Source organism: Olea europaea, chromosome 11 (genome assembly GCF_002742605.1).
Source record: "Olea europaea var. sylvestris chromosome 11, O_europaea_v1, whole genome shotgun sequence".
Lineage (NCBI taxonomy): Eukaryota > Viridiplantae > Streptophyta > Magnoliopsida > Lamiales > Oleaceae > Olea > Olea europaea.
The window spans coordinates 28,544,220-28,595,888 of NC_036247.1; the positions used below are offsets into that span (position 1 = coordinate 28,544,220).

A 51,669-nucleotide genomic window follows, 5' to 3' on the forward strand; every position below is an offset into this window, starting at 1 on the left:
AGAGGTAGCAAAACATGTGCAATGTCTAAAAATTTGTGTTCGTATGTAATTAATACAGACCCCACAATAAAAATGGTGAAAACAGTATGACATTAAATGTTAAATTAACGTAATGCAATGTCACACGATTCATCTATGTGAACCTATCAAATTTAATCACCTAATGGCACGAGATAGTATTATTCGTTAATTAATGGGTTAGAAAAATAAATTAAGGTTTCTCATGAATAAAGGGCATGTTTGGGTTGGGCTTTTAAAAAAAAAAGAAAAAATCAAAGTTTGAGATTAAGAAATTATTTTTGAATATGTTTGAATAATTTTTTAAAAATGTTGAATAAAAGAACTTTTAGAGAAAGTTGATACAAAGTAACTTCTTCAAAAAGTATTTTTATAAGAAGTAAAAACATAAATCCTGCCATATGGATCCAAATATTTTTTTATTTTTCTAAATAAGAAAGTTGAATGGAGGAGAATTGGTCTTATGTTACACGCCTTCTATGCTGATACATTTCGTTTTGTGCATGTTCTTAGATGTCAATAAAAATAGCGTCCTCTCATATTGATCGTGAACATAAATCATGATATTGTTTTCGCATTCTTATTTGCACTAGAAAACCGATCCACAAGAATTCAGGTACCAAATATATATATACACTATGAAAAATCGTAAGTAATTGCATTGAAGGGAAGGTGGAGTTTGCTAAGTACCACAATACCTCTAGCCAAGTAACATTTTTTTCTCCCTATCAACACTTTTTCGTTAGTTGGTAAATTAGGTGAGCGCGGAGCCCTTTGGTATCAAGTTCGATTCCTTCTATCAACATTTTCTCAATGGAGCCTGTCGCACCAAGTTTGCCTAGTGCGGTTTACTTGACTGACGTGATTTACAGGCTATTGCGTCAGTCCGAGAGTTTACTCAGTGCACATCCGAAGGTTAGCGGTTGCTGGTTCTTCTGTCAAAAAAAAAAAAGGTTCCATTTTTTCCCCTTACATGCCATTGCAATTTATATAATTTAGTGTTATAAGAATGAACAATCATGCTACATATTATATAATTTAGCGTTATAAGAATGAACAATCATGCTACATATCTAGGTTCAAATTTCAATGGGATATGTGTCGACGCATAATTGGATAGTTTGAAAAAATAAAACAAAAATACCCAATCATCTTCTAACATATCAATCTGTCCTGTCATTCCTTGTTTTAATGCTTGATTAAGTAGTTTTATTCAAAAATGAAGCCAAAAAGTCATGACGCAGATCTCTACAGTAACAAGTGGTTTTGGGAACGTGTTTGTACAATGTTCATATTCTTCCCTGTAGGGACCTGATCGTGTCAGCTTCATATACTGTGAGACCCATTGCCAAAAGACTCTTTCAAGTTTCATCTTCATTTCTACCCCCCTGGACCAGGTACAGAAGAAAAAATCCCCACATTTTTTGGTGAGAGAAAGTGGCTGAACAGGTCAAATTTTGCCGTAGTGTCACATCCACGTGTCTTATCCTCATTACTAGTGAAATCGAAATCCTGTTGCGGCCATACAATATAATTAGGTGGTGTACACAGACCATCCCTAGTGGACCATATTTGTTTAATTGATGATGTAGATGGCTCAGTTGAATCTTGATTGGCATGTAGTTTGGTTCAAAAACAGTTCGACTACTGGGCAAGTTGCAACATCTTGCAAGACTGGCACTTTTGAGCCCATATAATACCTAATGGTTCCTACGAGACTTTGGAACCACAAACCCCAAAGTGCTGATTGATGTGATAATACAGACAAACTTTAAACCATACCTCGATTGGTAATCTCATATAAATGCATCCCCACATAATTTTTTTCGAGTTTTTCCACGTATCACATAATTAATTTAATTAAACATATCAGGTATGACCATTGAGACCGATGTTCTAACAACAATGATACTAAAAGAACCTGTTTAAGAATGATTTTAAGAATTGATTTTTTGACCGTTAGGAGAAAAGTAAGGTCCACCTGTGAGAAAAGAAGTCAAATATGACGGCTGAAATAGTGAAATAACGGTCAAAAAATCAATTTTTTTGGTGAAAAAATCGCTTCCAAACAGACCCTAAAATAAAATCATTCAATTTTTAAAATATCAAAAGTTAATTAAAATGTTACTTTTTAATTTGTTTGAATAATATTCCACGAGCATTTTGTCTGGCCATAAGCGTGTTTAAAGAAATTTGATTTGACGTGATTTTATTAAGAAGCTCTTTTATAAAATAAAAACATGCCCTAAACTTTATGATATTTACGTTCCAAACAAGTTTAAAATATATGTAGTGGGTGTACACAGAGTAAGACCTGAACGCAAAATCCTATTAAAACTTTGTACCTGAATACCAAAAAAGGAACATTGCTTGTTTAACTTGACTACTTAGAAAAACTACTAGCAAATGTTAGGCAGATGGCTTTTAGTCTTATCTGAAAGAGACTATTAATATAATTAAATTAACAATAAGAAGACTTAATTAGTGTAACTTTTTGTATCTGTTTCAGTAGAGGAAACATGAAAATCAAACTAGGAAATTGGACCGGTCACATCTTTGTCCGCTTTCTTAGTCCAAATCCGAAACTAATGAAATATTTGATTTACCATGTAACTGTAGTTACGAGGTTGAGGGTAGTGGACTTGACCCATGTCGAGAGATTTACCATGTATCTGTAGTTACGAGTTTTACCATGTAACTATAGTTACGAGGTTAAGGGTAGTGGACTTGAGCCTGGCTCGACATGGGTCAAGTGGTCAAGCATCAGGTGTCAACAAACTCAGGCTCAGGCTCGGGTTCGAGTTCTTCTTCTTTGCATTCCATGTTCACCCCAAATAACCTCAGTTTCTTGGAGTTCCCACTGCTTGTTGTATGATTCTGCATTGCTGATCCTGTAATAACCACACGTGCGGCATGTTTCTCATCAAAAAATGATCAAGCATTTTTCTATCTGTCAACACACACACGTGGCAGTGCAGCTACATAAGAATTGTACTATTGTCTATAGCAAAATGTAACAAATTGGGTACAACCATCTGCAGTGCACTAAAGTTCGATAATACTAAGAATTTCCTATTTTCCCTAATCATTTGATCTCGAGGTAATTAAATTAAAACCCTTAAAAGATGTAAAATAAAATCATTGTTCTAAAAATGTTCGCCTTGATGCAAGGCTTGATAGTTAGCCACACTTTCAATTTTGATCGTGTAGCTTAGTATCAAGAATTAAAAAGCAACAGTTCTGGTGATAAAAACTTTCAATGCTAATTCGACAAAATAACCTAAATTATGCGAAAAGACAGTCCAAGGGGAAAGCAATACTGGGCTTCAATGGAGAACAAGGAAGTGTTCATCCCGCACATCTACTGCATGTAATATGTATAAATTAGGAAAAAAAAACAAAAATACAAAAAAACAAAAAGATGAAGTTTTTAATGTAATGCACAGAAAATGATACCTGCATGAAGACAGTCAGGTTGGTACGGGAGAGTAATCCCTTGCTGCTGGGTCAGATAAGGATGGCCAGAATAGAAATGGGTCCACCCACCACCACCACCTCCTCCACCGACACCACCATGGGCAACCGTAGCCGGTAGTGGAGAAACGTTTTTCCGCCTCCAACCTATGAAAAGCCGGGTACAATCCAAACGGTGGCGCTGGAAAAGAATAACATCGCCAGCATCAAGCTTTTTTTCCTTAACAAAACGGCTCCAGCCTTTTGTTAATACATAGCTTTGACTGCTGTTCCAGTAAGAGTAGCGGAACCTCCATGATTTTCCAAGTTCATCCTCAAATCCCAATAGGAAACCCTTATCTCCCGAGTCACCGCCGTTGAGCGGAAAGTATTTTTCAGCGTGTTGTTTTGGTATAACAAGACGGTTTAGCTTGCCCACATCACTAGGAGTCAATGGCTTCTCAAATAATGTTTCTTTGGGAATTTCTTCTTCTTTTGAATAGTTCTCTCTCTCACCTTCAAATTCTTCTTCATCCTTGTTTAATTTGAACCCGAAAGCTGTGTTCTGGCTGATAAACATGTCGGTGGAGGCAGTGGTAGTGGTGGTTGGTTGTGTCCACCAGTATCCTTCTGAAGAGTATTGGTTTATTGACATTTTAGAGAGAGAAGAGAGAGTGTCTTAGAGAGAGGAACACTGTGTGTTTGTGGGTGTGGTGATGAATCTGAAATTTCTGAATGAAGTTGGAGAATGGGCAGGGATTTGTGATTATTGTTGGCGTGGAAATGTACTGGCAGCAGGTGGAAATATGGACATATAGAAACAGTTAAGTGTATGTATACGCAGAGATAGAGGAGGGTGGCATAGGTGGGGTGCAAGTACGAGGGGGTACTTCAAGGTTTTGCGTGAGAGGAAAAATCAATCATTATATTGAATGCAATCCACTGTACAACTTTCTATGGCTACACGGAAATTAGGTTCATGAAAACTAGTGAATTTGACGCACCCCATACAAGTCTTGGAAAATTACAAATGAGATCCCTAACCTATTGAAAATGTAGTAAGTTGATCCCCACTTTTCTTTTCAATCTTTCATTTCGGAAATAGTTAGTCCCTGTTTAACAATTTCACTTACGTTAACGAATAATGCTGTGTGTACAAGTTGAGGATAATTTTTATGTGAAGTGATACTAAATGAAAAAAATTTATTAACTTTATGTTTAACGAACCTTATCATTTCACCAAGCATATATGAGATGATCCTCACTTTGTTTATATAAAGCCTTATTTCATGTCAAATTCAAACATAATTTTCATTTTTCGTAAATATTCAACTTTAAACTTGTTTTTAAATGAACAAAAGTAAATGAATGAATAACAAAGATAAAAGTAAGGGTTGTTGGAATTTATATTTTCTTTAATTGTAAATAATGATAAATCGTTTTACTTATAAAAATTAAGATTTTAACCTATAACAATGATAAAATTGTCCATTTCAATAAAAAGATGATCAATCCTCTTTTGATTACCTATAATACGGGCCCAATTGCCAAAAGGACAACTAATGCGGGTCTAAACATCAAAATATATGACTAATGCAAGTTTAGGCTTGAGAAGGTGAGCACCTTTTATTATTTTTATGTTAAATAAACTAATTTAATAAACCGTATTATTATTAATAACCTTAAAATAATTGAAATATGGAAACACCCTATTACGCTTGGACACATTTAGCAGAGTAAGGCTTGAGAGTTGATCTTGTTGTATTGTCACATCTAACACGTTTTAGAAACTGAAACTAAATAGGCGGGGTTTAAAAGGAAGCTACAAGAATAGAGGCTCATCTAGCACAATAAAGTACAACCTCGTAGAAAGCACAAAGAATCTAAAATTGAATGAGGTAGAAGTAAAAACCAAAAAAGCTCGGTTGTAGACCTTGACAAACCTTGTTTTTTTTTTTTTTTTTTTTTTGAATCTTAGGTTGAATATTCGAGTGCTACAAAATAAAACGTTGAAGACTGTAACTGCAAGAATAATAAATTGATGATCTACTTGTTATATTTTCAGTAGATTGGAAACCCAAACTACAATTTCTCTAATTGTATCATGAATCTTGTGAAAGAGAGAGATTCTAATTTCCATCTTAGAAACCCTACCCATGTTACTACGTTTGCTATCAGATCAAGTGGCGGGGTTTATTGTTATTTTGAAGGAAGAGCTTGCACATTTGATTATGTGTGCGTATATATTTCTTTGTTTTTGCTTTGCATTAGATTATATTCGTCTAGTAATCATTGTGCACAAGGGTAGACACATGTATGCAATAACGAGAACCATATTTATTAGGAAAATGTTGGGGGCAATTATTTCATGCGTTTAAGTGTTAGGTAATCGAGTATTTTTAGTAATAATTTAACCATAAACAATAAGGATGACGATTTGAATATAAATGTCTAGTCGACTAAGTCTATAAAAAGTCGTACCTCATAGTAAATGATCAGGAGTTTATAGAGGAAAGAGGGTTTGCATTGATATGAATCAAGAGTCTAGCCGGTTACTATAAATACCAAGAGTTTATAAAATTGTTTGGAAAGTGTTTATAAACAATTTGAAAAGTATAATTAGAAAGAAATTGAGTATTGAATAAATGGATAATACCTATAATTCTTACAAAATTGATGAATAAAAAGTGATTTGACCATTTATAAGCACATTTCAAGTACGTGTGAGTAGGTGAAAGAGGTCATAATATTTTTTGAATATCCAGATAGAACATAACTTATCTTACGGGTTCTGGCATGTTTCATTTGCATACCTAAAATTATAGAACTTCAATCCTTTAATGGAGCGTGGAACACATTGATCTCGAGTTTTGTGCTGACTTTTGAATATAACAAATTTTAACTCTCTTCTTCTTAGCTAGAGTGCCTCAGTTTCATCAAATGTAGGGTCTAATGGTAATATTTATCACGTGCATGGCATCAATCGAATTAGAAGTTGTTTGACAAAGTTTTTGATGAAAGTATTGATAAATTTTGTTAAAAGCTAATGAAATATGTGATTTTATAGTTAATAAAACTTTGAAATCTTATAAAATATGTGATTAAAATTGAAATATGATCAATTAAAAATTCGATAAAATTTTGTTGGAACAAGCCCTTAATGTGAGGCCATTCCTATTGTAACTATGGGCTAGCTAGGGATAAATCCAAAGATCCAATCAGTGATGGATCCAAGTGGTGGCGAGCTAGGGTGGATGCCCTAGCTGGATCCTTTGAGAACTTTTTTTTTTGTTGACAGTAGTTGATAAACATTCTATATATATATATATATATATCTGATAATTCACATTTGTTTTAAAGATCTCTAGCAGCTCATTTAGTTGGAGCCTTTACTTACAAAATTGAGGTGCAGGGTTTGAAATTTTTACTAACCAAATTTATTGCACAAATTTTATAGTTCTTCAATTTTTACTAAAATTAATGCAATAGAGGTGGGATTCGAACTTGTGACATATCATTAAGGTTATTAAAAGTTTAACCACCCCATACTCAATAAATTTTAATACTAGATGTAACAGAATAATATATATTTTTTATTTTAGTTGTTTTAATGCAATTACGCGAATTTGAACTTATGTTCTCTCCTTTGAATTACAGAAACCTGCCAGTATATTATTTGGTGAAATCCATAATTTTATGTAACAAAAACATATATGTTCAATTTTTTTCAAAATAATTATTATATTTATTTTTTAATATTTTATTACGGTCAACGGTTGATTTCCGTCCGTGCTCACTCAAAATTCTAGATTCGCAACTGGATCCAATCCATTGGCTAATTTCAAACAATCAGAAAAGAGATAAGATTTGTCCAATCCATTGGCTCACTCATTGCATTTGTGTCCCAATTCTCTCCTCATCTATCGCTTTGGCATATCTCTTCCTATAACAGAGAATGCATGTGCAATAAAATTCTTACAAAATTGCATTTTTAAGATGAGAAAAATTATTATTTTATAGGTCATGTCACAAATTTATTAACTTCAAGGAGTGTTAAATTGGACTTGGATCTCCAAAAAAAATGATCTAGATGACAAATTTTGTTTTACTAACTATAGTTTAGCATATTCATATTCAATTTATACAACTCACTTTATGTTGTCGCGATGTTTCGATTGGATTTGATCATTTTTTGCTCTAAAAAAAATCATTTTACTGTAGTATTATGCATATCAAAAAAATTTCAAAATTTTTTAATAAATTTTAAAAATGTTATTGGAGCGATCCCTTGGATTGGGGACAAGGATGAGATTTTTGAGGACAAGGATGACTCTTCAAATGATGATATTTTAGGAAAATACATATTAAATATTAAATGAAACCCGCAGGTTCATGAAGCCAACCTGTGAGCCTTATTTACTCATGTCTATATCTATATTTATTTATTTTGTACCTACATGTTACTGAAAAAAATTAAATAATCGACATCGGTACATGTGAAATTGGGGACCAATTTTTAGTATCAAGTAGTCTTGATTGTTGTCAAAATTATTGCTATAAAATATGGATTAGTTTATCATTTCAGACAGTATCAATGCCATGCAACAACATTAATTAATGACTATAAAAGAGCCAAGAACAATGAACTACAATCAAATTATTGATATAAATTTCCATTTTATTTTATTTTTTAATACATCGGAGTAGTTAGATTAAGAGTACATTATAAATTTATCAGAGCTATAGAATCTGGATTTATTCTTTAATACGATTTGATTACACGTAAAATCGTTAGTTTCATTGAACACAACTAAGGTGTATTTAGATGTAGTTATCATAGTTAAGATTTTTGGATTTGTAATTAAGCAATGTATAATGCTACATTTAATGTTGTAAGCATATTTGATTTTAACACTTGATATTGAGCGTCAACACTTTGAGAAGTCAACTTCAATTCATTATTTTAATGTAAAAGAAAATTTCGAAATAAAGTTTACTCAATTTGATTTTCTACCACTTTCCTCTTAAGTTTTTCTAAAGTGTTATCGTGTTTATTCCCTATTTGGTGCAGTTTTAAAATTAATAAAAACTTGAGTTAAAAAATCAACAATTAATTTTAACGATATTTTATTTTATGGAACCCATAATCAATTTTTACAAATCTATTAACAATCTGATTTTTACTCAAACATGGATTTAAATTTTTTCTACTTGTGCAAGAAAGAATATCACAAAAAAGTCTTTTTTTTTCTTTTTTTTTTTTTTGTAATGAGACATATCTGACATTAAGAACAAAATAAAATATTTTTAATATAATAACATGTCAAATACATCACTCCATTAATAGCATATATAATTGAAAATTACATGGCGGTGTAGATCGTTCTTCGTTGATGTAGTATAAGTTTGTGATAGTAAATCGACAAAAATATAAATTGAAGAAAGCTAAGCCAAGCTTGAATATGCCAACTCTAAAAGAAATTGATAGATACACACCTAGCATCGAATTTAGTCATAAAATCCAACTTGAACCACGGTGGAGACCAACTCATCACCAAGCCACAAAAGCTGGCATAACTTGTGCCATTACCATCATGTATATTACCTTAAATCTCGACAACGCATCAATTTAAATAGAACTTGGTGACAACATATGACAAAAATAGTAAAGCTTGATTAATCGAAAGAACAAAGGATATGACATTGTGTCTCAATCACATGAACAACTATTTTCCGTCGTTGCAACATCTTTCAACATTCGCCGACTAAATAGTTGGTGTGACATGTCTGTTCACCTACCAAACAATTGATATGAGAAAACTTTTACTATTCTTTTACCCGATAGCTGTAATTCTTATCTTTTAAGGACTATTCTTGCTAAAAAATTTAAAAAATATATAGAAATAAAAAAAATCAGATCTTGAGCTAAAATAGATTTACATGATCAACAAGAATATATCGATGGTCTACAGATTTCTCAAGTCAAGGGTACATTGCCAAATATTTCTCCAATGAAAGTATAGGATTGGTCTGACCATCCACCAACAAGTTGTCGCCATCGTGACTCTTACGTTAATCAAATCTAAATATTTTCGTCTATTTGTTTAAATAAAGAAAGATTCACATGTCACACTCTATATGCAAATTGGAGTAGCTGTCTAACTGCAAATCAAATAATATTCATATGGCCAAAACTTCAATTTCCCAAGTCTATCAAATCACAATATAATTAATTATTCAAATTCAATTAAAATATTATAGTTTCTATTACCATATGTAGAAGAAGCCACGTCTCCTCCTTTTCTGCTTGTGGCCCACTCCCCATATTTGATTTAATTGCCATGCCCTCTATTTTATTATTTTTAATTTTGCAAACGAGACAAATAATTATCTAATTTAGACTATAAAAAATTCATTTTTTTGTGAACAGAGAGAGCTGTTAACTTTCTAATTTTCCACTTAGCTGGCCCCAGATTTTTATTTTTTGACCAAGAAAGTTCGCCCTTTTTTCTACAATTAATGCCAGCTTACTTTTTAACTTCTATCAATGTAGATAATATTGTATTTTTATGATTGTTTAGTGAGGTTTACGATAATTAACAATCAGTGTTATAAATAGCGCGTCAATAGGAGGCGAGGCTAAGGCACCGCACCTTATTTGGCGGTCAACGGACGTGGTCAACAAACGCGAGGCGAGACTAAGGTGGCAATGTGCACCTGATTAGGTTTTTTTTCTTTTTTCTTTTTTTTTTACAATTCTTTTAAGTTAAAACTTATAATTATTAAATAATTTTTTTATTGATTAAAAATTTACTATAATATTAGAATAAGAAAACCTTTTTTTACGCATTTGACTCATCTAATCTCGCATTACCCTTAACTTGGCATCAACGCATCGCCACGCATAACACCTTTTAGAACACTGTTAACAATTAAACAAGAAAAAAAAATATTTGTTCTTCAAATGTAATATCAAATTTTAATAATGCTTTTGTTTATATGAAATGTTTGGTACACTGTATTGAATACGAGATAAAATTAGAGATGGTAATAGTATGAGCAGAGCCAGCTTGACTCTGAGACACACAATCTAAGTTGTGCCCACTAATCAAGCTCGATTTTAACCCTTTATCATCATGGTTCGAGCCGAGTTTTTATGTAGGGCATTCGAACTTCTAAGCATCAATTCTCTTGGCACAATTTAGCTCATAAAAGTCCCAAGAAACTTGCAAATTTAGTTCAGTTCTTGCAATTTGGTCTTCATGCTTCCATCTTTCTCTAACTTTTGCACTTATATACATTCTTAAGCAGAAAAATTTCACATATATTTTGAATCAATTTCGTGCACATTTCATTAAGCATTATGTTGCATCAAACCAGTGGTTAGAACAAATCCGTGATGGCTTCCACTATAGCATGAAGTCCACAAACTTTGGCCCCTTTACCTATTTTTTTTCCTATGTTGGGTATTTTGAATATATGGACCGACCTGTCCTATTCTTGGCCTAACTTTCAGAGAAAAAGTGAACTGAAAATTATTTCAATTTTCGTTATATTCTGATATTCATATGACATTAAACATATTGGACAAAAGACTAGCACATCTCCAAATTGTTAATTGCATGGTTCATCATTAATTGTAATTGTGTGGTTCCTAGGACTTCTTCTTCATTGTTCTTGATTTTGTGGATTATTTCAAATAAAGTTTGCATGAATAGATCAGATAATAAAATGTTTACGAACCTCTCTTCCCTGCTAACATTCTGATAGAAATATTGATGTCATCCCTTAAAAATGTAAAATCAATTAATTGTGGCCACGTAATATTATTAGAGAATTAATTAAAATGGTTTATATTTCTAAAATCCAATTGACACATTGAAAAGTGGCAATTTTAAAACTGTCTATTTTGATGGAAAGTGGGTAGCTTTTATGGCCTATGAGAAACTGCATTTTTCTATCTATAAACTTGAATGAAACCTATCAAATTGACTAAGATTGACATGGAAAATATAATTTAGAAAAGAAAATATTTTTCTTGTTTTGAGGAAAACAAAAACCTACTCTCCCAAGGAAAATATTTTCTTTAAAAATAAGGAAAATTAAGCATATTTTTAAAAGTTGAAAAATGTTTTCAATGGAAAAAATAGCAAATCAAACATTCTAAAGTAGGAATTTGCGTGAAAATTTGATATTTTTCATAGAAAATAAATGCAATCAAACCTACATAAGTTCAATTACAGAGAGGAAAAGAGAGAGAAAAGTTTCTTATTTTTGTTTCTCTTATTTTGCAGGTCTAAATCTTCAATTAATTGTCATGGATCAAGGTATGTTTTTTGATCAATTAAATTTAATTTTGAAAATTATGGAATTCTAAGATCTCGATATTAGGATTTAATTGCTTACATGTGGTATCATAGCCATAAAGAATTCTTGATTTTCCTCTAATGATTATTGTTTTTCACTAATTGATCCTTAATTATTTCTTATAATTTTATGGATTAAGGTATATAACCATGCTGTTGGCCAGAGTTAAATCCAGGCCAAACAACTAGGGCCTAGATTTAACCTTTGTCAAACACGTTTTTCTTAAGGTTTAAAATTAGAATACAATTAATGTTAGGATGTGTTGCTTGTACAGAACAAAAATTCATAGAAAAGCCACATATCACTCACACTGGTGGGGTCTGGGTGATTTTCTGCCAATTTTTCAAAAACAGTTGGTTCCACGCTTGTGGCTGTTTGGCAAACTTCCGTGAGATGAATTGTTTTGTACAAATGATTTTTTCCATTGTGTTTTGTGTATTTATAGGGATCCTAATCTGCTTTTGCTGTATAAATGAATCATGGTCACTAATTGAGTTAATTTATTTTTGGGGTTCTTAATTTTTCATCTTAATTGCTGTCAATGGATCAAGAAAAATTAGATTTTAATATGTGTTAGAAATGAATAATGATTGGCAATTTGGTCAAATCCACTAACGCATTAATAACCTGGCCTCAGCTTTCCTTTTCCTCTGTTTTCATTAAACAAAGTTATTTTAATAAGAAATCTAGGGATTATATACTGCTAAAATAATTACAGTGATTTATGAATAATTAATTGTGATTATCAATGTCCGTTTTTGGAATTTAAATTGCGAATTAAGTTAGATTATGTCTAATTTAATAACACTTTTTTTCATGCCTTGTTTATTTATTATCGATAGTTGATAAATATTATGTGGTAATTAATTTATACTTAGTAATTCGGTTCGTAAGAATTTCATCCAAATGTTTTGATGAATGATATAAATAAATATTTTGTTAATGTAATTCATGTTCGGTTAATAATGTTTGTTAGTCACCAAAGTGGCCAAAAATTATGGTATTTCGAACATTAAGCCCCCATTTGACCCCCATTAAATTCAATTACATTACATTTCATTTTTTTATCTCCTATTTTTAACCACACAATATTTCATAAAATAATATTACACGTAAATCGAAAACTTTTCCTTCTTTTTCAACCACTCATTTTTCAAAAAAACACTATTCCACCCATTTTCATTTTCAAAAAATGGGGGCTAAATTCCGTAATTTATTTGTCAATTACTCTTGATAGTTTGATGCTTATAAACGAAAATGACATTATTATTATTGTTGTCAAGAGTATCTAGATGTTTATAAATTATAAAATTGTCGTGGATTGTCCAAAGGTTGATCAATTAATTTTATTAATCTTAAACATGATCGTGGTTAATTAATATACTTATTCGGATGTGTTTTGCATATCCAAAGATATCATACATGTTTGATTTGAGTATATCTAATTATCAATTAAGTGAAATTAAATTAGCATCACCATGTTTATTATGATAGTATATCGTAGTATCACCAAAAAGAGAACTAAGGTATACATTTATTTTTATTTCAATCTAACCTTAAGTGTTTAAATCTAAACTCAAAACATTAATGTTAGAGCATTTTACATTTTGCAGTATCTATTCCCGTTCTCTGCATTCGTATGTTTTATTTAAACCTATATTCAATGGTCTTAATTTCTCTGACTGGTGTGAACAAGTTCAATTCAGCTCAAGTGTTTTGGACTTAAATTTGGCACTTCAAGTTGAGAAACCTGCTGACCTCACTGATAAGAGTAGTGTTGATGAAAAATCTTTCCATAAGGCTTGGGAAAGATGAAACAAATAAGCTTAATATTTATGCGAATGATTTTAGCGAAGAATATCAAGTCCACTGTCCCTAAAACTAAGATTGCTAAGGAAAATATGAAGTTTGTGGAAGAATGTTCCCTAACAGCTAACAAATCACTTGCTGGTACACTAATGGGTACCTTAACCACCATGAAATTTGATGATTATCAAACTGTGCATAAGCATGTTATTGAAATAATTAACGTTGCAACAAGACTTGAGACTTTTGGAATGACTGTGGATGAGAATTTTATGGTACAATTTATCATCAACTCTTTATCTCCCGAGTATGGTCTATTCCATATGAACTATAATACCTTAAAGAATAAATGGAAAGTAAATGAATTGCATAGTATGCTCACGAAAGAAAAGATAAGGCTTAAGAATCAAGAAACTTATTCTGTTCATCTCTTAAGGCATCAAGGAGATAGAAAGATATGTAAGAAAAGGTCTGAAATGGGCATTAAGCAAAGGCTACTAAAGATAAATGAGTTTTCCGTCCAAATCCACAATAAGAAACACAAGAAAGATATGTGTCATTTCTGTTGCAAACCTAAGCACCATAAAAGGGATTGCCTGAAAGGTAGGACATGGTTCAAAAGTAAAGGTAAGATTATTTCTTATGTATGTTTTGAATCTAATTTGGCAGAAATTTCTTATAATACTTGGTAGATTGATTCCGGATGTACCACTTATGTTACCAATACGATGCAGAGATTCCTTTCAATCCATACCATAAATCCAAAAGAAACATTTGTCAAAGCTTTAGTTGAAGCCATTGGAACCTATTGTTTGATTTTAAATACAGAACATCATTTAAATTTATTTCAAACTCTTTATGTATCTTTTATTTCTTGTAATTTAGTTTCCTTATTGAAACTTGATTTTGCTCAATATTTTTGTAATGGCGGAAAGGGGTGTTTAAGTTTGTTTAAACAAAAGCACCTTATTAGTTCCGCTATTCTTTGTGACGACTTATATAAATTGAAGCTCGATAACCTTTTTGTCGAGACTCTTTTACCCTTGCATCATAATGTTGGTACTAAACATAGTTTGTTGAATGAATGATCTGCCAACTTGTGGCATAAACATTTGGGTCACATACCCAAGGAAATGATAGAAAGACTAGTCAAGAAAGAAATCCTTCCCGACTTGGATTTTAGTAGTCTTGGAACTTGTATGGATTGTATTAAGGGTAAAAAAAAAAAAGAGCTACAAGAAACATACAGCTTCTTGAGATGATACACACCGATATATGCGGGCCTTCTAATGTTCCTCCTTTCGATGGAGAAAAGTATTTGATTACTACTATTGACAACTTTTTACATTATGATTATGTCTATTTGCTGCATAAAAAGTTTCAAGTTGTAAATGCTTTAGAGATCTTTGTTAATGAAATTGAATAACTATTAGATAAAAAGATGAAAATTATTAGATCTGATAGAGGTGGTGGATATTATGGAATGTATGATGAAATTGGACAACACTCTGGTTCATTCACTAAATTTCTTGAAATTTATGACAAATATTCTCAATACACTATGCCAGGCACACCACGACAAAGTTGTGTGATTGAAAGGCATAATTTTACTCTAATAGAAATGGTTAGGTGTATATTAAGCAATTCATCTTTACCCATTTCTTTGTGGATGTTTGTCTTAAAGACTCCTATATATTTGCAAAATAGGGTCCTAGTAAGACAATTTCAAAGACTCCTTTTGAACTGTGGACTGGAAAGAAGTCTAGTTTAAGGTACTTCCATGTTTGGGTTACTCGACAAAAGAATTTATAATTCACATGAAAAGAAACTGAACTCAAGAACAATCAATGGATTTTTCATTGATTATCTAAAAAAATCAAAGAGGTATATATTTTATTGTCCTAATCATAATACTAGAATTGTTGAAACAAAAAATACTAAATTCATTAAGAATGGTGAAGTTAGTGGGAGTATGGAACTACGAAATGTGGAAATACAAGAAGTTAGAGTTCATGTTTCTCTACCCTCAACTTCTTCTAATATTGTTGTTCCTCGACTTGTTAAACAGTATGACAATTTGTTAGAGCAACAAATAAATGATCAAATATCTTACAATGAAGTTATTACTAATGAAGCTGCAATAAGTGAATCACAAGAAATAGTATTAAGAAGGTGACAAAGACAACGTAGACCTGCTGTTTCTGATGATTATGTGGTTTACCTGCAATAGTCTGAATTTGACTTGGGAATTGTTGACGATAATCTAGTTTCATTTTCATAGGACATTAGAGTGTTAATTCTGACAAGTGGTTAAATGCTATGAAAGATGAGTTGCAATCTATGAAGCATAATAAAGTCTGGAATCTTCTCGATTACCTGAATCATGTCAAAGAGTTGAATGTAAATGGGTCTTTAAGACCAAAAGCGACTCTAATGGTAATATTGAACAATATAATGCTAAACTTATTACCAAATGTTTTACTCAGAAAGGTGGCATTAATTATAAGGACATATTTTCGCCAATTTCTAAGAAAAACTCACTCAAAATTATAATGACTTTAGTAGCTCATTATGACTTAGAGCTACATCAAATGAATGTAAAAATTGCATTTCTAAATGGAAATTTAAATGAAGAAGTTTATATGAATCAGTCTGAAGATTTTTTAGTTGAAGGAAATGAACATATAACATACGGTGTGTAAGTTAAAGAAATCAATATACGGACTTAAACAGACTTCTCATCACTGGTGTCTTAAGTTTAACGATACCATTACTTCCTTTGAATTTAAGGAAGATGACGTTGATTGATGTATATATCTAAAGGTCAATGGGAGCAAGTTTATATTTTTGATTCTGGATGTTGATGATATATTGCTACCTACTGATGATCTTAGTCTATAACATGAGACCAAGATATTTTGCTCTAAAAATTTTGAACTGAAAGATATGTGAGGCAACGTATATCATTGGAATTGAAATATTTCGAGATACGTCACAATGATTGTTAGGGTTGTCTCAAAAAGCACATATCAATAATTTTTTAGAGAGATTTAAGATAGAAAACTATTCAGCGAGGGTCGTTCTAATTTAGAAAGGAGACAAATTTAATTTTATGCAATGTCCTAAGAGCGAGTTGGAATGCAAACAAATGACAACTGTTCCTCGTAGATCTCTTGTTGGGAGCTTAATGTATACTTAAGCTTGCACCAGTCTATACATTAGTTTTGTCATCGAAATGCTAGGCAGGTATCAAAGTAACTCGGGACTTGATCATTGGAAAGCTGCAAAGAAAGAATTGAGATACTTGCAAGGAACGAAAGAGCATATACTCACTTATGGGAGATCTGATAGCTTGGAAGTTATTGGGTATTCGAATTCGTGCTTTACTGGATGTGTGGATACTAGAAAGTTCACATGGAAAATTGCGAAGCAATGTATCCACTTGGAAGTTGAGTTTAGGGAATGCTTTGAGGCTACAGTTCAAGGAAATTGGCTGCAGAACTTTATTTTGGGGTTTGGAATTGTCGATAGTATTGCCAAGCTATTGAAACTTTACTGTGATAATTCTGCAATAGTCTTCTTTTCAAAGAACGACAAGTACTCCAAAAGTACTAAATATATGGAATTGAAGTACTTTGTCATTAAAGAAGAAGTTCAAAAACAAAATGTGCCAATCAAGCATATTAACACCAATCTTATGATTGCAGATCCTCTAACAAAAGGATTGTCACCAAAGATATTTAATAAACATGTCGAAAGAATGGGCATTATTGGAAATGATCATTGAAATTATGGAATTTATGTATTGTTTTTGATAAAATATTGCTCTTGTCATAATTGTTGGCACATATACACGAATGGATTATGTGAATGTTGATAGGGACAGACGTTTTAAAGATATTATTGAAATGTAATTATTGAACTTCTCATTACGTATCATGTTAAGCAAGGATTAGTATTGTAATACATGGAAATGATTAAGCTGAAATGATGGTATAAAACTGACATGACTCTTATTAGTTTTTACTTAAAGATGATATATTAAGTGATCAACGTACTATAGATTTTAGCTTATGATATGCACATTATATTATAGACCATATAATGAAACAATATTACACGGGCCAAGTGGGAGAATGTGAAACCAATTAATTGTGGACCATGTAATATTATTAGAGAATTAACTAAAGTGGTTTATAATTCTAAAATCCAATTGGATCATTGAGAAGTGACAATTTTATAACTCTCTACTTCGATGGAAAGTGAGTAGTTTATATGACCCGTGGGAAACCGTCTCTCTCTGGCTATAAACATGAATGGAACTCATCAAATTAACTACTTTCAATTACAAAGAGAAAAAGAGAGAGTGAACAATTTCTTGCTTTTCTTGTTTATCTTATTTTGCAAGTCTATATCTTTAATTAATTGCCATGGATCAAGGTACATTTCTTGATCAATTAAATTTACTTGTGAAACTCATGGAATTCTAAGATCTTGGTATTAGAATTTAATTGCTCAAAAACCATTAACACTCTGATAAAGCCACAGTCCCCAATGATGTTCTTGAAGTCTATTGTTACATTGTTTCTGATTACTTTCTTTGGAAGTAATAGTATTCATATTTTTATTTAATGGACAATATATCAAAAATTAATGTCACATGGAATGGTGATCATTAACCACTATAATGAAAAAAATTATTCATTGTCGGCTATGGCCATGAATGGGTTGTTGATTTAGTACAAAGTGTCAAATAAGTTCGAAACCAAAGCTGGTGCAATTACATTCTTAAAATCCATTTCTTTTTGAAGACAAGATAGGTACTTTTAAAACGTTGCAAATATTGTTTGTGTAATCATAAAACTCTACTCATTAGAAGAATCAGCTAAACTATGATAATATTGAGAGAGCCACTTTGATATGATATGCACTTCTCTTCTTCTAACTTCTCGAAGCCACTTTGGATCTTCATCTGTTGAGAATCTAAGGTCTACGTGATGTGCACCTGTCAAATATCACCATTATTGTGCACTTTAGCCCATGAGAGAGATAGGGATAAATTTCAATTTATCATCCATATACTATATTGCCAATTGAATATCTATAGGAAACTCACATGCTACTTCTAACATGTAAGTTGAACTCGTTTGACATGATTTTTGCTTTTATTTTTAGTTTTGCTTTCTTTAGAAGAGTTTTGGGAAAAGTTACCTTAATTTTTATTTAAAAACTAATGGTTAAAAGAATGGATTATTCTCTTTGTACCGAGGGGGGTTTACAGAAGCGTTTACCCCCCTCTCACAAACACGCGGGCCCCGCGTATATTTAATAATGTCGAGCCGTAGTCCTTGCTTTGATGATGTGAGTAGAGTGTAAACGGTTAGGTAAATCATTATGCACGTGTAGCACGGTCCTAAAAGAATTTTATATTCAAAGTACTTTAAAAGAAATTACATTAGATCAATTTTTTTTTAGACTCTTCTAATTAAAAGAAACACTAACATAAAATTCATCAAACAGTTCCAAAAGCAGCTTTTAAATCTCAAAAATTCTTTTGACATTTTAAAAGTCGAGCCAAATGAACTATTGTATGTTGCTCTATTTTACAACATTTCACTGTTAATTAGAGTTCGAGAAATTCACATGTTATTCTTATACCTCGTAACTTCTATGCGAGCACTATGAGACAATCTTGCACAAAACTATTAGCATTCGAGTAATCATAGAACCAACCATTAGAAAGCAAAACAAAGTCAGATTTTTAAATTGATTCATATACTCACCTTCTTTTGCTACAATGGCGATTATACTTTTGGATATATCTTTTAACACCCTGTCACGTTATAATGAACAATAAGTTTAGATAACAAAAAATATCATGTATTAATGTGTGTGCATATGCATATGCGCTAAAGGGATAGAGAATTTACGAGTAAATTTCATTTGCGATAGTTATACTTTTACTCTAGTGATAATTAAGTAATTATATTCCATTTTTAATTGAATAATTGTACTATAATTTGATTTCAATTAAGTAACTGTACTTCAATTTGTTCAATTATGCAACTATACTTTAATTTGATTTCAATAAGGTAACTCTGTCCAATTTCATAACTTAGACTAGTAGAAATCATTGGCGTCACCAATCAACAAATGATGGTCATCATAGATATAGCCAAAGTTGTACTCACTCCAAGTCAGTAACTACCACTTACGTGGAATTACCGTGGTACTAAAAGCAAGGTACAATTACCCTGATTAAAATTATATTAAAGTCTAGTTACTATATTGAAAAATAAAAATAAAAAATTGAAGTATAATTACCTAATCGATACTAAAATGACAATACAGTTACTGCTAATACATTGCCTCTGCTCGGGATTCATTCTTTTCTCCTTAAATTTTACTTTTCAAAGTCAAATATTAACCTTTTTCAAGCATTTCATATGATTCACAAATAGTACTTACATATTTTTTGGAAAAGTAGAATTTTCCTGGCAAAAATTAAACCCAAACAAAATGTAATTTACAAGAAAACTTACCCTCCACCACTCCATGGATCTCTTAACCCATTAAAGAAGATGATGTTGCTCCCAAACCGCTTCAAAACTCTGTGAATATTCTGCACAAGAAACCAAAATTATTTAAACCAAACCATAACATCACAATACAAGCACATATTTGTATTGTTTTTAAGTTGGGCCAGATACCCACATGGCCTCCAAACTCAGTAGTAATCCAGTAGGGCCTAGGTTCAATTTTGAACCTATAATTGCAAAATTCGACCCGATCTTCGTAGCTCTCCTCCGACTCTGGAAATATGCTCTCCGCATTGCTACCGTCGGTTTGCATAATCATCTCTGTACATGCCTAAAACAAGTTATACATAGCATGATATTAGAGCAAGCAAATGTCGAAAATTTAAATCTACTCCGCATTTACGGGAAATTTTCTAGTTTTTTTGGAGTATTGAGTCACAATTTAATCGACATGTGTACTAAATAATTGGGAACCACTATTTAATTGAATTCAATGATGCATATATAAGTTAAATAGTGACAGAGAGTATTGAATTTTTATACTATGAAATTAATAGAAAATTTCTCGAATTTACATTGAAAAAGGATCAAAGCCGTGTGGTGCCCCGAGATGGCCAGCCCATGGAGAGAAACTTTAATAGGATAATAGCACCAAGTGGCGGTGCGGTCATCATATCAGGGACACCCTCGAGGTGTGTGGGCCATCCGTAGAGATGGCGCTTCGACATTGGGCGATCGCACCATTCACGTTGTACAATCGTCCCACTATAGTTTCTCTCCAGCTCATGTGGCCCTGGCAGCCTTCTTGAAAAAGATTGTATATGCTTAGGCCCAAGTTGGTCCAAAAGGTAAATTCTACCTAGATTAGTCATTTTCAACTAAAAGGTGAGAACAAAATTCTGGTACCTGCCATGTCCATCCTCCAAGTCCGTGAGGATCAGAATCATCATCAAGATTAAAACACGTGGCATTTCCAGTATAATTGTAGTAAATATTGGCCGCACCATATAATTTCTCGAACGTGTTATTCCCGGTCTTTGGGTCATCAATTGCTTTACACATCTGTTTAACATAATTAAAGTAAAATCCTCACATGTTACAATCATTAATAATTTTCTCTTTTTATAAGTAGAAGTGATACCTCTTTGACTGGATAAGCTGGCAATGGATTAAGAAAATTGGAAGTAGTTGGATAATCCGTCATAGCAGTGTAACTATAAGCTGTTCCGAGCCAACCTTCAAGAGAATTTCCACTGTCATTTCTGCATATATTAATTATAATTAATGCCCAATAATTAATAAATTAATAATTAAGGTTAGATTTAGAAAAAAAGAAAAAGAAAATCTTACTTGCAGATTCTGAATGCCTTTTTAAGTATCTCCATTCCACCAGGTTTTGCTGCTGTCTCTTCAATTTCTTGCCATGATCCTTTTATAACTTTGTAACAATTCTCACTCTCACTCTGCAATTGTCAAATTCACGTATTATTACCAAGAACAGCGTGCTGCGCAACTTGCTAAAAGGAAATCAGTACATGTATCGATTTCAAAAAAGATTACTAAATCTTAGCTTTACGAGAAACCCTTTGTTAATGATTGATTTTTTTTTTTTTTACCCTACTTCAGTTTTTGTTACTCGAAGTATAAGTTTTGACTTGGTCCGAGTGGAAACCAAAAAAAATAAAAATAAAATGAAATAAAAATCTATTCGGGAACATGAGAGAGATTTTGATTTTGGTGTTACATTCATCCGGGAAAAGTCATTTTTTCTCAGCAACGCATCTAATAATCGAGAAGAAACTAGAATAAAATAAGAGAGAGAAGTCAATGAGAGAGACTAACCCTAAAATCTTGGGTGATGATATTGTTGAAACTATATGGAGAAGTAATATTCTCAAAGTTTAGTATCGGTGCAGAAGATGCCAATGCTCCAATGGCTACATGAGGGTACTTCAATCTAAACCATGCTGCTAGCACTGTTAAATTTAACACGTTCCAAGTTTAATTTCCCGATATGAAAAGAAAAAAAACCAGTTAATTCTACGTTGTCATTGAGCATTAAAAATTGCTAAAATACACAAGAAAGAAGAAAAAATTAGCCTACTTCCTCCGTAGGAACCTCCAAACACAACCACAGGAGAGTCAGTTGCTGACAAATTATGTTTGAGGTCGATTATCAGTGTTGCATAATCCGCTAATGCTTGTGTTGAACTTAAATAACCAAGTGTACTTGAATTTGAATACGCCTTTTCTTTATCACCCCCGAATGGAATAGATTTTCCATAAAACCTATGCTGCAAAATTCAAACATTCTAAATTTCACAGGAAGACTGACTGAATAATTATGCAGGAAATCACAAAAGTAAATATATTATAATTACCTCGATGAAAATTAGTAGAGATTTGAAAAGGGGTGCAGTTTCGAACAAGAAACCAGTATTTTGAGCAAACCATTCAATTTCGCCTTCATTTCCAGTGTAGACAAAGATTGGAGCATTAGTATTTGGACCACCCCAGTATTTGTCATTTATCAAATATCTTTGCTGAAAAGTCTGATAACTCTGTGGATGAAAATTGAAGTGATCAAGAATTTGGGTGAAGAATTTTTCATCGTAAAGCTCGGTTTTGGTGGAGAAAGAGAGCTTATTTTCTGGCTGTGTTACAATGGAAGAAGGAAATCTATGTGTAATCTTTGAAGTGGAAATAGCAGTAGAATACAGAAGAGACAATAGCAGTAATCTAATTTCCATTGCTTCCCTGCACAGTGTGAGACTGCAAATTGAGAGTGTATCTAGCTAATTTATTTAGAAGAGGTTGAGAATTTGGGATATTTAGCCAAATTTGGACAACTTTGTTGTCATATTAGCTGGACGAACGGATCTTTATGTACAAGAGAGATTATTCCAAGAAATTAGCAATGATTTTCTGGTAAGTTGTCATATCAATTAATGGATTAATTATGCTTTAAACAATAAAAGGAATCTATGAGCCTATTTGGGAGTGATTTTGAGAATTGATTTTTTGATCGTTAGGAGAAAAGTGAGGTTCACTTGTAAGAGAAGATGTGAAATATGACGGTTGAAATAGTAAAATAACGGTAAAAAAATCAATTTTTTGAAGGAAAAAATCACTTTCAAACAGGCTCTATATGTACAATTTGTATATTTTACATTTTTTCCTACCAAAGTTTTTAAGTTTATAAGTAACGTGTGATCTAGTTGGATTGATTAAGGAGATGTTTGGGACGACCCATAGAGACTAGTAAATCCATCTCAAGGTGGATTAAACTGGTAGAGCTGACTAATAGAACAACTTTATTATTGTGTTAACTAGCCTCTTTTTGGTGACAACCTATTATTAAATTAATAATAGGAATATCAATGTTTCATTCTCTCAATTTCGGATATTTTTTTATAAAATTCATGAAGTGAAAATGAAAATCAAATATATGAGGAAATTAAGCATCGATTTTATTTGGTGCTGCCAATGAATCCACAAATATAAATTTTTTTCCTCTTTAGTGTTTTATTTATTCATTCAAATATGAATTGTTGCCCCAAGCTTGGATTTGTTTGTATGTTTGTTTGTTTTATTTTTATTTTTATTTTTTCACTTTTGGAAGGAATCATATTAATTTGTAAGGGCCGGATTAATAGTATATTATAAAATCTTATTTAAGACATAGAATATGCTTAATCAAATTACCAAATGCTTATTTGGTAAGGTTTTTAAAACTCAAAAGCTAGTTTTGAACATGGTTTGATGACGTACTAAAAATGTTTTGTCTAATTAGAAGAGTGTTAAAAACAAGTTAGAGTAAGGTAATTTCATCGAAAAATTCTTCTAATAAAAGTAGAAACAAAAATAGAAATATTGCCAAACGGATCCTGTTTGATTGTAAGAATGAAATTTGGATAGAAAGAAAAAAGAATTCAAGGGAATTGAATTGTCTAGAACTTATTTTATTGAGAATTGTCAATTAAATGTGTTTGAATGGTATAATTTTTCATATGAAAAATTTTGAGATTTTTTATCTTTTAGAGTGTGTTTGATTGGTATGGAAAATATTACCTAAAATAGAAAATATTTTTCATTTTTTGTGGAAAATAAAAACCACCTCTATCCAAGGAAAATGTTCGTTTGACTTTATTTTCCATAAAAATTATCAATTAAAGGGATAAAATTTGTTAAATTGTGGATAAAATTTGTTTCCATTTTCAAAAAAAAAAAAACTAAAAATTGATTTCCCACCCAAATCATGAGAAATCAATTTCCACCAAATCAAGAAAAAAGGGGTCAAGTGGGGGTGGAAAATTCCTTATATCGAATAAGCCCTAAATATGATTAGACAAACGAAGAACGGTCAATTGTTGTATGGTCTATTTTATCTGACAAGCAGACAATTAAAAATATCTTATTTGTGCCGGTGGCTTGACGTTCATTCATTTGTTCACTACATAGAAATTGCCCCTCGATGTTGTGGTCAGCATTTGCAAGATCGATGAACCAAACAAATAAGTTAGAATTTCTTCTGATATTAATAAATATAAAACTAGAGATTGGTTTTAATTAAATGGTACAATATCTACCATGAAATTCATAATATAAATTTAATAGCATGTTGAAGTGACCTGACATATAAAATACTTTGTGTCATGTCTTTTTCTTTATTACGTTCCTTCAAGACAAAAAATTTATCGTGCATTTGAGATTGTTGTGGACCCTTGATTCTTCAACTCAAACTCAGTGGCTTGACATGTTGCGGTTGGTACTTTAATTCAACCAATCGTGTCAAAACTGTGTAAAATAATTACTACTTTCATGCAAAACGAGCCATTGAACAGAACTCATGGGCTAAAACTCTTGGACTCGCTGATTTTGTGACCAAATTATGTCGTCTAGGCTTTAGACTTTACCCTTTTTAATTTTAGCGGATTTTATTGTCTAGATAATTTATATTCACATTTAGTTAATTTCTCTAGAGTTTATCTTTATCTAGAAGAGTAATTATAGTTTTGCATTTTCTTTAAAAGCTAGGATTAATTTATTAAAAAAGAAAAAGCTAGGACGAAGGCTCACTGTTATTTGATTATTTTTTGATAAATTTAATAAATTTGTGGATGATTTCCTAATTTGTTCAACGATATTGGAGTTTTATTTCTTATTTCTCACCTTTTATGACTGCATCAGAATCGCACCCCGCTTCGGTTCAAGTAGGGAAATGTGAGGAAGAAGTTAATATACTTTTACCTTTTAAGTAAAATACAAGATTTAGTTAAAAAATGTTCGATGAAAATTTAAGTAGAGACAATAATTATTTTAACCACATATTTCAAGGGATCTACTATAACACCACAAAATCTATTTCATTTTTTAATAAAAATAGACTTGAAGTGTTACAAAAATCTCATTTTCCTAATTTAAGTAAGAATTTACTTTTATTCAAATTTTAATATTTGATCAATAAATTGATAATGATAAATCAACGATCTAAGTGAAAATTTTCATATCAAATAAGACCTTAAAATACTACAATTTCGTACCATTAATTTAAATTTAACATAGAATGTCAAATGTTAAAACACTAAAAAAACTACTAAATAACATACACACAATTTAACATAAAGACGTTCTTCAAATAAAAATTTTCAATTAACATTTCTAGAAATTTTATTTGGTAACCCCATAAGCATCACTCGTCAATCTTCCACGCATTCACACGACCTATTTTAATCTAAAAAGTTATTGTAAGAATAAGTAATTTGAAAACACTTAGCAAAACTATGCGCAATTCTTATTTAACATGGTATAAATATAAAATGACATAACATATCGACATTTTTAGATTTAGAGCAAACTAGTCGCGATAACCAATAGCTCAAAGAATTTCTTAAAAAATTTTATATCCCGTAAAATTTACATATTTGACCCAACGGTCTATCTCGAAGAATTTTACATAGAAATTGACCCGAATGGCTTATAGTATTTTATGCTAAAATTTATATAAATACCAGGAAATGAGAATTTATCACTTTGCACTATGTATTCTTACCTTAATTGATACTCAAAGAAATCTGAAAATGCAAATAATGATGTTGTGTAATTTTCTCAACAGTGTACGTGTGAAGTGAAATTGCAAAGACTGAAGTGGTGTAAATTTTTAAAGTGAAAATATTATCCTAGTTATCTATACATAAATGTAACATCCATTAACCACTCAAACAAAACGTTAAAACGTCTCAAGTCATAATTGTTAAAAGTTCAAAGGTTAAATAAATCAATTTATTGCCTCCATCAATCAATCATACATCTATGACTTAAATGTAGAATTTAACATTTTCATTAATTAATTTATTAATGAAATTCAAATTGATATTAACGTTTTTATATTTTATATATTAACAAAATATTAAAAGATAACCATTTTCTTTCTATTAGAATAACTAGGACATAACAAGTTAAACAAAATATTTTTTTGAGTTCAATTTATGTAATTTAATATGAGCTTCAAAATTAGTATAATTTTGATATATTTTACCAACTTCTATGATATTTAAATATTCAATCCAAATAAAATTTACGATATATATATATGTATGTATGTATGTATGTATGTATGTATGTATGTATGTATGTATATACACACACACACACACAAAAGAAAATAAATCATTTCTGCAAATAGGTGGTTGAACTTATCTATTTAACTTATTTTAGTGTGATCACAAGGTTAGATATGAACTATTTCTTTTGCTAAATGAACAACATTAAATTAGGCCCATATGAAAATAGTAAGTAAAAATTTGAAATATTACATGCCTTCCCCCTTATTATAATTTCGTCCTTGAAATTATCGAGATGGCATTGTGTCCTTTTGTTGACTTTGGAAAACTTACAACAAAATCCATAGCTATTTACCCCCATTTTCACTCTGAAATTTCTAATGAATTTAATGGTCCTGATGACATTTAATGTTCTATTTTCACTTATTGACATACCATACACTTTTAAAAATAAAAAAAAAACCCTTTTATATTCCTCCATCAAAATATATCGTGAAGGTATCGATACATTTTTATACCATCGGGATGTGTAGCATACGGGATAGCGTGAGCTTTCTTTAATATATCTTTCTTTGTCCATTCATCAGACATAATCTTCCCTCGAACATCAAAGCATTCACTACACCAAAAAAAGGCTTTTGCAGCCGCCAAAAACCGCTGCAAAAGACCTTTTGCAACGTTTTACTGCGTGTTGCGAAGACCGATGTTGTCATTGAGGGAAGACTTTTTGCAGCGTTTATTCAACATTGCAAAAGTCAGTTTTTTGCAACGTTAGATAAACGTTGCAAAAGACTTTTTTTTTTTTTTAAACCAATATATATTAATTGATTTGCAAAATTGAAAATGACTCTTTGTGAACAAATTTTGAAATTGCATAAAAACTGATAATTTCATTACAAATTTTTGAATCAATACACTTGAACATGATACAACACCACCTAACTAAAAAAGAAAAATAGCACAATCACTACCTACAAAAATAATATACAAAAATGCCTCCGTACAAAAATTTAATCACCTCTTCCACAAATAATATACAAAAAAAAAAAAAGAACAATCATTACCTATAAAAATTTGAGGAGACAATCCAAATTTTGAGTCGCAAAGCATAAAATCTGGATGCGCACGAATAACTTCACGCAGTTCAGGAACAAAAAGTTCCCTGTTGTCATCTAGCAACCTGTTCAATGCTTCAAGCACATCAGATGAAGCCAAGTTGAGCTCATTGAGAACAATCCAATAACCATTTCGAACAACCTTAACCAAGGCACCCTCATGGAAAACGAGCTTTCCACTTGCATCGGTAATATAAGAACCTAGGTACTCTTGTAGATCAGTATGTTCATGATTATTTATTTGTACAAATTGATGACCAGTTATCGTAGCAAAATACTTAACAAGGCTAGTCTTTCCACTAGACATGGGTCCCTGTAGAAGGACTAGATATCTTCCAATGAAAATGGCACGAGCCACATTTTCCAGATGCTTCTCAACATTACTTGTTAAAACATACTCTTCATCAGATCCTTTTCTGTGAATCTACTCCTTAACGAAAATGCATGGGCTAAAACTCTTGGACTCGCTGATTTTGTGACCAAATTATGTCGTCTAGGCTTTAGACTTTACCCTTTTTAATTTTAGCGGATTTTATTGTCTAGATAATTTATATTCACATTTAGTTAATTTCTCTAGAGTTTATCTTTATCTAGAAGAGTAATTATAGTTTGGCATTTTCTTTAAAAGCTAGGATTAATTTATTAAAAAAGAAAAAGCTAGGACGAAGGCTCACTGTTATTTGATTATTTTTTGATAAATTTAATAAATTTGTGGATGATTTCCTAATTTGTTCAACGATATTGGAGTTTTATTTCTTATTTCTCACCTTTTATGACTGCGTCAGAATCGCACCCCGCTTCGGTTCAAGTAGGGAAATGTGAGGAAGAAGTTAATATACTTTTACCTTTTAAGTAAAATACAAGATTTAGTTAAAAAATGTTCGATGAAAATTTAAGTAGAGACAATAATTATTTTAACCACATATTTCAAGGGATCTACTATAACACCCCAAAATCTATTTCATTTTTTAATAAAAATAGACTTGAAGTGTTACAAAAATCTCATTTTCCTAATTTAAGTAAAAATTTACTTTTATTCAAATTTTGATATTTGATCAATAAATTGAGAGTGATAAATCAACGATCTAATTGAAAATTTTCATATCAAATAAGATCTTAAAATACTACAATTTCGTACCATTAATTTAAATTTAACATAGAATGTCAAATGTTAAAACACTAAAAAAACTACTAAATAACATACACACAATTTAACATAAAGATGTTCTTCAAATAAATATTTTCAATTAACATTTCTAGAAATTTTATTTGGTAACCCCATAAGCATCACTCGTCAATCTTCCACGCGTTCACACGACCTATTTTAATCTGAAAAGTTATTGTAAGAATAAGTAATTTGAAAACACTTAGCAAAACTATGCGCAATTCTTATTTAACATGGTATAAATATAAAATGACATAACATATCGACATTTTTAGATTTAGAGCAAACTGGTCGCGATAACCAATAGCTCAAAGAATTTCTTAAGAATTTCTATATCCCGTAGAATTTACATATTTGACCCAATGGTCTATCCTGGAGAATTTTACATAGAAATTGACCCGAATGGCTTATAGTATTTTATGCTAAAATTTATATAAATACCAAGAAATGAGAATTTATCACTTTGCATTATGTATTCTTACCTTAATTGATACTCAAAGAAATCTGAAAATGCAATGATGTTGTGTAATTTTCTCAACAGTGTACGTGTGAAGTGAAATTGCAAAGAATGAAGTGGTGTAAATTTTTAAAGTGAAAATATTATCCTAGTTATCTATACATATATATAACATCCATTAACCACTCAAACAAAACGTTAAAACGTCTCAAGTCATAATTGTTAAAAGTTCAAAGGTTAAATAAATCAATTTATTGCCTCCATCAATCAATCATACATCTATGACTTAAATGTAGAATTTAACATTTTCATTAATTAATTTATTAATGAAATTCAAATTGATATTAACGTTTTTATATTTTATATATTAACAAAATATTAAAAGATAACCATTTTCTTTCTATTAGAATAACTAGGACATAACAAGTTAAACAAAATATTTTTTTGAGTTCAATTTATGTAATTTAATATGAGCTTCAAAATTAGTATAATTTTGATATATTTTACCAACTTCTATGATATTTAAATATTCAATCCAAATAAAATTTACGATATATATATATGTATGTATGTATGTATGTATGTATATACACACACACACACACAAAAGAAAATAAATCATTTCTGCAAATAGGTGGTTGAACTTATCTATTTAACTTATTTTAGTGTGATCACAAGGTTAGATATGAACTATTTCTTTTGCTAAATGAACAACATTAAATTAGGCCCATATGAAAATAGTAAGTAAAAATTTGAAATATTACATGCCTTCCCCCTTATTATAATTTCGTCCTTGAAATTATCGAGATGGCATTGTGTCCTTTTGTTGACTTTGGAAAACTTACAACAAAATCCATAGCTATTTACCCCCATTTTCACTCTGAAATTTCTAATGAATTTAATGGTCCTGATGACATTTAATGTTCTATTTTCACTTATTGACATACCATACACTTTTAAAAATAAAAAAAAAACCCTTTTATATTCCTCCATCAAAATATATCGTGAAGGTATCGATACATTTTTATACCATCAGGATGTGTAGCATACGGGATAGCGTGAGCTTTCTTTAATATATCTTTCTTTGTCCATTCATCAGACATAATCTTCCCTCGAACATCAAAGCATTCACTACACCAAAAAAAGGCTTTTGCAGCCGCCAAAAACCGCTGCAAAAGACCTTTTGCAACGTTTTACTGCGTGTTGCGAAGACCGATGTTGTCATTGAGGGAAGACTTTTTGCAGCGTTTATTCAACATTGCAAAAGTCAGTTTTTTGCAACGTTAGATAAACGTTGCAAAAGACTTTTTTTTTTTTTTAAACCAATATATATTAATTGATTTGCAAAATTGAAAATGACTCTTTGTGAACAAATTTTGAAATTGCATAAAAACTGATAATTTCATTACAAATTTTTGAATCAATACACTTGAACATGATACAACACCACCTAACTAAAAAAGAAAAATAGCACAATCACTACCTACAAAAATAATATACAAAAATGCCTCCGTACAAAAATTTAATCACCTCTTCCACAAATAATATACAAAAAAAAAAAAAAGAACAATCATTACCTATAAAAATTTGAGGAGACAATCCAAATTTTGAGTCGCAAAGCATAAAATCTGGATGCGCACGAATAACTTCACGCAGTTCAGGAACAAAAAGTTCCCTGTTGTCATCTAGCAACCTGTTCAATGCTTCAAGCACATCAGATGAAGCCAAGTTGAGCTCATTGAGAACAATCCAATAACCATTTCGAACAACCTTAACCAAGGCACCCTCATGGAAAACGAGCTTTCCACTTGCATCGGTAATATAAGAACCTAGGTACTCTTGTAGATCAGTATGTTCATGATTATTTATTTGTACAAATTGATGACCAGTTATCGTAGCAAAATACTTAACAAGGCTAGTCTTTCCACTAGACATGGGTCCCTGTAGAAGGACTAGATATCTTCCAATGAAAATGGCACGAGCCACATTTTCCAGATGCTTCTCAGCATTACTTGTTAAAACATACTCTTCATCAGATCCTTTTCTGTGAATCTACTCCTTAACGAAAATGGCAAGCCTCTTTTACCAGCATCAGTTGAAGGATTCATGCAAGAAAATATACGGAAGTTGGGATGCCTACACACATAATCAATATCACCCCTCTCAACTAAACATAGTGATCCTTTCTCTTCTTCAAGGACCCCAATAACTCGCTACAAGATCTCTGGAGGAGCCAAATTTACTTCATCCAGCAATATCCATTCACCATTCATAAGGGCAGAAATGAAGGCTCCTTCTACAAATGAAAATACCATTCCAGCCGATGCAGTGACTTGTGTACAAGCTCTTTCAAGCTTCACTGAAAAATTCTCCCAAGCTTTTAAAAGTTCTTAATTCAAAGTTCTTCATTCAAAGCTCTTTCAAACTTGTGGTACTTTTCTCTAAACCTTATTTCTCCATCATCTTCCAAAAGTCACACTTTCAATTCTGCTTTTGTCCTTGCAGATTTATATTTTTCTTTCTTGCCATTGTCCAACTGACCAATATAAATAAATAAATACTCCATTCAAATATAGAGTACCCACAAAAACACATAAAAGATTTGCTTTCTCAGAGAATATCTTCAACAAAAATGTGAAAGGATGAAAAGAAGACAATTGATACTTTTATGTTAGTGTTCTCTGAAGATGTGATGAGAATAATAGAAAAGGATTGATCTTTTGTGCAGAGAAAGTAGAAGAAATTGAAAAGATTAAGTATAAGAATAGGGTGAAAAAATTTACCTTTGTAGATCTTGCTTCCATTAATGCAGCCTGGAGTTGTTCTTCCAAATGCACAAGATCGTTATGCTGAGGTTGTCAATATCTGGCCCTCTGAGGTCCCTGTGTAAAAATGAAACAATTTTGGACATAGCCTTCTTATAGGGAAGTCAAATTAGATGATGAGGTACCTTTCCACTATTTGCAGAAGATCTACAATTGACAAGCAACTTGCATAGTTAGAGTAATGTTCCTGCCAAGCAAACCATAGAAAATAACATATTAGATTATAAAATTTATGAGAACACAAATGCAGTAAAAGAACATTTGTGAAATAGTGACCAATCGTCTAAATATATACTAATCAAATACATGAAGTGCCTTCTAGTTCATATTCTGTAAATCATCCTGAAATACAAGGTTTCAAAGGTTGCTTCTTCACTGCCTTCTCAATTCTTTCCTCTTCACATATCCTCCTTTCCACTTCCTTCATAATGTTCCTATCCAAATTCTTTGATGCAAATTCTGCAGCTCCTGCGCTTCCATGTCCATCAAATACACCAAAGAAAGCTGAAAATCGAAACCCCCAATTTAGATTCTATTCTTGATAATACACCCAATTTAGGTTCTTTTCTTTTCCAGCTTTTATTGAATTTTAACGACCTTTTAAGTGCAAAGAGAAAACAGATTGTAAACCATTTTTTATTTTTCTTTCAATAGTTTTATTTTACCAGTTCTTTATTTATAAGAAAATAAAAATAGCCCCAAAAAATTATAAATAAGTTGATGGATTGTTCATAAAAACTGACCTATATGGAATACCCTTGAAGACCCATAACAGCAGAGTACTGATTCTCCATAACACCACCCCTTTTACCTCTCTTACAATACAAAGAATACCCTTCTCCTTCCACCTCCACTTCACTCGACCTATCCAAATCCATATCTCGCATCGTTTCAAATCCCATATCCATCACCGGAATACTAATCGTCGCCAGTCGTTTCCTTTTTGAAGCAGCTAGCTTTGATGTTGCTTTTTCTTCTTCTATTAAATTTTCATCCTTGCTATTGAACGGCGATTCTTGATTGTGGAAAATTGACTATCGGCGTTGGGCGATGTCGATGATTTGGTGAGGAATGAGAGAGGCGACGCCGTGGAAATTAGAACAGGACTGTAGGCGTGAGAGAGAGAGAGAGAGATGGCAGATAGGTTGTAGTCTCTCGTGAGTTGCAAAAAGAAATATCTATTGAATGTTTTTGTAACGTTTATTGGACGTTGTGAAAAATGAAACTTTTTGCAACGTTCATTTTTGCAACAGTCGATGAATGTTGCAAAAGCGAGTTTCAGCAACATTTATTGAACGTTGTTATAAACTTAACTTTTAGCAATGCTTATTAAACGTTGCAAAAAATAAAACTTTTTGCAACATTCAATAAACGTTGCGGAAGGTGATATTAGCAACATCTATCTGCAAAATGTTGCCAAAGCTCAATTTTGTTAACTAATGGCAACATTCGCTCATTAAAATGTTACGATAGACCCCTTTAGCAACACTTAACTATCGAATGTTGCCTTTTATGTGTTGCAAATGATCATTTTTGGTGTAGTGATTATCATCTGCTATTGCAAAATCCTTTCTTTTACTTGTACAATTCTTCAAAAATAGGTCATTGTCTTGGGCATCCTTGATTTGACCCCTAAGAGTAGGTTGAATCGTATATGCCACAATCCTTGCAATAACTCGAGTAACTTCTAATTTTAATTTATTGAACTCATTTGTTAACTGCACTTGAGTTGTGAGTAAAACTACTAGTTATCTTACTACCTTCCTACTAAGAGTATCTGCGATTACATTAGCTTTACCCTGATGATAATAGATAGTGCAATCATAATTTTTAACTAACTCCAATCACCTTCTCTGCCTCATATTCAAGTCTTTTTAAGTAAAGAAGTATTTCAAGCTCCTGTGATCATTATAAATATTGTATTTTTCCCCGTAAAGGTAGTGACGCCATATCTTAGAGCATGTACTACCGCCATCAACTCTAGATCATGCGCAGGGTAGTTTTGTTCATGTTGTTTTAGTTATCTTAAGGCGTATGCGATTACCTTCCCAAACTGCATTAGTAGAGACCAAGCCAAAATTTAAATTTCTTGAATTTAGCATTCAATTTCTTCCTTTGTAACGTTTCCAACACTATTTTAAATTGTTCTTCATGTTGATCCTTGTTCCTGCATTCGTTGGTCTAGACCAGTTGGTTATCGCCTCAACATTATAAGGGTCTACTTTAACCCCTTGCACCGCAACCACATGACCAAGTAAAACTATACGATCAAGTCAAAATTCACATTTCTTGAATTTAGCATACAATTTCTCCCTTCGTCACGTTTCCAAAACTATCTTTCCTTAATCTTCATATTGATCCTTATTCCTTGAATACACTAAAATGTCATTGATGAAGACAATGACAAATTGATAAATACTGATGAAATATCCTATTCATCAAATTCATAAATACTGTAGAAGCATTCGTTTATCCAAAGGGCATTACAGTAAACTTATAATGACCACAACGCGTTCTAAATGCTGTCTTTGTAATATCGGTTGCCTTTACTTTCAATTGATGATAACCAGTCCTTAAATCAATCTGGGAAAATGCTATTACACCATTCAACTGATTAAAAAGGTCTTCAATTCGAGGAAGTGAATATTTGTTTTTGATAGTCAACTGATTTAGTTCTCTATAGTCAATGCACATATTTATTGAACCATCTTTTTCTTTACAAACAAAACCGATGCACCTCAAGGAGACATATTTGGTCGGATGTAACTTTTATCCAACAATTCCTGCAATTGCATCTTTAATTTTATTTGTCTATCAAGTGATGCGCCGGATAAGTCATTAGGAAATACATTAACGAAATCTCGTACAATCAGTACATTACTAATAGTGACCTTCGATCCCTAAGTCCTAGATATGCTCACTAGAAATCCTTGACAAAATTTCTTCTTTAACATCTTTTCTGTCTTCGTGGCTACCATGAGGCGAGAAAAAGACTTAACTCGTGCAACGAGAATCTAAAATCTTCTTCCCCAAGCTTTTGAAAAATTACTTCTTTTTCGAAATATCAAATGGTTGCATGGTTGCTTCCTAACTAGTCTATTCCTAGAATGATATCAAAGTTTTTCATATCTAGGAGGTATAGATCAACTTTTAATTAATTTCCATTCATTGCTAACTTTACCATCCTAGCGATCTGATTGATATTCAAAATTTTACCCGATGGAATGAAATTTTCTAGAACACTATCGAATTTTTAACATGTAGTACATGATTTATCGATAAATGCGATAGAGATAAATTAATGAGTAGCTCCTGAATCTATAAAGACATATGTAGGTTGTTTAGATATTGATAGAATACCTGTAATTACATTTGTATCCTCTGTTGCCCGTTCTCGAGTTAAGGCAAATACTTTGACTTTCACATTCTTGCCCTGCTCATAGTCTTTCTTAGGTAGGTATACGTTGCAATCTGGGGCAAAATGGCCTTCTTGGATACATCAATAACACACATTTTTCTCGAATAAGTACTCTCCTCCATTGCCTTGTTGCATTTAGAACATCATGGAGTAATTTTATTTGGTTTACTTGATCATAATCCTAATTTTGTATTAGCCTTATTAAATTGTCCAAACTCTTTCCTTTTATTCGATCCATTCCACTTTTGTTCCCCATATATTCATTACCTTTCTCACTCATTCGATCTATTTCTAGACGATCAAAAATTGATTAAGCCCATTAAAGGACTTCACTATAGGTAGTAGTATGGTGAGATGCCATTATTCCTCCAATCTCTGGATGCAACTCTAGTCCGAACCTCCTAGCTTTCTTTGCCTTGGTGTCTACAAGATATGTAACATACCTAGAAAGTTTTTTGAACTTCCTTTCATACTCATCAACCGACATATTTCCCTGTTTCACTAGTAGGAACTCTACATTTCTCGATCCCTCAGGGATTGGGAAATGTACTTTGTCAGCACTTCTTCTTTGAACTGTGCCCAAGTCATAGTATGTTATTGTGCTTCGATTTTGGTGCATGAAGCAGGCTCCCACCATTAACATGTTGCTTCGACTAGCATAAATTTGGCGCATGACACTTTTTGTGTATTAGTGTATGCCATGTGTCGTAGATTCATTCCAATCCTCTTAACCACTATCCGACTATTAAAGGGACTGCCTTGCCATCAAACGGAGGCTTAAAACAACTGAACTGCTCCACAATTGATCTTGTGTTGTTGGCATCTGTCGGTACATTCTAAGGAGTGCTGGTGCTGGTGTTTGATTTCTACCAAGGTTGTGTATTGCCCTTATCCGATTCCTGAACATAGTTGTTTGGTCTTATTGTCCTGCCATTTCCTTTAAATCATTAAAAATAATTTTTTTCTTAGGAATATTAAACAACAAAATAGCTCTATATGTTCAAAGGAATTTTTTTCTTTTTATTAATAATACTCATTGAATTAAGAATATACAATAGTTTAACTAGTTTGAATTTCCAATAACATAAGAGAAATATATCATAGTATAAAGAAAATAGAATCTAAGTTTCTAATTCCTACAAATCATGCGAATCTTCTTTGGTGAAGTTTCATCTTTGGAGAAGTCTTTTGTGTCAGCGAACTCTATGTCCATCTCAACCAGTGGCTTAGTTCATGCTCATGACCATTCTTAAATTCCAACCCAAAATCATCATCATTCTCCCACTTAGGATTTTCCTCTATGTCCAACTCATACTCGAGATCGAGCTAGGGCTCGACACCATCTCCCATCTCGTCTCCGATCTCATCTTCCAGCTCCGGTCATGATTTTAGACTCTCGCTCCACCTATTTAAAAGAGCATGACAATATATGCCTAACACAATTGTGTTTGGGTGCTCTAAAGGTTTACCTTCTAGAACCTCATCCCTAACTACAACACCCATGTCTCCCGTTGAGGTTATTCACAACCACAATATGCGTGATCTTCAGTCCTGCTTCCACAGCTGCCATACATCTCTCATAGATGTCTTGCACACGTGTTCAACAAGTGAACGAGTCAGGGTTAGTCACGTAATTCTCATTGGATTGATGATGGACCTACGGTTCAACGCTGCTCTATAAACTGTGGCCTTTATAGCGTCTAATAAATTCTAACCTTGTCTGTCATGTAAATGTCCAATTATGTTTTATCTATGATAATGATATCAAATTATACATTATGCTCCTAGGGTTTTAATATAATAGCTTTTAATATAATAGCTAATCATTATACCTTCTTGTATATTAAAACAAAATAATAACATTCATAACATATTTCATTCAAAATATCATAAGCATTTCATGAATTCAAGCTTAAATGATTCATAAATCATGCTTGAAAGTAAACTGAAACATAACATTTCATCCATACTTTGGATTCATCGGACGGTAGTAGATTGACGAGCTCTAAGTGCCATGTATTTTATTTTAAATATTTTTTTAATGAAAAATTCATACAAAAGTAATATATATATATACACACACACACACACACACGTGCTCATCATAAGTAGAAATCACTTTCTTAACAAGTTCACAAGTTATATTGAAATCACTAGAGTAAAATCATTTCATTTATTTTGGAAATTTATATTTTTTTTTCAACAGTGGTTAACCACATTTTATTCAAATTGTAAAGTTACTTCTTTTCTAATACCATAAAAATTTTATTTATGCGCAACACGAAAAGATTGAACATTGCATAAATATGTAAACTTTGTCATTCTACTTTGGGAAATACAATGAATGCAGCTTATGAAAGCATTAACTTGTAAATTTTAAATTCTTATTATATCCATTAAATTTTAGGTACTGACACTATCCACTCTTACAGAATTTAGGTGATTAAATTTTATTTTTCTTTTAAAGGTTTTTAATGCAGTGAACTCCAACCTTACAAGAAAGGTCTATTTCATTGCTATAAATTCAATATGAAAGTTTGAAACGAGACTTTGAAGATGCAATTTAAAAAATGAGACGGGGAACATGGATTTAGAAAAAGATTTCATAATCAGTACCATGGTTTTATGACTAAACTCATGGTCATGTAATTAATAATTAACTCTAGGATTTTGATATTTGTACACGGGCAGTTGACACGCTCGTGTACACTCCCCTCACATGAGGGGAGTCCATGCCCAATAAAAAAATGCATGGACGAAGAGTGTACACGGGCTTTAACATGCTCCTTAACTCTGAAATGATACAACAATGCATAACATTTTAAACAGACACACATATAGAAGAAAGTTTTGAGATACATGCATCTCCATGTTGGAAGCTAACTAACGCCACTACTTTTGAACCAAACATAATTTACAGAACTAGTCTACACATAAGAAATCTATTAACAGAAGTCTTGTATTATTTATATAAATTTTAGAGGAATACAATAAAAGAAATGATTGTTGCTCACTTATTTTCAAATGTCAAACAAAAATTCAGAATCAAACTTTCGTTGGTGCTGTTGGTGTGAGCTGTTAGAATCAAAATAGGAAATACAATCAATCAATGTAAATCCCCATTATCAAGGGGTCAACCATGATCTTTGGCACCAATTATGTATAGCTTAAATAGGACACATATTTTTCCTATATATATGTACACCATTCAATGGAATAAAACATATGAGAAAAAGTGCTTACCGTTTTATCATGGTATCAGAGCAGAATATCAATCCAGGGCACCTCCTCTATCAAACATTCATACCCCTCTTCTTGTAAACCTTTCTTCGAACACATGGCCGATACTAGAATTATCACCGACTTAGGTGATTTCCCACCCAATCCAGAAACTTTATTCCAAGAATTTACCTAGAAAATGGCAGAAACTTTATCCAAAACTCAACATCCAAACCCAAACATCGAAAATTCAATACCAATTGGCATCAAACTGGACGATACTAACTATGCCTTGTGGTCCCAAATTATGGAGATGTACATCTCTGGAAAAGACAAGATTGACTATGTGAATGGTGATTCTCCATTGCCTCCACAAACTGATCCCAACTTTCGAAAGTGGCGAACGGACAACGCCATTGTCAAGAGTTGGTTAATTAACTCCATGGACCCAGCCCTTATTGGAAACTTCATTCGTTTTTTCCACAGCGAAGGACGTATGGGATGTGATTGCTACGATGTATTGCGACGGTAGTGATTTGTCTCAAGTTTATGAACTCCGACGACGAGTTACTCGACTGAGACAATCGGAAGGTCTGTTGGAAAAATACTATATGCATTTGTAGGGGCTGTGGCATGAGATTGACTTTCGCCGCCCCAATCCAATGGAATGTGCCACCGATATTCAACACTATAACAAGATGGTCCAAGAAGATAGAGTTTACACCTTCTTGGATGGACACAACGACCACCTGGACAGCATTCGCAACAGCGTATTGCAGATGAAGCAGTTTCTCTCCATAGAACAAGCCTACGCACATGTTCGCAGGGAGGCGCTTAGGCATGCAGTTATGGCCCCCATCGACGCCGACGGCACCTTCAGTGCGGTTCTAGCCACCAAGGGAATTAAGCTGGGTCCAATTATTGCCTCTTCTAATGGGTCGAAGTCTATGGCTCTCAACAAAACACACGGCACCAACAGTGGAAAATTAAAGGCTGAAGGGGCTAAATGCTCACACTGTGGAAATATAAGGCACACACGTGACAATTGCTTTAAACTTAACAAGTATCCAGACTGGTGGCACGAACTACAGGAAAAAAAGAAAAGGGACATGGGAGGTACAGATGGGCGTAAGGGTAAGGTGGCTGTGGTGACCGCTGAACCCCAATTGTCTCTACTACCCAAAATTGAGTCTCCTCAAAGTGCAGGTCCTACATTAGATATAGGTAATTTTGGTTCCGCGTTAACTACCACCTCAAGGGACGAGAATAGGGGTGCTTGGTTACTCGACTCTAGAGCCACTGACCACATGACATATGGTGTGAAAGATTTTACTCAGAATTCCATACCTCGACGCACCAGTGTTACAAATGCCAATGAGGTCGTTTCTCAAGTCACAGGAGCCGGCTCTGTGACTTTGTCCCCCTCATTACATTTATCTCATACATTACTTGTGCCGTTACTTTCACATAAATTAATTTCTGCTAGTCAGGTTACTACTGAACTAAATTGTGCGGTACTCATTTATCCTACATTTTGTTTTCTTCAGGATATTCTCACGAAGGAGATACTTGGGCGTGGTACTAAAAGAGGGGGACTATACTACATGGATAATTTCAGTGTGGGATGCGCACATCACATACGAAGTAATGAAAATGAACAACAGATTTGGCTTTGGCATCGCCGCTTGGGACATCCTTTGTTTAGCTATTTGAAACATTTATTACCTAGTCTTTTTTCAAATGTTGTGCTTTCTGACTTCAAATGTAATACTTGCATTTTGGCCAAAAGTCAATGTGCTTCCTATTCGCAAAGTATGAATAAAAGGAGTATTCCATTTGCTTTAATCCATTCTGATGTGTGGGGTCCATCACCTAACTCTATTGGATCTAAGGTTAGTTGGTTTGTCATCTTTGTCGATGATTGTACTCGCATGACATGGCTATACCTGATGAAGCACAAGAATGAAGTACTACAAGTATTCCAGTCATTCCATGCCATGATTCGGACTCAGTTCTCAGCCAAGCTCCGAGTTATACGATCAGACAATGGTGGCGAATATGATAATCAACGCTTTCGCACCTACTTTGAACACCATGGTCTAATTCATGAGACAACATGCCCTCGGACTCCTTAACAAAACGACATTTTCGAGCGCAAAAATCAACATATTCTCAAGACAGCTCGTGCTTTACTCCATGGAGCACATGTCCTAAATCGCTACTGGCCTGACACAATATCCACTACAGTGCATCTACTTAATCAGATGCCCTCTAAAGTATTAAGTTTTAAAACTCCATTACAAGTCTTGGCATCCCACGTCACCATACCCACTATATTAATACTCCCTCCTCGAGTATTTGGTTGCGTGGCTTATGTGCATATCCATAAAAGTCAACGAACGAAACTTGATCCTTACGCTTTTCGCTGTCTCTTCTTGGGCTATGGTGTACATCATAAAGGTTACCGATGCTATGATCCCTCTACCAACTGCACTTACATAACTATGGATGTCACATTTGTGGAAACTGAAACCTTCTTCCTGCCTACTACCAATTCTCCTCTTTAGGGGGAGACAAATAATGAAGAGCAAAATTGGGTACACTTTGATTGGTCAAACACTAAAACAGATTTAGAGCAAAATTCACTGCATATAGCTAACTCTAAAGAGCCAATTGACGAAATAAGGGCTCATCCTGAAGGTGCCAAACCAAATTCCCCCTCTCCATTAGTACCTACAATCCTGTCTCCTGAGAATATCCCTGAGGTAAGCACTTGTAACACACCTTCATATATAAATGACTTGGCTAATACTACTGGATACACATTACCTTTCAGGCAAAATCGTGGCAAGCCACCAAACAGATATTATCCAGAAATTAAAGAACGAAGATCGAAGTACCCAATCGCTAATTACGTATCCACTAGGAGATTATCAGGACCTTTAAGGGCCTTTGTGCATGTACTCTCCTCAAGTCACATTTCAATGGGAGTTGAGGAAGCTTTGTCAAACTCAAATTGGACTCAGGCACTAAAAGATGAGATGGAGGCATTACTGCAGAATAACACATGGACCCTAATACCGTTACCTGAGGAGAAGAAAATAGTAGGATGTAAATGGGTATTCTCCATCAAACACTAGGCAGGCGGATCTATTGAGAGATATAAAGCAAGACTGGTGGCTAAAGGGTATACGCAAATATATGGGGTAGACTACCAAGAAACTTTTTCACCTGTTGCTAAATTGAACACCGTCAGGGTACTGTTATCTCTTGCAACTAATCTCGACTAGCCATTACATCAACTGGATGTTAAGAACGCCTTTCTCTACGGCAACCTTGAAGAAGAAGTATACATGGACCTTCCTCCAGGTTACACAACATCCTCAGATACCAAAGTAGTGTGCAAGCTACAACGAGCACTGTATGGACTGAAACAATCACCTCGAACGTGGTTTGGAAGGTTCGGCTTAGCGATGAAGAAATATGGATTTAAATGGAGTAACTCAGATCATACATTATTCCTGAAGCATAAATCAGGCAAAGTAACTGGCAAAGTAACTGCAATGATAGTCTATGTAGATGATATGATTATTACAGGGGATGATGAAGAAGAAATATCTAGACTTCAGAAACAGTTAGGAATTGAGTTCGAAATGAAGAACTTAGGAGGACTCAAATATTTTTTGGGAATTGAAGTGGCCAAGTCGAAAAAAGGCATATTTCTCTCCCAAAGAAAGTACGTGTTGGACCTACTATCTGAAGTAGGAACGTTGGAATGCAAGCCGGTGGACACTCCAATCACACAAAACCATCAACTTACTGAACATCCAGACCAAGTTTCAACGGACAAAGGGAGATACCAAAGGTTGGTTGGTAAGCTAATTTACCTCTCTCATACACGTCCAGATATTGCATATGCTGTAAGTGTGGTTAGTCAATTCATGCACAACCCAAGTGAAGATCACATGAGAGCTGTGACCCGGATATTCCAATACCTAAAGTCCTCGCCAGGAAAAGGACTCATGTTCTCAAAGAATACAAATGCAAAATAGGGAAGCCGATTACAAGTAAAAGGCTATATAGATGCAGACTGGGCTGGAAACTTATCAAATAGGAAATCCACCTCAGGGTATTTCACTTTTGTTGGCGAGAATCTTGTTACATGGAGGAGTAAGAAACAAAAAGTGGTGGCACTGTCAAGCGCCGAAGCTGAATTTCGTGGAATGGCAAAAGGACTTTGTGAACTCCTTTGGATTAAGAGGTTGCTTACGGAAATTGACTTTGGCCCTACATTTGAGATTGATCTATTTTGTGACAACAAAGCCGCTATTTCCATAGCTCACAACCTAGTCCAACATGATCGGACAAAACATGTGGAAGTGGATCGACATTTTGTCAAAGAAAACCTAGATGCAAAAGTAATTAGACTCCCATTTGTGAAGTCCAAAGACCAACTAGCAGACATACTCACAAATGCAGTATCAAGTAAAGATTTTCACAGCTCCATTGGCAATTTGAACATCAAAGATCTATATGAATAAACTTGAGGGGGAGTGTTGGCGTGAGCTGTTAGAATCAAAATAGGAAATACGATTAAATCAATCAATGTAAATCCCCATTATCAAGGGGTCAACCATGATCTTTGCCACCAATTATGTATAGCCTAAATAGGACGCATATTTTTCCTCTATATATGTACACCATTCAATGGAATAAAACATATGAGAAAAAAGTGCTTACCGTTTTATGAGGTACTTGGGAGAAGTATGCCATTAATGTTACCATAAATTTACAACATTTTATCATGAGATGCGTTGGCCAGAAATTGGTAAGAAAAAATATATTTACAGTGGCAAGAATGGGTATTTTGAAAAGTTATTTTAAGAATGAGTATTTTAAAAACACTCAATAAAAATACGTGCACATTCTTATTTAATATGATATAAATGTAAAATGACATAACATAGCAATATTCTTAAATTTAGAGCAAACTGGTCGCGATATCCAATGACGCAAGATTTGACCCAATGGTCTATCCCGAAATATTTTTTTTATAGAAATCGACCTGAAGACTTTAAAGTATTTCATGCCAAATTTTATATAAACATCAAGAAATAAGAATTTACCACTTTCACTATGTATTCTTATATCAATTGATACTCAAAGAAATGTGCAAATGCAAGTAATGATGTTGTGTAATTTTCTCAACAGTGTATGTGTAAAGTGAAATTGAAAAGAATGAAGTGGAGTAAATTTTTTAAGTGAAAAATACTATCTTAGTTACACATAAATGTAACATCCATCAACCACTCAAACAAAACGCCAAAACGTATCAAGTTATAATTGTGAAAAAAGTTCAAGGGTTAAATAAATCAATCTATTGCTCTTATCAATCAATCAAACGTCTATGAATTAAATGTCGAATTCAACAGTTTCATTAATTAATTTATTAATGAAATTCAAATTTATATTAATGTTTTCTATTAAACAGGTAACCGTACACATTTTTCTAAAACGTTATATTTATAAATTATATACACTAACAAAATATATTAAAAGATAACCATTTTCTTTCTATTAGAATAACTTGGATATAATAAATTAAAAATTACCTTTTTTTGGTTCAATTAATGTAATTTAATATGAGCTGCAAAATGAGTATAATTTTAATATATTTTAGCAACTTCTATGATATTTAAATATTCGACCAAAATAAAATTTACGATATTTATTTTTAAAAAAATACATAAGAAAATAAATCATTTTTGCAAATAAATGGGTCGAATTTATAACTTTTGGACTTTAGTGTAACGACAATGCTAGATATAAACTATTTTATTTGCTAAATTACCAACATTAAATTAGGCTCTTACAAAAATAGTAAGTAAAAATTTGGAATGTTATATCTACAACTTTAGTAAATTTCAATCATATATATTATCAGCTTTTATTAAAATTTATAAAAAAAATTGATTTTTAGCTAAATCAAATTGGTGCTAAAAGTCATTTATTTAGTTAACAAAGAAATAAAGAAATGTTCATTATCTATCTAAGAAAGTAGGCTAATATTTTCCAAAATGAAAAATTGAGACGTCATTACAAAGATATTAGGGGAAATTAAAAATAAGATAACTAAAGCGCAGTTATACGTATATATACTTTTTCAAAAAACTGGAAAAGTTAAAAGAAATCCTAATTATATATTAATATAGAAAAGTGTTGGGATATGTATCGATAATAAAGAACTGTAATCGAACACAATATACTAAAGTATTCAAATGAGAAAATGAAAACAAGATAAAAACAACAGAGATTGTTGACCCAATTCGGCCAAACATGGCCTAATCTGGGGGGGCTCAGGAACTGAACCCGTTCCACCATGTATATCGCCGTCCAAGAGAACCAAAGTTATATCAAACCACTCAAAATACACAAGTTTCGATCATCGATCAAAGGATTTACGAAACCAAACACAAATCCTTCCACAACACTTAGCTCTACCCAAAAGTAAGTCAAACTGAAAACAGCAGAAGCTCAGAATCACACCTCAACTCTAGCATCATGATTTTATAAGGGCTAATCTAAAACTAGGATTTAATCTGAGAAATATATTAACCAAAAAACCAAGAAAGAAAGTGACGAAATCGCACGCAGACGATGAAGAACCAGAGAGAAAGAGAAAAATTCTAAAACCAAGAAAATGAAAAGAATGAGCCGTCCCTTTCTCTCTCCAATAGTCATATTGGATCCAAAATTTAATCCCAACCTTTCATTCAATTAGACAAATCTCAACCATCCAAAAGAAGCACAAACTTTGGCACAAGTAAGCATCCATTTGGAGGCTGCCACATAAGGGCCTCCTTAACCCAAATGTAGCTTAGTCAAATGTCAAGAATATCACTAATTTGAAAGTGTTTGGAGAAACACACTCTTTCATTTCTTCACCTTGGTTCTCAATAACACTTGGCTCTCTGGTTGTGTAATTTGCACAAGGAACATTCAGTTCATCATCATCGCCCATGCCTGCAAAAGAAATTAACATGTGTCAATATGAAGCATAGTTAAACAGGACTTGAACTTACTAACAGATAAAACTTTTGTTCCCATATCTAGGGGATTTTTATCAGTATGAACTTTAACCAAATTAACTTCACCTATAGAGATTTTATCTCTAAAAAAGTTATACTTCACCTCGATATGTTTCGACATTTCATGATAGACATGGTTCTTACTCAATAATAGTGCACTTTGACTGTCTGTGAAAATGGTGGGAGTATCATACAAGAAGTTCAATTCATTCAAGATTCCTTTTAACCATAAACATTCTTTTACAGCTTCAGTAATGGCAACATATTCAACTTCGGTGCTGGATAATGTTATTATAGACTATAGTTGAGACTTCCATGTTATGCAATTGTATCCTAGTGTAAAAAAGTAAGATGTGGTTGATTTTTTGTTATCTTTGTCACCAGCAAAGTCCAAATCCACATACCCTTTTAAGGTTACTTTATCAGTCCTTTTCTCATACACAAGGCCCAGATTTAAAGTACCAACTATGTATCTTAACAACCATTTTAAACCTGCCCAATGTGGTTTACCGGGGTTGGACATAAATCTGCTTAGAAAACTAATTTCATAAGCCAAGTCAGGTCTTGTAGTTATCATAGAGAACATAATAGAACCTATGGCATTAGCATAAGGTATGTTCACCATCTCTCTCCGTTCTTCCTCGATTTTAGGAGAATGGGCACTAGAAAGGTTCATGTGAGCTGCTAAAGGGACACTTGTAGACTTGGATTCCTTCATTCCAAACTTGGTTACAACTTTATTTAGATAGGCTTCCTGTGAAACAACCAATTTATTTTCAGGCCTATCTCTCCTTATAACCATCCCTAGAATCTTCTTAGCACTCCTCAAATCTTTCATGTCAAACTCAGATTTTAGAAGATTTTTTATTGTAGTGATTTCAGATTTACTTGAGCCACTTAGGAGCATGTCATCCACATACAACAGTAAGTACACCTCATGTCCCCTCTTAGAATTATTATAGTATAGACAAGCATCATAATCACTTCTTTTAAAACCTATTTTAAGTACATAAGAGTCAAAACATTTGTACCATTGTCTTGGGCTTTGTTTGAGCCCATACAGGAATTTTTCAAGTTTACACACACAATTAGTTCTGCCCTTCACCTCAAAGTCTTGAGGCTGATTCATATATATATATATATATATCCTCTTCCAATTTTCCATGTACGAAAGCAATCTTAACATCAAGTTGTTCTAGTTTCCAATTATACTGAACAACTAAGGCAAAAATTAGTCTAATTGTTTTATATTTGATCACAGGGGAGAATATCTCATTGTAGTCAACCCCCTTCTTTTGTGTAAACCCCTTAGCCACTAATCTGGCTTTATATCTAGGAGGATCATTAGGATTATTCTCTCCTTTGAGTTTGTAAATCCACTTACATTGCACTATCATATGATCCTTAGGCTTATTAACCAACTTCCATGTTTTATTTTCCATTAGGGATTGCATCTCTTCTTCCATTGCCTTTTTTCACAAAACAGATTTTAGACCACTCACAGCTTCTTCAAAAGAAGCAGGTTCAGTTTGTTCAATGGTTTCACCAGACACTAAGGCAAAATCAGTTAGGTTCTGAGACTCATATCTTGGGTTAGGTCTTCTTTCCCTTCTTTCTCTATCCCTTGTAAGTTGGTAATCTCGGATTGAAGTGATTTCATTTGAGGGATCAGTATTTTCAGTTTCATTTTCAGCCTGAGGTTCATTTAATTCAATAGGTTTAGGTTCAGGTTCCTGTTGTTGTGTTAAAGGGATTTCAATTTCACCTTCTTCAGGTTGGAGTGAATTAAATCTAGTTAACTTCGCCTCAGTCTTAGCACTCTTTTCATTTCCAAGTTCTGCTGGTTTATCATTTTTCTGTTTTAGGCATGACATTTTAGATTCATTGAAAACCACATCTCTGCTATTAATGATTTTTATCCCTGGTTTACCCAAAACCCAAAAGCTGTACCCTTTATGATGCGAACCCCATAGCAACGTTGACTACGAAACCCACAACGAGATTGACGGACCCAAGAACGTCAAATTAATCCAAGAGTTTAGGATTAACCCAAAAGAAAGTCGAACCAAAAAATCCAACAAGAATGACACTTGAAAGACCCCTTAATCACGCAATCCAAGAACTAAATCCGATTGTTTGAGTACCACAAGTTAACACTTGATAAATTCGAAGTTGTTCAATGAAGAACGATGAAGAGAAGACAATATCAATAATGTCAAAAGTTTTTAACAATTGAATGAAAACTCCTATTTATACTAAACCTAAAAACTAGGTAAAAATCGTGCAAAAGTCGATCATAATTCCCAAAATATGGAAAAGAATCAAAAACTAAATAGCGTATTTTCATGCGGTCGATGGTTCAGTTCGATTGGATCCTTTGAGTTTCAATAAGCACCTATGCGATCGCGAGCCTCATAAGCCTATGCGGTTGCATAGGCTTATTATTTTCCTCCGTCTTCGGCCTTCAATATTAAATTGATCCAAGTTGATTCGGCCTTCGACCCGAACATGAAAGTTGTTTCATTTTGAGTCCCGAACATGGTTCCATCAATGGTTTCTTGAACGAGCAATCCTATAGCTTATTTCACTTGCTTTGTCCTTGATCGCGTCATTGGTCTGCCATCGACTATCAACTGGTCTCGTCTCGCACTTGCCTTCGTCGGGCTCGACTTCTGGATCATATCATCCCCTCCCTCTTCAAAAGGATTCGTCCTCGAATCTGAACATGCATCAAATAGAGAGAGATCAGATACATTAAAAGTAGTCGAAACATTATACTCACCTGGAAGGTCCAACTTATATGCATTATCGTTTATCTTTTCAATAACTTGAAATGGACCATCGTCCCTCGGTTGCAACTTGGACTTCCTTTGCTCCGGAAACCGCTCCTTCCTAAAGTGCACCCAAACCCAATCTCCTGGTTCGAATGTCACGCGCTTCCTACCTTTGTTCGCCTGCAACGCAACCAACTTACTTTTGTTTTCAATTTGCGCTTTTACCTTTTCATGGAGTGACTTAACCAATTCCACCTTCTTTTTGTCATCTAATCTACCACGTTCATTCACATGTAAAGGAATTAAATCCAAAGGAGTTAGTGGATTAAAATCATATGCAATTTCAAATGGAGAACATGACGTTGTAGAGTGAACAGCTCGATTGTATGCAAATTCAACAAATGGTAGACACTCCTCCTAACTCTTCAAATTTTTATTGATTACTGTGCGTAACAATTGTGTTATAGTCCTATTCACTGCCTCGGTTTGTCCATCCGTTTGTGGGTGAAGAGTTGTGGAAAATAGTAACTTAGTCCCTAACTACCCCCACAAAACTCTCCAAAAGTGACTCAAAATTTTGACATCCCGATCCGACACTATGTTTCTAGGAACCCCATGTAAACGCACAATCTCTTTAAAAAATAAGTCAGCAATGTTCGTGTCATCGTCAGTTTTGTGACATGGTATAAAATGTGTCATTTTGCTGAACCTATCTACAACCACAAAAATAAAATCTCGACCTCTCTTACTCCTAGGTAAACCCAAAAACAAAGTCCATCGAGATATCAACCCAAGACTCACTAGGTGTAGGTAAAGGTGTGTACAAATCTTGAGGTAAAACCTTAGATTTAGCCTTTTTACAACCTATGCATCAACTACAAATTCGCTCAACATCACTTTTCATCTTAGGCCAATAAAAATGCTCCTTCAATACATCTAAAGTCTTTTGAACCCCAAAGTGTCCCATCAATCCACCACTATGTGCCTCCCTTTCTAACAACTCCCGAATAGAACAATTAGGAACACATAACCTATTTTCCTGAAATAAATGCCCCTCATGCCTAAAGAACCTATCAGCTGCCCCTTTTATGCATGACAAATAAATATTCAAAAATTCAACATCTTTTTCATACAATTCCTTAATATGTTCAAACTCAAGTAGCTTAGAATCAAGAGTAGTTAGCAATACGTACCTTCGCGACAACGCATCCGCCACCACATTTTCCTTACCTTGTTTATACCGAATGACATATAGAAAGGTCTCAATGAATTCCATCCATCGTGCATGCCTCTTGTTCAATTTACCTTGTCCTCGCAAGTGCTTTAGTGACTCATGATCGGTGTGTACTACGAACGCCTTCGGCCATAAATAATGTTGTCAAGTCTCCAAAGTTCAAACAAGTGCATAAAGTTCTTTTTCATATGTAGGATAGTTTAAAGCAGCTCCACTCAATTTCTCGCTAAAGTATGCAATAGGTTTCCGATCCTGCATTAAAACTACTACAATCCCTATTCCTGATGCATCACACTCAATCTCGAATATTTTATCAAAGTTAGGTAATGCCAAAACAGGTGCTTCACACAATCTACCTTTAATAGTATTAAATGCAAGTTCCTATTCATCACCCCAATGAAAACCTACACTCTTTTTAACTACTTCCGTGAGTGGTGCGGTGATAGTGCTAAAATCCTTCACAAAACGCCTATAAAAACTAGCCAGACCATGAAAACTCCTAACTTCCGTTATGCTTTTAGGTGTCGGTCAATCTCTAATAGCTTTTATCTTTTCATCGTCTACTTCTACCCCATTAACACTAATCACAAAACCAAGAAAAATAACTCTATCCATACAAAACGTGCATTTCTTAAGATTAGCTTAGAATTGTTCTTTCCTTAAAACAATTGACACACACTTTAAATGTTCCAAATACTCTCCTAGGTCTTTGTTATAGATTAAGATGTTGTCAAAATAAACCACAATAAATTTTCCTATAAAAGTACGTAAAACATGATTCATTAAACGTATAAAAGTGCTAGGTGCATTTATAAGTCCAAACGGCATAACCAACCATTCATATAAACCATATTTAGTTTTAAAAGTTGTTTTCCATTCATCACCTTCCCGCATACGAATTTGATGATACCCGCTTTTTAAGTCAATTTTAGAAAATATGCAAGCACTATGTAATTCATCAAGCATGTCATCTAACCTAGGTATAGGGTGTCGATACTTTACTGTTATGTTGTTGATAGCCCTACGATCCACGCACATTTGCCATGTTCCTTCCTTTTTTGGTACAAGCAAAATCGGTACTGCATAAAGACTCTTGCTTTTCCTCACGTATCATTTGCTCATCAACTCCTCCACTTACCTTTGAAGCTCCTTAGTCTCCTCGGGGTTATTTCGATAAGCCGATCGATTTGGAATGACAGCTATGGGTATGAAGTCAATTTGATGTTCAGTGCCTCGAATAAGCGACAATCCACTTGGTGCATCCTCCGGAAATACATCCTCGAATTCCTGCAATAAAGACTTGGCCAAACTAGGGAGGGGTGGGTTAGTTTCCTCAAAATTGAGGAGTGATTCCTTATAAACAAACAAGATCATCTCTTTTCTCTCAACTACCGCCCTCCTCAAATCACTCTCTTTTGCAAAGAAATTCGCTCGTGTTTTCTCTCTTCTCTCGGAACACTCCCTTTCTTTTCTTTCTTATGCTTGCTCTCTCTTTTTCTCTCTAGTGGCTATCTCAACATTTTCTCCCTTCTTCTCTAACTCACCACTTTCTCTCTTTTTTTCTAACTCCTTGACTCTCCTCTCTTCCTCACTTCTCAATTTTAATTGGTCCTCATAGACTTTCGTCG

At 33.2% G+C, this 51,669-nt stretch overlaps 3 protein-coding genes and 1 long non-coding RNA gene across 9 annotated transcripts; 1 reads left to right on the top strand and 3 right to left on the bottom strand.

Annotated features, from left to right (window-relative positions):
* Window positions 1-2,326: 2,326 nt before the first annotated feature.
* LOC111403974 (B3 domain-containing protein At2g36080-like) lies at window positions 2,327-4,418 on the bottom strand. The gene is made up of 2 exons (XM_023032671.1): window positions 3,475-4,418; window positions 2,327-2,909 (listed from the first exon to the last, which is right to left on the bottom strand). Exons 1-2 carry the CDS (start codon window positions 4,124-4,126, stop codon window positions 2,782-2,784), a joined length of 780 nt encoding a protein of 259 aa, XP_022888439.1. The 5' UTR covers window positions 4,127-4,418; the 3' UTR covers window positions 2,327-2,781.
* Window positions 4,419-18,379: 13,961 nt separating this feature from the next.
* LOC111403975 (lysosomal Pro-X carboxypeptidase-like) lies at window positions 18,380-23,094 on the bottom strand. The gene is made up of 10 exons (XM_023032672.1): window positions 22,565-23,094; window positions 22,288-22,477; window positions 22,026-22,159; window positions 21,534-21,646; window positions 21,325-21,445; window positions 21,090-21,245; window positions 20,359-20,514; window positions 20,187-20,266; window positions 19,428-19,477; window positions 18,380-18,649 (listed from the first exon to the last, which is right to left on the bottom strand). The coding sequence occupies exons 1-10, from the start codon at window positions 22,931-22,933 to the stop codon at window positions 18,510-18,512; spliced, it is 1,509 nt and encodes a 502-aa protein (XP_022888440.1). The 5' UTR covers window positions 22,934-23,094; the 3' UTR covers window positions 18,380-18,509.
* Window positions 23,095-30,996: 7,902 nt separating this feature from the next.
* LOC111403976 lies at window positions 30,997-33,489 on the bottom strand. 6 transcript variants are annotated; one of them, XR_002704602.1, is made up of 4 exons: window positions 33,052-33,488; window positions 32,434-32,812; window positions 32,267-32,365; window positions 30,997-32,019 (listed from the first exon to the last, which is right to left on the bottom strand). It is a non-coding gene; the product is annotated as an uncharacterized LOC111403976 (long non-coding RNA). The 6 variants fall into 6 exon arrangements; XR_002704604.1 differs by having other exon boundaries at window positions 30,997-32,365; window positions 32,434-32,495; window positions 32,615-32,812; window positions 33,052-33,486; XR_002704600.1 differs by having other exon boundaries at window positions 32,267-32,812; window positions 33,052-33,489.
* Window positions 33,490-39,144: 5,655 nt separating this feature from the next.
* On the top strand, window positions 39,145-41,080 carry LOC111404668. The gene is made up of 2 exons (XM_023033440.1): window positions 39,145-39,462; window positions 39,569-41,080. Exons 1-2 carry the CDS (start codon window positions 39,145-39,147, stop codon window positions 41,078-41,080), a joined length of 1,830 nt encoding a protein of 609 aa, XP_022889208.1.
* Window positions 41,081-51,669: the final 10,589 nt, after the last annotated feature.

Bases quoted from the DNA above. Each gene is read 5' to 3' on its own strand.
- LOC111403974 (XM_023032671.1), bottom strand. From the start codon at position 4,126: ATGTCAATAAACCAATACTCTTCAGAAGGATACTGGTGGACACAACCA. The intron at 2,910-3,474 runs GTATCATTTTCT...TGGTTATTACAG, and splicing joins ACCTGACTGTCTTCATGCAG to GATCAGCAATGCAGAATCAT.
- LOC111403975 (XM_023032672.1), bottom strand. From the start codon at position 22,933: ATGGAAATTAGATTACTGCTATTGTCTCTTCTGTATTCTACTGCTATT. The intron at 21,446-21,533 runs GTAAGATTTTCT...TAATATATGCAG, and splicing joins AAGGCATTCAGAATCTGCAA to AAATGACAGTGGAAATTCTC. The intron at 19,478-20,186 runs GTAAGTTTTCTT...ATAACGTGACAG, and splicing joins GATCCATGGAGTGGTGGAGG to GGTGTTAAAAGATATATCCA.
- LOC111404668 (XM_023033440.1), top strand. From the start codon at position 39,145: ATGGCAGAAACTTTATCCAAAACTCAACATCCAAACCCAAACATCGAA. The intron at 39,463-39,568 runs GTATTGCGACGG...ATGCATTTGTAG, and splicing joins TGGGATGTGATTGCTACGAT to GGGCTGTGGCATGAGATTGA.